The sequence below is a fragment of the Tinamus guttatus genome, unplaced genomic scaffold (genome assembly GCF_059628265.1).
Source record: "Tinamus guttatus ecotype Peru unplaced genomic scaffold, ASM5962826v1 Tinamus_guttatus_pri_ptg000364l, whole genome shotgun sequence".
Lineage (NCBI taxonomy): Eukaryota > Metazoa > Chordata > Aves > Tinamiformes > Tinamidae > Tinamus > Tinamus guttatus.
The window spans coordinates 1598073-1668400 of NW_028288898.1; the positions used below are offsets into that span (position 1 = coordinate 1598073).

The 70328-nt window shown below is 44.2% G+C and overlaps 3 protein-coding genes across 3 annotated transcripts; 2 read left to right on the plus strand and 1 right to left on the minus strand.

The window, feature by feature from the left end:
* The first annotated feature begins 17194 nt into the window (after positions 1 to 17194).
* CAB39 (calcium binding protein 39) lies at positions 17195 to 36083 on the plus strand. Its single transcript, XM_010219246.2, has 8 exons — positions 17195 to 17351; positions 24407 to 24571; positions 28244 to 28362; positions 30284 to 30452; positions 30820 to 30879; positions 31569 to 31634; positions 32556 to 32699; positions 33504 to 36083. Exons 1-8 carry the CDS (start codon positions 17238 to 17240, stop codon positions 33690 to 33692), a joined length of 1026 nt encoding a protein of 341 aa, XP_010217548.1. The 5' UTR covers positions 17195 to 17237; the 3' UTR covers positions 33693 to 36083.
* Positions 36084 to 54133: 18050 nt separating this feature from the next.
* ITM2C (integral membrane protein 2C) lies at positions 54134 to 59055 on the plus strand. Its single transcript, XM_088530182.1, has 5 exons — positions 54134 to 54241; positions 56469 to 56657; positions 57091 to 57201; positions 57716 to 57866; positions 58743 to 59055. Exons 1-5 carry the CDS (start codon positions 54167 to 54169, stop codon positions 58832 to 58834), a joined length of 618 nt encoding a protein of 205 aa, XP_088386308.1. The 5' UTR covers positions 54134 to 54166; the 3' UTR covers positions 58835 to 59055.
* An 8550-nt stretch (positions 59056 to 67605) lies between these two features.
* LOC104566303 (lysophosphatidic acid receptor 6) lies at positions 67606 to 68637 on the minus strand. The gene has a single exon (XM_010213078.2). It carries the CDS (start codon positions 68551 to 68553, stop codon positions 67606 to 67608), a length of 948 nt encoding a protein of 315 aa, XP_010211380.2. The 5' UTR covers positions 68554 to 68637.
* Positions 68638 to 70328: the final 1691 nt, after the last annotated feature.

Here is a 70328-nt window from a genome sequence, read left to right on the forward strand (position 1 = left end):
TATATGGTACCTCTTTGGGTTTCAGAAGAATAATTTGACATTTTGTTTAGCAAATCAGTAGTTTGGCTGATTTGTAAGAGTCCCAACAGCACAGTGTTGGCCTTGGTCTGGCTCTCGCTGTCGTTGACTCTGCGTTATGAGGATATTATGTTGTGCATTTGGTTTCGTGGTTATTTTGGGACCTGAGAAACTCTCAAGTCAGCCAACCACCATGTACTTGGGTTAAGTTTACTTGTATTTAGGTTGTAGTGTTGATGGTAGTGCAATTTGTGTCATTAGTGTCCTTAAACAGTAAAGGTCTCGGTGTTGGGAGAGGTTGTGTCTGATAGTGTTGAGAGGTAGCAGAATAAAGGACCTCATAATACACACTCATTTCTATGGACTAACCTGCTGGTGATCGCTGTTTCTTTTTAAGACTTGTAGTGTTAATTTTAATATAAATAAGAGAATGTAGTTATTTGTTTTTGATTCAGAGTTATGAAACTTTTGACACATTCTGTAGGCATTTACCATATAGTTACAAGCAGAGGTGCCTTGTATAACAGAATTACAAGCTAGAATTCATATTTATTTGGAAGATATGTATTTAGATAAATAAAGGAAGCTAAATGAAAGTGCCAGTTAAGCAATGCTTTGTAACACTGTGTCTTTGAAAGATAACTGTGCTCCTTGGGTATTATCTAGCACAGACAAATGTGTATTCCCACTGGGGTGTGATAATATTAAGAAAACTTCACCTCTTGGAATTCCTTGGTTGCTTTTATAAAATATTTATTTGGGAGGGAATGGCATTTAGTTTGCATCCTGTCATGGGAGCTAGTACTTAAGTTCTTTATTAATTAAATGATGCTAATCAAACAAGACTTGACTGTTGTGCTATGTGCTCTGCACTTTCTACCTTTCATGGTGCTTTGTAAATGTTAACCTTACTAATGTTTTTTTTAATGAGTTATTATTTATAGGTAAGATATTTTTGTAAGGTTTGATAATATCTCTGGTACTCTTCTAGGCTTTGTGAATTTGGTAAAATGTAAGTTTTTTTTTTTTCCCCCCCCTTCATGTAGAATATGTGAATACGTGAATGGCACAGTAATAACTGATGCTGCTTTGGGGCAGGAAGAAACCAAGATGAATTTTTGAGTTCCCTTCTAGCCCTGCTTTTTGCTGACACTTTATAATACGGTTTAATTACAAGACTGACCATTAAAGCACAGTTCTTTGTCTAGTTGGATAGATCTGGGAGAACTTCTCTGCAGCTCTTTCTAGCAAAAGTAAGATTTGACTCATTTGCTCCTCCAAAAATTGTTAGTATCACAGCAGCCTGCAGCAGCTAGCTTAAGTGGATAAGGTATAAAATAAAAATACAAGTTTCTAATATCCTATTTGGTGGGTTATACAATTGAAACCTTGTAAATATAGCCTTTTCTGGTAAGGAAATAGAATGTTATGTGTGTTTTTGCCACTCGTTAGCTGCAAGTTGAAGGCAGATACTAATTATATTAGATAATAACTTCTTTTTATCCTTTTTTTTTGTGCTTGAGGCTCCATAAGATGTGGAGGTGTGTGGCTTAATGGTTAGAAGGTGCAAGTTTAAGCTGCTGTACCTTCCTCCAACAGAAGCACAAAGGTTAAATTAGAGGATGATGTTGTCCTGGGCAATTTTAACAGTCTAGACTTTTCAACACTTGCTTCAGTAGTATTAAGACTTAGTGTCATGTGAATTTGGTCGGTCTTTAACCTGGGTGAATTTGTGTGCTTTCCTTTTTTGTACCTCATGATCAAGTGACACATTCACTTCTCCCTACTTAAATGCTTTGCATAAGGAACTGAATTCAGGATTGATCCAAATGGGTAGCAGCCCTAATACACTGTGTTTACAGGCATAACTGTGGTCATTCCTCAGAGGCCACCATGGCCTGTTTTTCTGAGACAGCGTTAATTTAGAGAGTAACTTTCTTAGGTTTAAATAAACAGCTGCACTTTGCTTTCTAACTCCCTTGTTTTGAATATTCTAGTTAAATGTCCTGTGTAGTCAGTGAGCACTATAAAAAGTTTCTGACTGTGGATTTTAAGTGTGCCAAAAGGAAGCAAATTTTAATTCCATCCACAAGGGCATACAGTTATGGAGTCAAGATGCTGAATGTTGTAGCTAATCTTTCTGTTTATTGGAAGTTCTGCTGGTTCTAAGAAAATACATAGTTGATTTTTAAAGATATATTTGTTTGGTAATTCTTTTCTTCCTTCCCCTATGTCTCCAAACACTTAGAGAATTCATCACTAAAAAGTTAAATATATCTTCATAACGGCAGTTCAGAAATTGAGAAGGTATAATTAGCACAGAACTATAGTGATACAGTAATGTGTTTTTCTAATTTGAGAAACATCTTTGGGTGAAGTTATTTAGGAGTGACTACTTTGAGTTATTTTAAGACCTTCAGATATGTTTTAAAACTTTTGAATGGTCTGCATACAAATTGCTGCCTAAGTGAAAAATTGTTGTGTGCTGCTTTTGATCCTTACCCTATTGTGTACTTTTATCAATCTGCATTGATAACAAAGTCATTTTTTCACTAAAAGAATGTAAGTAAAAGTTTAACTGACCCTCCCCCAGGAGATTTGAAACATGATACTTCAAAATACCTAAGACAGGGCTTGACTGTTAATGAAATTAGATTAATATGTCGCCTTTTCAGGGGTGGAATTTGCATGATCCTGAGAGAAGTAACTACGTTCAGCTGTTGGTTTATGTGTACTGTTTTACTTCCTTTGGTGTTAGCTGTATTAAAACTAATGAGCTCCAAAACTGAGAAAGCATTCCTAGAAACAGGAGTGCATGGTCTTTTTGTGGCTGCTGGTGGTGTCGAGGCAGCTAGTTAGCATCTGAAGAAATACCATTTTGCAAAGTTTTCTTTTTTTATTTAAGTAAAGCATTCTGGTATATGGAAACTTGAAGAAAGCATATTGACAAGTTGTAAAAAAAAACCCATCCATGTTGAGCAGTTAGTGAAGTTTTGTGTTGTGGTGTGTGCTGACTGTTCTCCAGAGCATCCTGCCCTTGTTATCTGGGTAGGCAGTTTCAGGGGGTTTTGCCACAGCTGTACCAGTGAGGTAGAAGCTATTGGTATCGCTATGCTTTCCTTTGATTATTAGGTGTAAAACATCTGCTTTTCTGCTTTGGTAGGTGGTATTTTTTTTTCAGATGTGTCAAAAAGAAAATTTGTTGTGGTTGCTGCTTGTTGAGATGATTTATCAAGTTAATCAGCATGTAACATCTTGATTTTATGGAGCATATTCTAGAGGTGAAAGAAAAGTTTAAATCACAGAGAAGTCAGGTTTTCAAAAAGAGAAAAATGGGGGATTTTATTTTGCCTAAGTGAGACCTTAGTGCTCCTGACACGCAGCGAGTGTCGCACAGGTGAGCCCTGGGAAGTCTCTCCCACACAGTTGATGAATGCCTCGTTCTGCTAACCTGCAGCACCTGCTATTCAGGTCCTAAGTGTCTCCTGAGCAGTGATGGAGAAACTTCATGGGGGAATTTTGAGGTACCTTTCAGGGGAAACAGTTGAGACAAACTTCTTCATGGAGTCTTTATGGTCGCTCAGTATTACATTAGAAAAATGTTGAGAATGCAGAATTAATCTTTTAAATTAACACATAAGAGAACTTCTGTTTGCTTTGCTTACGCTGCTATACAAAAGCTGCAATTACCCGATTGTTTACAGTTTTGTTTCTGTAGGACCTTTTATTCAGTTGGGGCACAAGAGGATGCTCAGTGAATGAGCATCCTCTAAATGAGTCTGTTTATTCACGGTATAATATTTGATAGTCTTTATTGTACCTCGTTCAGATACTTTTCTGAAGGAAAAGGATGTACTTCTTTGTGGACTTTAATAGGTTTGCAAATGCTACTGGCATTGATTTTCACAGGCATTTTGTGGAGTCTAATGGTTCTTTTTCCCAGTTTTTCAGGTAATGACTGTAAGCATAGAGAGTTTTCTGTTACATTTAAATGCCTGAGTATACATATCGTGTAGTGGGACACTCAGGAGCTCAGGTTTTCACGGAATTTTTCCAGTACCTTCCTTTCGTGGTGTGAGTGCCTAAACACAGGTATCTGATATGCTTTTTAGTTGCTCTTGAGCATCTGCTGGAGACAGGTAGGAAGCTTGTGCTTTCCTGGAGTGGCAGTCAGAGCCCAGCTGTGCTCTTCTAGGCACCTGAAGCAGCATTAGTCGTTTAGGGACCCCAGTCACTGCCAAGGTGTTAGTTGTTAGTCTCAAAATCTCCTTTTGCGCTCTCAGAAGGGCATGAATACTTAGATAGTAGCCACATGTTAGACACTTGGGCTGTGTCTTGCTTAGTGAGAAATGCAGAATCAGAGTAGAGCTCTGCTGTTTTGGGCGGTACTTGAGGGTGTCAACTGCCTTGCTCCTTGTATTCTTCCTAATTCCAAAAACAAATAGGAGAAGTTCATATGGAAAAGGCTTTTTTTAGTAGCTTGGTATGGATTGTCTGTGAAATGAATGAGGGCGTATTTTAGAAAAACTAAAGGAGTCGGGATAATTAGAAAAACTTAAATTCAGGCTTGAGAGCCCTGCTGATTACACCTCGCAGACCCCGAGAGACAGGCAGCAGGGCTGGCGATTCCCATTCCTTCCCGGGGAGCATCCGGAGCTGCCAGCGCCCTGCGAGTGATGTCCTGTCACCACAAGGGGCAGCTGGGTCTGCCAGCTCTGGAGGAAGCCAGCGTTTTCCAGGGATTTCACAGAGAGTGATTGACAACAAAGGAATCCTCTTGATCGTAAGTTTTCTAAACAAGTGCTTTTTCTGGCCATGATTATTTGGATTTATAATCTCCAAGAAAGCAGTCTATTGACTCATCAGTATTGACTAATATATTTCCGTTTTACATCTATAATTGACATTGAGCAATATTTAAACTCAACCCTGGAACAGGGTGGAGCTGGAATAAACAGCTCTTTTCATTAGAAACTGTGTCCATTCACAGAGCATTCTGTGCAAGCCCTGGTGTAGCTGTGCACTCTGGCTGGTGTGAGTCTGACACACCGTTGTGGGAAGGGGTTAAGGTCCCTGGGTCCAAGCAAGCCGCTTTATTCCTTTGTTTTTAATATTTTTGGAAATTTTCTTACCAAAACTTAAGTACCTTTGTGTGTGATCAGGCTACGCCAGTAGGGTGAAAAGCTTTGGAGTATATGGAGGTTTTCAATTCTGTGAACCAGTTGCATGGCAGTTTTCGTGATGCTTTTAAATTAAAAAGAAAAAAAAACTCCCCTAAGTTTTGACCTTGTGCTTGTATTTATTTATTTTTACATACATATTTTTATCAAGCTTAGAGAGGAATGAACTCTGTTTAGTGAGCCTATAAGTTTGGGAACTTACAGCTAGTTTGGGAACTTACAGGCACATATGTGTATGTGCATTTATGGCTACTCGATTGTTTTTTCTTTCAGTATAAACATGGACTTGTAATGTAGCTGCAACAGAAGATGGATTATACTTGGCCTTTGAGACTGATCATGCAAAGGTTTTTGCCTCCCCTAGTTGTTGCAGTGAACAAGCTGTCTGTGTCGCGGCAGCGGGGTTGTTGGAAGGGGCTCGGAGGGGCTGCTCCGCGCTCGCCCCGGCGCTGCCCTCGCTCCTAAAGTGTTTGTGCAGGCTGAGGGCTTGATAGAAGCAAATGTAGGGAGGAACCACCAAATCTGTGCTTGAGTTAGCTGTTCTTGAGACGTTTAGTGGACAAGGGAGAGGGTTGTTTGGCAGAAATATAAAATCTTGAATCGCCAAGTGGGTTACTTTTAACTTTCAGAAAGCCTTACAACCATGCATGAGTCTGTGAGTATAGCAGAAATTTCTATTGCTTGTTGCTTCTATTGATTATAGTACTTTATTACAATTACTATGGATTAATGTCTCCAAGATTTGCACTAACACTGAGGAAATCTGTCCTTTCCTCAAGTCCCTAAAAATAGATAATTCATCTTTTTAAAGTGATTGGATGATTGACTGCAGTGTTTTAGGGCTATGCTCTTGCACCAGTGTCTTAAAAGCATAACCTTACCCAATCCTTTAGGATTGAGGAATATTATTGTCACTGAAAATGGAACTACAGTATAGAAAATGTTTCAGAGAATTATGGTTTTTTTTGATGACTAGCCTTTGCGATTACCAGTCATTTAGTGTAGAAAAGAATTTTTTGAGACAATTTAAGCTCTTTGAAGAACATCAGAGTTTACCAAGGTTGTGAAATTTCACAGCTGACAATTTTTAGATCATTTGATCTAAGGAGTAATTGAAGTGATGTGGAAAGCTATGTTGCTGTATTGTTTTAGGCTTCTGTCTGAGTCCTTTTTTATTACCTTTTATTTAAACAATTGTTCTTAAGCCGATGCATTTATTTTCTCTGGAAGGATTTTTCCTTTCAGATAACCCTAAGGAAAAAAGATAGGTTAACAACATACTGGCATAGCTGCAATCATTAATAATACACGATGTGGAGGTATAAATACCAGCTAAACAACTACTTCCATATGAACTTGGTGTCAGTCCTTTGGAAGATCTGCTGTCCTTTGAGAGGAATGATGGTTTCTAGTCGTTAGCAGAGAGCTGCGTAGTTGCTTTTTGGGCAAATTTCTAGAGATTGTAAGTTCCTGTGATAGGGCTTATTTCCTCCTAGCAGTGTTACATGGTATCTGCATTGGAGGACTGAAATTGGGAGCTCTTATTTGGGTATTGTGAAACAATTTGTTAGTTCCCTTTTCCAGTCCTAACTCTTCTTAGCAGATCAGATAACGGAACTTGGTCCCGCAAACATGCTTCAGCTTTTCCACTGTCATGTTAATTGGTCTAATATTAGTTGCTTCTCGTTACAAGCCTCACTTTTCACCTACTCTTTGGACTGGTGCCTCCCAAACATATTTTATTTGTAGACCTCTAGATGTGGTTGGTTCTACTTTTTTTTTTTTTTTTTTCCAGAAGAGCTGCTGGCTGTTATAGAAAATTTTGGTTATATCCAGCACTCAGCTTTTGTGAATCCCGTTGGCTGGCCTTGGAGAATCACATCCCCAACAGTTATTTACTTGAAAACAGCTAGTAACCAGCTGAGAAGTTTTCCTTTTGCAGACGTATCTTTTGCAGCAGAAATTTCTACCTCTACACACGGCATTTTTTAAATACAAAATACTTTTTGAAACTAGTAGCTAGTAGTATGTGTTGACTGGCATTAAGCTGGATTTTTAACAGTTTCTATGAAGGCCTTCTGCCTGCGCCAGAGCTTTTGCTTAGTTTTCTTTGTTGTTGTTCTGCCGGAGGCAGACAAGTTCATTTCTGGTGATGGAGGGGGGCTACCCAAGAAGATAACCAGGTATCCTCAAAAAAGAAAGCGCCTGTGATAGAGGAGGTGTTTGTAGCATATAGGCCGTTTACCTTACGGGTGGCTGCAGACATGTGTAAGTTTTTCTTTTCTATTTCAATTTAATGTAACATTTCAGTAACTGAAATGGGCAGTGTCAGGAGGGAAAGGGGATTTCGGGTGATTTTGGGGGAATCTTTGGCTTTTCAGTACATGCGTGCTGACATACTGCGGTGCTTCCTGGATATTTCTGCGGGCACCTTGGATGTCATCGGAACGAATCTTGGCAAGGTTGATGTGGCAAGAACCTGGATGCATTTTGGGGACACAGTCTGCATTTTTCCCCCTGCTTAATTCATAAATTTTCATAGCACGAATGGAGTCAGAAGTTAAGCAGGAGCTTCCTTCTTGCCACCCAAAATATTTGCTGCAAAAGAAAAATGCAATGGCATGGTCGTAAAGTTCTGGCTCTCAGGTAATCTCTCCTGAAGGCTTGTTCCATAGGTACTTCTAACCATGGTATGCATCATCTCTGCTCTTAAATATATCTTCCTGGGCTCTGTGATCTGCCTTGGCCCTAAGGGAACACACCTTTCTTAGCTATTTACATGCAATGTGGTTTATGCACCAAAAATTGAATCCGTTCATGACTTTAAAGATGTAGATCGAGCACTTGAGCTGGTGCTGGTATGGGAGCTGGTTTGAGGGAACTGCATAAAGGACACTTCCTGGAGCAGTTTTGGATATAAATACTTTCAAGATGACAATATGTGGAATTTCTGTGTCACTGTGGCTAGATTATTCCCTGGGAGAAAGGAGTGGACTGTCTTTAATTTTGTGTATAAATATATATATGTGTTTTTTTTTTTTTTAATGACATGCTCTTTGATCATCAGTAATGAGTCTGAGATTTAGTCAAAAAGGAAAATAATATTATCAATGTATTTTCCTCTTCCTGAACCCATGACAGTTTTGTTTAGGCTAAATTTCGGGCAAATACGTCTTGGAAGTTTATTTCTTATAAACACAGTGACATTTTGGTAGCGTCACTTTGGAAAATTAGATATACATCTGAATGTCATAGGCGTGTTTTTGCCTTGAAGGTATTTCGCTTTCTTGTTGTTGCAACTGGTGCCTCATTATGGATTGTCAGTATATTTAGGGGGGAAAAAAGAGGTTTCTCTCGGCTAGCCTTGGTTTTTGCTGATCTTGGTGCTGTTTTCCCATTTGTTACTTATCCCTGGGAACCCCTTTTCTCTTCCCTTTGGTGTAGTGCAATGTACTGGGGAAGCGGTAGTGGTTTCCACTTGAGGATAAGGAGAAATAAAGCTCCATATTAAGGAATGTGTATCTTATAATTAGTTTGAGAAAGTTAGATGCTGGATTGATGGTGGTGGCTGTGTTGGTTAGAAGTGTGAGGAAAAGAGCATTCTTTATAAATGTACTTAGACTAGAAAAGCCCTAGTGGTGTTACACTGGCAAGAAGTGTGTTTTATACTTAGTCTTGACTGGCATAGCTGGGTCAGGAAAGCCTGGGTAGTGTGATCCAAACCCTGTGTTTTAAGTGCCAGGAACCATGGCAAAAGATAAAAGTTTGATAGAAAGCACTGAATAATGATCTTAGGGATCAGCTCAAATACTGCTCTTACTATTTTTCTTCCTTAAATTATCCAGTAGTAACTGAACTACTCTTGTGCCGTGGCTACGTGAGGCTCTGGTGAACTAGAAGGAAAGGACCCAAAATAATGGTGAGCTTGTGACTGCTGGCGGAGAACGTGAGCTTGGTTATTGATCCCCCCCTCCTGCTGTCCGTGACTCGGGACGTAACTCCCGGGGGCTTTTGGTCAAGAACTGCCTTTCACAGAGGAGATGTGTAATCACTGAGTGAAGTGCCAAGTTCTCTTGGGTAAGAATCAGCTTGGATTGATGGAAGTTGATCCCACAATAATTTACATGTTAATATTTATGCATGTCTGAGAGATTTCTCAACAGAGTCGACAACAGCAGAAGGGAGGAGCCATCTGTGGTGTCAGATCCCCTTCCCCAGCGCTTGCACCCCTTGATGTGACATGGCACCTTTGGGTGGCACAGGCTGCTGTGCCCCTTGTCACGGGGCTGCTGCCCTCCTTTGCCAAGCACGGGGTAAACCTCAAGACTTCAAGCTGTGCTTCAGCGGGTGTCCTCTCGGCCACTTTCTAAGTGGCTCCTAGGAGTGAGGGGCAGCAGTCTGACAGAAATAGTATCTAATCGTGAACTCCCAAATCCCTTATTTTGGAAGGGAAGCCTTAATAGGCCTAGTATGTTGAGTTAGATTTATGATGTTTATTGTTTTGCCTGTGACAGCTATCATTAGCAATTATTTAAGGAGAATGTATCTGCCTAGTACTGAAGTAGCTCCAGAACATCCTAAAACCACTGATGTGATCGTTGTTTAATAGCCCATCAACTTCAGGCTTCCACTTAGTTGTTCCTTAACGTGATCTTGTGCCAATATAGCTTGTACTTATTAAAAATGCCTTTGTTCTTCAGATATTACGTGAAGAGCTGTGATAAAATAAACTGAGATAAACTTAGTTTGAGCGTTAGAAGTTTATAGCAGGCCAAACAATTTGGTCTGCATAGGAAGGGAAGGAAGCATGGGAAAAATATATATTTTTAAATTATTATTAAAACCAGTACTATCACAAAAACACATTATTATTTATTCAAATATAATTTAAATATTTTATGCTCTCTGAATCTTTTTTTATTTACCTTTGCATTTTTTAATTTGACTATGTCTAAAGCATGACTTTATTGAGTATAGCTTGCTTTATTGGTGTCATGTTCTCTAAAGAAGTTTGCACCTTAGAGCATTGCACCGTCAGCAAACACAGGGCCATCCTTGCAATTTAATTGATCTCAACTTTACTTCAATATGAAAGCACACGTGCAGGTACCTTCCTTATCTTATGATTCTCAACCTCCCTTCTTATGTAATTAACTCCTGTTTTTAAAAAGTCTGCCTTTTTTGTGTCCTTTTCATTGGCTTTGTGCCTTAGAAATAAATGCCCGTGCTTCATCTCTGCAGCATTGGATATTCAAGCTTCATGTGATTGGAACATGTTAACTATAACTGTTATCCCAGCTTGTGAAATGAGCTCAGGAGTTGAACTGCAGTGTATTTTCTGCCTCCCCTTTTGCCACTTCTCCCTTCACAAAAGTAACCCTTGTGTATATCCTAAAATATGATACAGTGGAAGACCTGTGGAAAGAAATGGGACTAACATATGCAATGGAATAGGAATAGTTAAATAGGAGACTCTCTTTGTTCCTGCTTCCAAGGGTGAGTGGAATGGCATGTAGATAGCTGCAGTGTATTTTATCATGTAACAAATATTCTGGGTTTTGTGATGATGTGGTAATGGCATCTGAGCCAAAAGGGGTTTTGTCATTAATGCCAGGTTATTAGAAAATTATCTGACCTTCAGCCTGGCTGGAAGCAGACAAACTGACAAACATTTATTAAAGATCAAAACAAGCAATTTCTATGCAATATGTTAGAGATACTAGTATTTTTTTTCCTCCACCGGTGAAACTTGTGATTTATTTATTCTTTTTTCCCCTTATATATTTACCAAGGACTGGGTGAGGCATTTACATGCTTCTCCGTATACCATATTGCAATATAGCACGAAGGTCTGTGAGAATGAAATGAATGGGTGGGGTAAAGCTAAACTGTACACCAGGGAAAGAAGCTGAGTCATAAGGTTTCCTCCAGCGTGGAGAGAACTAGGGTTTCGCATACTAAGGAGTAGTATTAAAAAGCTTGTTGCACTTACGCTGCAGCCGTGAAGCCCCTTAAATGAAGCATTCTTATTTAAAAACCATTTTAACCTAAGTTTCTGCAAAAGGTCTGTGACTGTGGTTTAAATTGCAAGGCATTAGCAGTGCACAAGTGAGTGTAATATAAGTGCTTTTAGGAAGCTATAGAGAGCTAGTGGCCCCCAGGACAGGCACTGCTGCCCTCCGCCCCCAGCCTGATGCAGCTCTACTGGAAAGGAGGGTCTCACAGTCAGTTAAGGCATGGAATGGCAAGAGAGAAGTCTGGCTAGTGGAAGGGATCGGCTGGCATTTGGTGCTCAAGGAACAAGCGGGGCTATGAACGGGCACTTCATTTGTTAGAGCGTTTCAGAAAGCGAGAAGCTATTTTGTATGGTGTTATTTCATTTTACTGATAGATTTATTTTTGCATTTTCCATCTTTTCTGAATCCACTAAGTCCATCTTTTCTGTTTCTTTCCTATGCTCTATCCATGTTGTAATAGAGAAAATTCCTTCTTGATGACTTGGATTTATCTATGAAGTAAGATATCATTTGTAGATTGAAAAGGGGATTTTCCTCTCCTTTTCCTCTTTAAATGGGTCATACAACAAATAATTCTGTGATGCAGAGTTGTGAAACTGTTTTGGATCTGACTGAAGCTCATGTGCCAAAGACCTCATAGAATAAACAGTGAGTTTCAAGGAAGATGTGACTATATAATGATGCGTCAGGTATGAGGTGAAAGGGCCTAATTAAAAAAAAAAATCAGTATGCACAAACTATATTCCTTATAAATGACTACAGCAGATCCGAGCTGATCTTGTAGTCAGTCGCTGGTTCTTTCATACATTTCGTATGGCTCGAGTTGTACTTGTCGTGGGCAGCAGTTGATGGGGTGCTGGGTATGCAGTTCTGCCCCTGCTCTAACTTCCCTGAGTGGAGATGCAGAAGTATTTTGGAGGTAGCAAAAATGCCGTAGAGCTGTAGTGCCTGCCTCAATTTTGCCACCTAGTATTGACAGCAGTAATTATTATTATTTCCTACTGGAGCCATTATGTTAATGGCCTATTTTTGGAGGTGAAGGCAAGGCTATCTTCTATACTTTGTTCTGGATTGGGCTGTGGCTCATGCTCTTTATCAGTCCCATTTCCTCAATGATAGGCAGTTTTTTTCATATGAGGTTATATTAATAAATTCTGCTATTTAGACCTGTATTTTGGTGAGACAGTTGGATTTTCCAGTCTGTTTGACTTACCAAAAAGAAAACTGAAAAATTATTTTGTGACAGGGCCTTGGTTCTAGAAATCTTTTTTGTCTGGCTGGAAGATACGGCTGTGGAGCCTTCGTAGCAGTGATTTCTAACTGAACCAAGTCACTAGCGAAAAGAACAACTGATGAAAATAACACAGAGTGATCTGTGTTAGTGTAACACGCGTGAATCCATGGGGTTTGATGAGGGCTTTGCAGGACAAGGTGATTTTGCTGCGTTAGCGTCATGCTAATGCACATAGAATGCACTCTTTAGAAAGATGCAGCCTATTGGGCCAGTCATAGACTGGAAAATTCCCAATGTAAAATTCACATGCAGACAGGATCCAGTGCAAATCTAGATATTTTGCCTTCACAGAGACATTATTTACTGCTCCTTGTGTAAGCCTCCTGTGTGCTCTTTGCAGTCCTGAGCGTGGTTGCCTCATGCTGTGGTTTCGCGTTGCCCTGTCGCCTCCTCGCACCCCTCGCGCGGGCTCAGCCTCACGTAGGGCATTGCCATGAGTTGGGTGGTCTTGAGCACCTTCCAGAATCAGTTTTCTTCCTCGTTCCTGTCACTGGGTGTTTTGTGTCACTGCAGCGAGCTGAATCAGCCTGGGGGTGTTCAGAGGGCTCCCTGCGTGCTCGAGCTCTGCCCCGGTGCCTTTGCGACCGCGGCCGTTCCGCTCGGCCCGCTGGCCTGGCACCCTGGGGCAAGGCTGGGAGATGGGGCGGTGGGTGACACAGCGGCGTGCGGATAGCGGGCCGCTTCCTCCACCTTCCCCACGCTTCTGCCGCCCGTCTCCCTGGCGCATGCGAGTTGTCCCACAGCTCAGCCGGGCGCCCGCACTCGAGGCCGGGGCAGCTGCGCTGACGTAGCGGCACCTGCGGGGAACGGGCCTCCCCTTTTGGCACCAGCAGCCTCACAGATTGGCCTGTTCAGCTGTGTCAACCTCACTGTTAATTGCTTGGACTCATTTAAATCATGTTCGTTTGGTTTGATCCATGGTAGTTCTCTTCTTATCTGCCTATCTGCCAGCAGGATGTTTTCTGTGCAGTTTTAGTGGGTCTGAAATCCTTTAACATGTGCAGTGGTAGCCAGAAAGCAGCTCAAGGGTTTTTGTCCCCTCTCTTTGCTCCTTAGCAGTTTACTAAAAGTGTTGGCCTTAAACTCTTCACCTGTAAACAGGTCAACAAGATGTAGCTGAAGGCTTAATACAGCGCTGTTTCCTCCAAGTGAAGCCAAAGAAAGGCTGTCGTATTATATGATGAGGCCTCCAAGAGAAGGGGCCATTATCATATGTAGTTATTTCACAAAATCTGAAACTTTTTTCTTTGCTTGTTTTTACAGTATTTAGGTAGCATTTTAGAGGCAGAAAAAGCAAATGCTTGCTCTTCCTGAGCGAGAATGATATGAATATTCATTTGAGGTTTTATTGGTGAATTCTACAGGGAAAAAAAAAATGAAGCCTGTGATAACTCTTTTACATTGCAGTAGCTGGTGGTATCTGATAAGCAGAAAGGCTGAGGTTGCTGTGTGCCTTGGCTGGCAGCACCTTTCCCTTCGTTACCACTTTGGAGGCTGCACCACTGAGGCTGTGGGTCTGTGGATTACAGTTTTGCATAAATAGGCATCATTGAACTATTCCTTGTACCGGTATTTTTTTTTCTTAATAGTCATGCAGGAATCCTACTTAATTTAAAGAAAAAAAGACTTCTGCTGTTATCTGGGTTTTCACTGTTGATTTGTATTATTGCAGGGGTAGCATGTTTTCCCATCCTTCAAATAATAAAAAGATTACAATTAAAAGAGAATGCACTTTAGTGAATCAATTCTTTAGAGAATTAAAATAGATTAAAAGACATCATCATACATGATGTAGGGATTGTACATCGTGCTCCTCCATTTGTCCTTGCAGCAGGTTTTTGGAAGAGGGTTGTCCTCAGAGAAATGCTCTTAAGCATTATCTGATTAGTTAAAAAAGCAGGGCTGTCTATGAAACACATCAGCTTTAAATTGGATGTTAATTGATTTTTGTGGTCAGCGTAGTCAAAATTAAAAAAAAACCTTATAAATAAAGCAAACAGTGTGGATACATGCTGCACTGGCATAGCTGCAGACTAGATACTCTCTGAAACGGTGGAAGCGCTATCGCTTTTTATCATGAAGTCCAAATGTCCCAGTGTGACTGCGTGTGTCACTTGTGCTTAAAACTCTGGACGTCTAGCTGTGTGTCATGGTTTTGCTTCCAGTCCAGTTGGATTTATGAAGTTATTTCAGATTCTAAATTTGGACTTTTATCCACTTACTGTTTCTGGTAGCTATGCCACTACACTTAGTGTTTGATTTGTGTTTGAGTGCTTTCTGGAGAAACACCTAGTTTGGCACACTTTAGAATTGGGCCCGCTTTAGCAGCAATTGGTTGTCATAGCCCTATATTTACTGATGTTATACATGTTACCCATTTAGTCTTTTTGTTTAGAAGTCGTGTAATTAAGATCCAAAAAAAAGCATGTGGAGAGGTTTTCTTCTTGTTCAATGTTCCCCTTCCATATTGTTTTAAGTCTTTGATTTTGTCCTTTTTTTTTCTAAGAACTGCTCCGATTCCAGAAGTAGATTTTATTCTGTTCCAACACGCAGTCCAAGCGGTGAGGACGGGCAGCCCTTGGAGCAGATCCGCGTTGTTCCATGTGCTTAGCCGCCTTTCAGAATGAGTAGCTTGAGCAGTTGTTAAATACTATTATTATCGGTGATGATATGCAAGCCTCGGAGAGTCCAGCTTGCTTTTCAGGGCTCATCTTAATTTGGCAGGGATGGTAATCAAAGGCAGAGATAAAGGGAACACTTAGGATGGTGCTGTGCTGCCAGAGGTCCAACATCTTTGCTATGCAGAAATGTACTTATTTTCCCATCTGCATCTTGCAAGTCAAACTTTCCTGTGGCAAAACACCATAACTTCTATTAAACATAGTTTTAAACGATGTTGCTTTTTCGTTAAAGAGAAGTTGTGTTTTTCTTAAAGGCAGGTTCCAGTTGCACGTGACGAAGTTGAGGTGTAAGATCCTTGTAAGTGAGGAACGACCTGTGGTCGGTGCTTTTATCTCCTGGTGTCAGTCCTGCCTTTGTAATTTTAATGTTATCACCTCGTCTTGGTGCAGATTATGAAAGAGATATTACTATAGCTAGACAGTTATATTACAAAACAATCACCAGTGCTATCTGTTAAAGGATGGAAATAGCCAGTAAAGGGTTTTGGCACTTTCTTCAAGCTCATATTTTTCCTTTTATCTGAAAAGTAATCTCATTTTAAAGCTATCTGCCTTAGGCTTTTCACTGACTGTGGTAGGTTGATTATAGATATGAAAGAATAGTTACGATCTCTGTACTTGGTTACCTAAATTGTGTCTTTTGCAGAATTTTTTAGGCTTAAGATCTGGCTGCTTGTTTGGCACCTTCACGCTCTTGTCCTCAGACCAGCTTGACTCGTTTGTGTTAAAAATCAGCACGAGAATCATATTAAATTGGTATTTCTAGTTCTTTTGTCATACGATTGAATAAGACCAGGTTTAAAATTTGGAAGTTCACGGTGAATGAGCCAGTATTTTAATTGTGGATCAAACTGCTTGCTATTAGGTATGAAATAACCTAATAACATGCTTCTTTTTGGTGGTCTACCAACCTCACAGGACACTGTATGAAGGCAGCAAATAACTCCCTTTGAGGGCGACATCTCTCTTTGCAGTGACAGGGTAATCTCTGCTCTGTCAGCGTCAACTGCCTTTTGTGTCTAGCAGAAAGAGCAGGGTCAGCGTTTTCAATGCAGGATTTCCTGTTCTCCGCTCTGCACACTGCAGTTTGAGCTGTGCTTTACCATAGTCATTTGTAAGAAGTTTGTGTTGCTATTTGAATGGGGGTATATGTATTTAGTAGAGAAAGCTTCTGTATACTCATTCATATCAATGAAGTATTTTTTTCCTACATAAAAATTAGTAAGCATACATATGTAAATATACAAAGGAATTCGTACCTGCCAAATACTTTTGAAAGGAAAGAATGCTCCCATAAGACCAGATTTGCCTTTTTGCAAAAAAAAAAAAAAAAAAATCTGTCTGATATCATTTTAGTGTTTCTAGATGTTCTCCCATAAAAATGAGTGGGGGAGATGTTCAAAGGAGACTGCATTTCAATACTAAGCCACAGCAATATAGATTTAAAAAAAAAAAAAAAAAGGCCAGGCTGTAACGAGAGTTTTGAGGTAGGAAGAAGCTGCTGCCTGCAGGCTCATCCGCATCGTGCTGCTGGCTCCTGCCCTAAGCAGAAGGCCTTGCTGTCTGTTTGAGATTTATGGAGTGAATGCTGTAAGAGCCTCTATCTGGACAGTCACTGCAGAGCAACTGAGACTCGAGTGACACTATGCACTTACATAGAAGAGCCTTTGCTTGCCAGTGTAAATTTGAGTATTTCCTCCATGTTGGTCTTGGCCACATTTGTTTGCACAGTACTGTGGCTCTGGTTATTATTAATACGCTTTTCATTCATTGCTATAAAACAAGATAGTGATCTTAATTTGAGTCCTCAAACTCTGTATTTTGTCTTTTATAAGAATCAATAACACAGATGAGTTTATGATGGCAGTTTCCCATTTGACTTTCAAGGGTGGCTACTCCTTTACGAACACAGCACCACTGCACTTGGTGTCCGTGTACCCTGTGGTGGTGGCGTTTCGCTTCCATTTTTGACCTGCCTTCCTTTTTCCTCTCCTCCTTTTCCAGGTGAAGCAGGGGCCCTAGAAGGAGGACCCGTGTGCTTGCAACCATGCCATTCCCCTTTGGCAAGTCCCACAAGTCTCCTGCAGACATAGTGAAGAACCTCAAGGAAAGTATGGCAGTTCTAGAAAAGCAAGATATCTCCGACAAAAAGGCAGAAAAGGTACAGCTGGGATTCTTCAGTGGGTAAACAATACTGAAAATTTTTTTAAAAAGCTATTTGTGAAGTTTATAGCTGTTTAAACTGAACCGATTAAGAGTATTTATGTTTTCTGCACTCTTATGTTTAGTATGTACCTTTGAACTGGTTTGTTTCACTTTGGTTTGTTTTGTGTTGTTATACCATGTGCAGCTGATATTTGAAATAATTTGTTTTGGAACTCTTTGACTTTGAACTCATATCACAGCCAGCTCATAGCCATGCAACTTTCTAGTATTATTTGTGTCCACTGTAAGGATTTTACCATTGTACACTAGTTCTGTCTCTGCTAGCGCATGGGAATGCTCACAGAGCAGAATGCTGGGGTTGGTATTGAGACCAAAGAGCCTGGAGGTTCTGTGGGTAAAGTGGAGGATATACTCGTACCCTCTCCTGCCTTCTGTTCGGCCCTCGTGAAAGGCTGTTGAAAAGTGCCTGTGTAACTGCAGTTTCCTTGAGATGAGATGGCTTGCTGCTTCAGGTCCTGTCCTCTGTGTTGTGTGCCAGTTATTTATTCCTCATTTGGTGTCTTCACTGAAAACTACCTTAAAGTTCACCCTGTGTGCAGATACTTCCCACCTACTGAGCACCAGGGCATAGATGGCAATACTGAAAAAACAACAAAAAAAGCACAATAAATGTCCTGAAAACCTTTCCTGAAAAACAGCCTTTGAAGTAGACTGTGATACCCTCCTCACATCCTCTTCCAGCACCATTTAACTGTTCTGTGCCTTACTGGCATCTGTATAAATGAATAGATGATAGAATGGTTGAATATCTGTATAGATATATAGAACAAGGAAAGGGTAAGTATGAATGCTTTTCAAGGAAGTTAGGCTTTATATCCTCTTCTTTCTTTGACTTCCTGCTTTGGTTTTACTGTTACGAAACCCCCTGTCCTTTTCAGGCAGTGATCTTTGCTCCCTTAATACCAAACTCTACATCTACATCTCTCTTTCGCTCATCTAAGGCAAAAGCCACATGCAGGAGTTAGCCATGGTGTTTTCTAAGTGGAGCATTACCATCCTCTCTACACTAATTTTCATCCAGATTTGGCTCTGTTGCTTTAAATGTGGGGAGGGCTGGGTCTGGACTGAATTGCCATCTTTATCTGGGTACTGTTCAGGCTCAGCACCTCCCGCCTGCGTGCCAGGATGTGCTACAGTCCGGGTCTTTCACAGCGCCGTAGGATTTTTCCCTGGTGCTTTTTCTGCCCTGCTGCAACGGATTATTCAGGCCTGTACAGGGTGCACGCCTCTGTCTCATCCTGTTCTTTTTCCTGGTTCATCACAGAGTGCTAGCAGAAAGCTAAGAGTTTGTCACTTTTGTTTTCTCCTTTCTGGGTTCAAGGCAGCTGGCAGGAGAGGTGTAGCCCGAGACAGGAGACGTGGCACTGCCTCCTTCACCTTGGCCTCATTGCTGATTCCTGGAGATGCAGCTCTGCTTTGAAATCTGTGCCTTTTTGTGCCATCTTGTTTTTTTTTTTCTTACCTCTCTGTATCGGGGAACAGACCAGCCTCATTCCATTGCGCGTAGCCGTGCGCAGCGTCACATACCTGCGTCTTGGTGCTGTTACATACAGCGTGCTGGTCTTTAATCCCTCAGCTCTGTGTGTGTGTGGCTGCTTTGACAGCATGTTTTATGCACGAAGCCTGTGGAGCTCTTTCTGCTGTGTCAGGGAGCTATACATTCCACTTGGAAGAGGAAGGAAAGCAGCATCCCTTCCCTGGAGTAGGTTAAATGCGAGGAGAGTTCAAGACTTTGGTGACACAGAGTTGGCTATGGCAGTGCTGGCCCCTGCCCTCTTGGTTATTCGCAAAGGAGCCGAAATGACAGGTCTGGATGCTGCAGGCACCAGGCCTCACGTCTTAGCAGAGTTTCTGTGGGAAATACTTGCTTTGTGGGCAAGCTAAGACCTCCATCGAGGTGACCGTGCTTGTATCTTGAGTTCTCTGAATGTTTGCGGGTTTGATAAAGTTTTTAAATGTCTTGCAGACCAGTCATCATGTGTTTGAGGGTCCCGCTCTGACTGAACACCTTGAACTCATTGCCTGTTTCTTTCCAGTCAGGAGAAATCACTGAAGTGACTTTGAAGTCTCAGCAATATCCATGATTATTATTATTATACATTATTAAAAAAAAAGAAAAGAAAATAAATCTTTGCATGCCCATGGCTTAATACATAAGCATCTCCATTTCACCACCCCTATTATTATTATGATCCTTTCTGCAATGTAACTTTACAGCTCAATTGAGGATTTCTGCATTGCCAGAAAGCTCAATACCATGACTGACAGTTGTATGTGCAGGGAAGCACATAAACACAGATACCACCCTTTAAGCAAAGGGAAAAAGAATGCCAGTTTTCTCTCTCTCAATTTCTCTCTTGCTTGCCTCTTTTTTTAATAACTCTATTGTATGAAGGGGTAGACTATAGAAAATAGTTGTTGCTCTGACTTTTTAAATGTTGTTATTATTGTTATTTAAATTTCTACTTCACTGTTGTGGTTTCACTCAAAGGTGTGTTTTTGTCAGATAGCAGTGTACTGTCAAGGCTGAGTTTGGTGCTTAGTTTGATGCTATGTAGAGGATGCTCTGTAATGATTGCCTGATGCGTTTGGAGATAGAGCTTTGCAAGAAAGGGATAGTTTTCCTTAAAAACTGAATGTGTAATTAATCCATCCTCTGCACTACCACTCGGGTGCTTCGTGAATGCCAACTTCTAGTTAGGCCTGGGGAGTAGTTTGCTGTCTTATTTCAGAAGCTTGAATTGACTAACAGCTTATAGCTGAAGACCTCTTAGTCTCGTGCTCTTAGTTTTCTTACTCGTGTACTTCGAGAAAGGGGACTAAAGAAGAGAGAAAGGGAAGGAAAACCTTCCCTTTAGAAGGGAATATAGATGGGGCCTGCCCTGAGCTAGCACATTAGTATTTTATTTTCATCTCTACCTCCTCTTTGGCTTACGTCAGCATTTATTTTTATACTGTGACTTCACTTGATTTGTGGCACACATGTTTACTGTCGTGAAGGTAAATATTTACTCATGTAATATACTTGCCCTGCCCTGCCTTCTGACCTTGGGCTAACGTGCTCCAAACAGCCCCATCTGGGCTCTCTGGTGGCTCTTTCAGCCCTACAGTTGGCCTGTTCAGGTGGGTTATTTCAGAACAACACATCAAAATTTGGGCCAAAATGAAAATCCACAAGTCATGATCTCTCTCTGCCTCTTCTTTAAGTTGCCAGCTCTATTCAGTGGCCAGGATACTCTGTCTATGAACAAGTGCAATAGGCTGTTTTATTTGATTCAACCTCAGAGTTGAATATTATGTATGGCTAGGGCAACAAGACATTAGATTTCAGTGAATTAACTTTGTAATTTACCAAGCAGTAAAACTTTAAAGATGTTGTGCACATGGATAGGATCAGTGCATGGTTGAATGAAAGCTAAAGGTTGGGTCATCTGCCCTGCCTCCTGCGTGGGGCTGTTACTCAGGGCTTTCTTTTATAGTGAAACAAAGCAGTTCTCTGGGTGCTGAACCTAGCTCTTTGTCTTTATGACAGATGTCTGCTGAAAAATAACTTCCTTTTTTTTGCCTTAATAATAAGCTAATAATACACAGATAGCTGAATGCTGTCCAGAACTGTATGTTTAGTGAAGTTCCATATCCAGGCAATGTAAATACCAGCTACCATTTTAATAATTCTGTTTGAGTGAGATTATTCTATTTCAAGAAAAAAAAAAAACTGCATACAGGCCTCAAACTTTAGATAATTTAACTTTTTGATTTTTTTTGCCTAATATTATATAATTTCATTACTGTTGTTGCTGGAACCTGCAGCCATAGACCAGAAGCCTGTTGAACACAAATAACATTCTCCTTAAATACTGTATTCGTTTTGATTTCTGTAAATAAAAGCAGCGTTTACTTCAAAAACCCGAGTACTCCAGCCCCACTTCGGAATGAGTGTTCGGTGTTTGCACCGCTTCGTGCTTGAGGAGCCAGTGTTTTTGCAGAGAGTCCCTGAAATTTCCTGGAGAGTGGAATAGCTGTAATGGCTGGTAGCTCTCAAGGCATGGAGCCGGCTCCAGTGTGACAGGCATTATGGGCGACTTCATGATGTCTATTTTTAAATAGGGCCTTACTGCCCTTGATAAAAATAGAGAAATAAGTATTTCATTTATTTTCCTTTTACATTTTAGTTAGCCTTTGATAATCTGACCTGTCCTCTAACATCATAGATTATCTGATGCTTTTTAATTTCAGCTTTGATCTGTTCCCTATAGCTCCAATTACTTTGTGGTTACCCTTTTTCAGTATTGCACCAAAAGTGTGATATACTGTGTAGTGTATGATTACGCATATCGAGTGTCTGATTGTTTGATCTTATTTTTTTTTGAATCAGTTTCACTGCATGTCTGGATTTTCTTTAGAGGCATTTTTGTCAAAAGAGGTAGCCAATAAATTTAGACTTTATTACTATAGGAAATCATGCAAATGATGCTTTGTAGCTGGTGGGGTTTTTTTTGTTTGTTTTTGTTTTTACTATTTTTTCACTTAACTCTTGATTATTGATGTTAAATATAGTATTATATTTTTAGTTTTAACAAAATGTCTAAATTCCATCCTGTCTGTAATGTATCCAGAATGGAAAAAAATAGCTCTGCACATCCAATATTTGGGCTATACTGCAGAATTCATGGAATGTAGTATAGAGAGATTCCGTGATGAGTATGTAAGCATTTTTCTAGTCCTCTTGATGCTGGAATAGAGTAGAAGAGGGAATTATGGCAGTTTAGTGTATCAAAAGCCTTTGGTTGTTCCTAAAATATTTTCAAAAAACTGTATTTGCAGTATATATAAGGAAAAAATGCCCTGGCCTGAGTTGCAGGTGACGCCGTGAAGGTGGTCAGGTTTGGAACAGATTTGCCCGGGGAAGTTGCGCCTGGTCCGTCCATGGAGCTGTTGAGAGCTCGGCCAGGTGGGACCTTGATATGACTCGGAGTTTGGCTGTGCCCTGAGCAGAGCCTGGTCCCTGGTGGCCTCCGGAGCCCCCTTCCAGCCCAAGGGGTTCTGTGATTCTGTCTGCACAAGTTCTCATTGAAACGGAGCGTTGATCCGCATGAAGCACATTGAGAAGGTCTTCGGTTCTTGGTGTCTCGTTTGCAAATTATTGAGTCGTATGTTTGTATTAGGCCAGAGCGGGTTATTTTTAAAGCATTCAGTGTTTGGAACACTGAGTTTTTGTGTTTGGTTTGGAAGAACTTAAATTCCTTAGCTCTCCGTGGGGTGGTGGTAGGTGAGAGCCTTGGAGTGTGATTACTAGAGGGTCGGAGGGGGTTGTTCTCCACTGGCCTTGGGCATAAGTGTAGGCTGGTCTTCCAAATTGCCCCACTCTTGCTAAAAGTAGATGGTTACTTGGAGTTCTGGGCTTCTTCCTCTTTCATCTTCTTTCTAAATTAGTGCGCAGAGACTACAAGAGCATTTTCATTGCTTCTTCTTTCCTTGGTAGCAGCAGCCTTGTTTCCAAGGCATATCTTTGTATCTCCTGGTTTGACAGATGTTTCTGCTCTTTTCCTAGGAAAGATATAATTCTTCTGAATTTTGAAGAAATAAAGCAGCTGTATAGTGTAATAACTGTTATAATATCATGAACTGGCATTCCCATTTTAGGTCTTCAGGAGCTGTCAGAAGTCTGAACAGTCTTATTGAACACCTGCTTCTTGCTATCTCACCAACAGTGCCCAGAAAATCCTTTGGAATTTCAGTTAAGGAGGAGACAACTGGGGATAGGAACTGGAAATAGAGAGAAAGGGGAGGCAGAAGGGAGTGGAAAGTTGTGGAGGAGCTAAAAATGATACAGAGCCTCCTTAAAGGTCATGGAGTCCTTGCTTGCATACCTAGCAAAGCTGGAATGGCTTCGTCCCTAATAGTACATGTGCCATGCTGATTTTAGGCCTCTCTAGATACACCCCACAAATGAGAAATATTTTTCATCCTCATATGTGACAGATAATATTCACGAAGTGATTGCTTTTCCTCTTCATTGATTATTTTCCATGTGCTACCCATCATAAATCATGTGTATTAAGGTGTATGTATACATATCTGATCAGTCCAAGGCATTGCTAAGAATTAGTGCACTACTATAATGTAATGTACAGTGTAATGAAATGCTATATATGTTGTGTGTTATATATTATATACAATATAAAATACTTACTAATTCATAATAATACTTACTTTTCAGAGACTGCTGAAATATAACATGACTAAACTAGTTATTTATGGTGATCATTTTCAACATTTTATTCCCAAGCTATACAGATTTCTATGTTTAATGGAGTAGATTTTTCTCCCCAGAAGATAACTGCACTTAAAGATACTGAAATGGGTGTTCAGAAGCGTTCTTGTTGCTTTAGCTTTCAGTTTTACTCACGAGATAATTCTGCTTCCATCGCTAAAGCCCACATGGGAACCCAGGAGCTCCTCTCTCCAGCTTCGCTCCGGGAGCAGTGGGACCTGTCCCTCCTCTGCAGGAGGAACCTGCATGGAAGCACCTGAGCCCCTTTGCCTGTCCCCTCTGTCTCCGAGCAGCTCGCTGGAGATGGGCTCCCTGTGTCACGTTTTCCAGTGGGATCCTGTGTCCCTGAGCGTTACCCAACGGAAGCCTTGCCTGCTGCGTGTCCCTGTGTCACTATCTTGAGGGGGTTTTGAAATAGGAAGTTCAGAGACAGTGAAAAAGAAGAGATTTTTGTTTTTGATAACTTGTCTTGCCAACCAAATTGTCTATACGTAGCATCTTTTTTTTTTTTTTTTTTTTTTTTTTTTAGTAACATAGTCTTATTTGCAGAATGAGTATTTTTTTAACGGGCTCTCATTTCCTTTTTTTTTTTTTTTTTTTAGTAGAAATTTGCTGATGAGAAGAATGATAGCTATCTTAGATAGAAGGATGTACAATTAAAGACAAATGACACTGCCTGCACTCTAACTGCGGGTTTTTTTTTCCGTTTTCTTTAGGCCACTGAGGAGGTTTCAAAAAATCTTGTTGCCATGAAAGAAATCCTCTATGGCACGAATGAAAAAGAGCCACAGACAGAGGCTGTGGCACAGCTTGCTCAAGAGCTGTACAACAGTGGTCTTCTAAGTACCCTTGTAGCCGACTTGCAGCTAATCGACTTTGAGGTAAGGAAATAAGTGTGACATTTCATACGCTGTCTGTGCTGAAATCGATTTATCTGAATGCTGATCACTTTGATTGCATAAAAGTTTGGTTTTATTTTCTGGCGGTGACAAAGCCACTAGAAACTCTACTCATTATTACAAATGACTTAGTAAATTAAGCAAATACGGAATGCAAAATCTGTGAATTTGCACAAAATCATAAATTGAGCAAAACTGAGGTAGATAAACCTCTACAGATACTGATCTGTTAAAATTTTTGAATTATCTTTAGTTATGTTCGCAAAAGGATTAATCTCTTCCTAGTAATTCTGTAATGAACACAAGGTCACTTAAAGCCATATGTCTGATCTCATCTTGTAAGAAAGAAAAGTAAGAAAATTATTGAAACATATTGAAAATATGTAGTAAAAGCTTTTTATATTAAAGATTATCTTTAGTAGTTTTCTCTCTCCTTTGGTACCAAGCGATTCAACTTTTTTTTTTCTGCTTCATCCTTTTTTCTGTTTAGACAAAACTCACTAAATTTTACTGGATAGTCTCAAATAATACTACTTCATATCTCTATACAAACCTCTGTGTGGAACTTGACACCTCATTGGATTGAATTATTCAGCCTCCCGGTGTCACAGTGAAAAATCACACTATTGCTTACAAAGAACTGCAGTACAATTGAATTTTCTCATTTTCCCTGAGGTCCTGCAAGTCTGTGGTTGTCTAGGAAAAGAGCCAAGAACCCTTGTATTTCCCTCTGCAGCCTTGACCATGCAAACCCTCCAGCTTGTTAAGGTTGTTGGGAAGTGGTGTCGTTCATAAACCTGCTGCTCATGCAGCCAGTACAATAATGTCAAGTCCTGTTGTAATATGGCGTTCAAAAAATAATGTTTTTTTTCTTGTTCTTTCCTCTCTGCTCCACTGATAACCCCTCTGGTTCGTGTTCTGCCGTAGTATTGTGGTATTTTTTCTGACCCACACAATGTTCACCCCAAATGCACAAAGCATTCTGGTTGTTAAATAACAGGGAGACTTGAGAAAGTTAAAAGTAAATGCTGAAAGAGGGTGGCCTTTAGTTGCGGAGGAAAGGAAGTGGTGCAACGTCATCGGCATGGGGATTTTGCTGACCTCTAGATTCTTATCAGCGGGGTGTTTACGCAGCCCGCTTATTAGTGAAGGAAACCTTCATTATCTTCTGCTAATGAAGAATGATAACAATTCACACAGGCTTAACTCTCATTAAAAGAACTAACCATTTTATTCTGAGGGGAGTTGAAGGGCTGCGAGGAGTTTCCTGCTTTGAGGCTTTGGGTTGCATTGTCCCTGGGCATGTGGCCTTGCCCGTGACAGGGAACAAGTCCTTCCCGTTGCTCCCCAGGCTGCTGTGCAAGGCTGGGACCCGGCCTGCAGTGCAGCTCCTGCTGCTCCCCAGGATGAACATCAGCACAGCCCCATGCTCCAGACCTGCACTAGCTTTTTGTTGCGAAGGCTGTGAAATGTTGGCTTTGGCATTTCAAATCTCTGAGACTGGGCTTGTCTCCTTTGATAGTCTCTCTGCTGATGGAGATAGGAGCTTAATTTCCTGTTGATTCTTAAACTTAAAAGACGACTTTAGCACTTATTCCTTCTGGTGCCCCTGCAAAGTGTGAGCTCATTCAGGGATTGAGTAAATGTCTTTTTTTGTCAAGGAATTTACTCTTGTTTCTGAATGTTTCTTTATAACATTTGGATATAATGTATTGTTTACTCTGACTATTAAACTATCTCAAATATATTTGAAAGTGAATACCATGGTAGAAAAGTTGAAAAGGAAAAGCTTTTTGTTTTTATTAAGCAACTACCCAAGCCTTGCAGTGTGTAAAGGCTTGTTTAAGATGGTATCTTTATCTGGAAGCTTTTTTCCGAAGCAGAGTAATCAACAAAACCATCTATTTTATTGAATAGTGTTATGAACTTGAGCAGTCATCTCCGTGCTGATTTGTGGCAATGCCTCTGTAGGAGAGAAGGTATCCTTTGTGAAATGGGATTTTGTTCTTTTTTTTTTTTAATTTTAATGAAGGAAAACAGAAAAGCCTTTTGCACAAGGGAGCCTGCATCCTTCGACATGGAAGACAATACGAGCCCAGTGTTACTGTTACCTCTTGCAGTCGTGACTACTGGCACAAGGCTCAGTGCCTCTTTGCCCTTGCTAGGCCATGACATCATTTGGTAATACAAGTTTTTAACAACAGCCAGATTTGGAATTACTGCACGCCACTACCGGTTAAATTACAAAAAATAATAGGAAAATGCTGTTCTTGCTGGTGAATTCAAAGCAAACAGCGCAATCCAAGGCAAATTGGCAATATTAGTGAATGGGAGTTGATGGCTGTATTACAGGGTGTTTGAGTAAAGCAGTTTCTGGGAACACTGCTCCACTCATTAGCAGAACAAAGAATCCTGGTGTTGCTTTGGCCTTTCAGTGGAATTGTGATTGAGAAAACAAGCGTTTACAAACAAAGCTTCTGTCCGGAAAACAACGCTCTTAACACGCTGCCCCTGCTCATTCACCAAAGATGTCATTTTTAAAACTACACTTCCCCTACATGCTTTTATGTGTCTATTTTTTATCATTGTTATGCAGTGTGGTCACTGTTGTTTTGCTTTAAAATATATTAGTTTTGAATAATCACTGTTATTTTTCTAAAATGCTTGCTAAAAAAAAGTACAGCCTATAGTTTACTTGAAGGCTTGCTGATGCTACCAGGAGTTTTTAAAGGAGAGCTACAGTTTCTTGAGAAAAATGCTCTATTAATGGCTTTTACACATAAGGCTCAGGGAGCCTTTAGGTAGAATTGCTTAGCAAGGTTTTATCTGCAAATCTAGACTTTGCAAAAGTTTGCTTGTTTTTGTTTTCTGAATCACATTTGGTAACAAATAATTTGAAGATGTCTTCGTGACCGTCCCAAATGGAAAGTTAATTTCAGAAATCTGAATTTTAAATGCTAGATGTGAATGGCACTAAAAAGTATTCATACTTTTGGTCAGCTTTTTCTTCATGTCCTTACGAATTTGTTAACTTTAGACATGTCCCAAGAGAAATAAATGGTGAGTGCATCAATATGCAGTGGAGAGAACATTCCCAGCTCCTTTCATGCTGTCTGGTGTCTGTTTTTGTGTGTACAGCACGGGTGTGTAATTGGTGCTGGATTATACCATATTTGTTCTCCTTATACTCTTTTTGTCTATTAGAAAATGAGAGACTTATGTTGTAAGTCAATGCATGATTTTCTTTTGGTTTTTATTTGTTGCCTCCATAAGATAAAACATTAAGTTGAATGTTAACACTAGAGTCCCAAGTGCTCTGCAGACTCTGTGTTCCTAGAGGAGGTGAGAGAATAACAGAATATTAAATAATATTCGAGCAAGAACGTTGGTTAAAGACTTTCATATCAACAATAACATGTACAGAACAAGTCCTGGAGGTAGATGCTACATAGGAATACTAGATGGGCTATGAAGTGGCTTTGTTTCTTAATGTAAGGCGTTTTTTATGCTTTGACACATTTGATCTAATTAAGGGAATGTACAGAGACTGGCCAAACTGCAAAACTTAGGCAGGAGATGATGATGATAACATTTAATTCTTACTTCCATAGAGCACTTCAATATTATGTATTTAACTGCTTATGTTTTTGACAGGGCAAAAAAGATGTTGCTCAAATTTTCAACAACATTCTCAGAAGGCAAATTGGTACAAGAACTCCTACAGTTGAATATATCTGCACTCAACAAAATATATTGTTCATGCTATTAAAAGGGTAAGTACCTTGCAAATATACCTTTTTAAAAAGCACAAAGTTTTAAATTTCATGGAAAAGTGAATCTTGAAATGTTTTCTTTCCTTCCTTTCCAGTACTTTTATTTTTTTCTTAAAACTTGTAATTTCCCTAGGAAAAAGGAAAATTTCTTTGACAGAACACCAAGAATATTCTTTTGCGTGATATATCACTGCAAAATGAGAACTGATAGTAACCTAAGAAGATTCTTCCTGGGTTGCAGCAGATATTTTCCTCTCAGTACACTATCTGATGCAGTTTGGACCATTTACTTGTTACCTTACTCATTTATAAAGTACTAGAGTCTAGGTGATGTTTTTTGTTTCTTTGTGCTCTAGAAAAGCCAAAGTTTCCCTTTCTCTGTCCTATCCCCTGATCTTGGTTTGTGGCTCCTTGTTCAGAGTGATTCATCCTGTAATTTCTTGCTGGTGCAAAACGTTAGCCCCAGAAGCAGTATTGAGTGTTTGCTTCCATTCTGAAAAGATACCTAGTTTGCCTGGGCTACTTCCATTTTTTTCCTGCATTAAAGTTGTCGTTTTGAAGGGGAGCAGGATTTAATTGTTAGGAGGACAAGAGGATTATTAATTATGGCATAAAATAAATGCAAAGACACCAATCCAGTACATTCTCAAAATAACTTGCAAAGAAATTAAAGGTGCAGAAAAATAAACTATTTTCTCAGCATGCCCTTGTTTATATATGACAGAGGGTTGTAACCTAGTTGTCCTAATTATCAACAGGACTTGCTGAAACATACTGCTGAGTGAGAATGCTTGAAGTGAGCATTTAACTTAAGTTACTTAAGTGCTACCTGTGGCATCTTATGAGTGAAATTTCAGTAAATTGAAAATATGGGGTGAGTTGCAAAAAAATTAGTAGAATTCAGATTTCCCTGAAAGATTGAACAGCCAAGTAATGCGGCATTTAATGTGAAAATTATTCCAAGAGAAAACTTTTTGTAAGATAATATAGTTAGTGCTCAGTAAACACAACAATGCTTTGCCCCAGAATCCGTCTGGGGAATTTAAATGAGGGCTCGATGTTTTAGGACCAAAATATTTTCAACTGAAAGGTGGGGTGATGTTTAAGAGGCTTTGACTTCTCCAAGTCTGTATCTCCAAGCAACAATCTTAGCTTTTCTATGAAGTGCACACTTGGAACCTGCTGTTCTAAGTTTTCGACAGCTGTCCTTGGCATATGCTAAAATCAGCAGAGGGAACAGGAAAGTACTAGAGGAAACGTGGCAGCAATTCCCAGCTGGAGCCGTTGGCTTCATCCCTTGCACTGGGTCCGTGTGGGGGACTGTTCCAGAAGGTCTTCTCAAAGCTGCATCTGCTCTGCCTGACCCATAAGGACTCAGGTGAAAGGAAGGTGTCCAGTGCTGTCCTCACCATCAGAGGCCACTTGCCAACACTTCAGCCAGGGCATGTTGCATAGAGCAAGCAGGGAGGCTGAGGGAAGGTTTAATGAAAGAGGAGGCACAAAACCATGTCCAGGATTGTTAATCCTTCAGCTTTTTGCTCATATAAAGCCTAGTATTATGTGAAGTGTTGCTATGTGTAACTTTTCTAGACCAAACAACTTTCTAGACCAAGGCTGCTTACTGCATATCCAGATATGTGCAATCCCACAAATAGGAGAGAGAAAAAAACAAAAATGATTTTGAATAAAGGGAGAGATTTCTATTTAGTCCTACTCTTCATTTTATACAAGTTATTTATTTTTGTCAATAATTTAACCATTTCTGTGATTTCAGTAATATTTCAGAAAAATACGTGAAAGTAGAACTTAATATAGAGTTAAATCCTTCTATTTTCTGAGTTACTGTTGACTCAATAGCACTGGAAATTTTGATTGTGCAGTGTAGTGTTGCAATGCTAATTTTGAATGTATTTCTTTTTAGGTACGAATCTCCAGAAATTGCTCTAAATTGTGGAATAATGCTTCGAGAATGCATCAGACATGAACCACTGGCTAAAATCATCTTGTGGTCAGAACAATTCTATGATTTCTTCAGATACGTGGAAATGTCGACATTTGACATTGCTTCAGATGCATTTGCCACATTCAAGGTAATTTATGTTCCGTATTTTAGGTATTAGTATTTCTGTAGTTCTTCATTATTTGAACTGAGATGTTGCATGTTTCTTGCTTGAGCAAAATAAGCATAGAGAGAGGAAAAAAAAATTGGTCAGGCGTGCATTGGTAAGCTACAGTGATAATACTGCGGGATACTCTGATTCACTGGTGTAAGTTGCCTTTCCTAAGTAATACCGAGTTCATTAGCAATTTCCAAATATGAGCATTCATGTCCTAGGCTGCTTTGTTTAATAAAATAACTAAATGATCTGTTGGCTGTCTTAGGTTCTGGCTATTCTGAATGAACATGTACTGTTGAAATATTTTAGTAAAAATATTGTTTTTGTGCTGTTTTTACAGGACTTGCTTACAAGACACAAGTTGCTAAGTGCAGAATTTTTGGAACAACATTACGATAGGGTGAGCAAATATGTTTCAATATTCAGTTTCTTGGTATGGAATATTGTGTTCTTGAGGAACCCAAGTAAGACTTGTCATTTCTTTTTAGCTTTCTTTTTGAAAGCTTCTATACAACATCGAACCAATTGAGCTGACAGTAGTTAGTGCCAAAAAAACAACAACAACAAAATTAAAACGTTATTGTTGACTATAAAAAAGAGACTAAGGTGAAAGCAAGAGAGCAAGGGTGGTTATCTGGTCCTGTGGCAATGTATTTTCTTTCCACTAGAGGGAACCCCTTTCCAGGTATTTCCTTTGCCTGTCCTGGGCCATGACCTTGGAAGCTGGGCCCTTCCTGGCAAAGCTGGCGAGCAGGGAGCCTGCAGGAGCTGGGCATTGTTACTGTTGAACACATAACCAAGTGCCCGGATATGTATCTAAATATCAAAGGCTTCTAAAAGAGGAATTTTTTTTATTTAGTTTGGTTTTTTAAGTGCATACAATGCTTCAACAGTTGTGGCTTACAAGACTAGTGAAATTCTACTGACATTTTTAGAATTTTGTTATGGGATTGCTCCTCAATTTGTTATAATTATACACACGCACACATAATTATAAATCAAGCTATAGTAAAATGCAGTCATAAATCTCTGGAAGAGGTCCTGTGATGCTTGGAAAGGTTCTAACTCTTCTGTTTATTCTCTGTTTAGTTCTTCAGTGAGTACGAGAAGCTACTTCATTCGGAAAATTATGTAACAAAAAGACAGTCACTTAAGGTAAAGGCAATTTCATTTTCTTCTTAAATGCAAGATGAGAGAACGTGGATTTATTGAATTGACTTCAGTAACTGCTTTTTAGTTACAAACATGAAACAAGTTGTGAGCAAAACCAGAAGTTACAACTTGTTCATATCTTTAAATTATTTGGATACATTAGTTTTCTTTATTCTGGTCCTTTCACTTGTCATGTTGAGCAGATCCTGGGTCTTTTCTCTTCACGTGCAGAAATGGCTATGTGCAAGTATCTTTTCCACTAAATAATTTAAAGAAGACTCGCATAGCGTGACGAGAGCAAACTTATTTTCAAGTTAAAAATGTCAAGTTGAATGTAAATATAATAGATAACTAGGCTCACTCATGGCGAGAATGGTACTTACTGGCTTGCTCCTGCATCAGAACTCCCAACAGACAGAGGCTCTGTGTACTGCTGAGAGCTTTGGTGTGTTTATTTACCAGCAAAAATTCTTAGGAGCTGGGGAAAATGTGTATATGTAATTACTGAAATTTCTGTCTTAATTTTGCGTATCTTATGTGCAGAGAAGGTAGCAAAAGAAGTAGGAATGTTATTTGAAGCAGAGAGTCCCTATTTTTATCACATTCTTATCGGTAATGAATGATTAATGCACGATAAATGGAAAAGATTATGAAATCGTGGTTGGGGAGGGGAAGTGAGGCAGACTTGTCTTAACAATTTATTTCACACTAAGGTGGGGAGCGGAAGGGGATTTTTCAGTTGTGGTATTGAGAAGGGGTAACTGCATCATCGGAAATGAGACAAAACCGGACCTTTGAGTTCCCGTCTTACTGTTCTTGCACACTGGTATCAATTACTAAGCGTGTTTAAAAGCACTTGTGAAAAAGGTGTTCCATGTTTCAAATGTCAGTAATATTTCACTCGGTTTTGCTTCCCACTTTTAGCTTCTTGGTGAATTGTTACTGGATAGGCACAACTTCACAATTATGACAAAATACATCAGCAAACCTGAAAATCTCAAACTAATGATGAACCTTCTACGAGACAAGAGTCGTAACATTCAGTTTGAGGCCTTTCATGTGTTTAAGGTATGCTATTAAAAATTAATCCACAACCCTAGTTGTTTTAGTGGAGTAAAATTCTACATGAGCCTGAGTGGAATTCATCTGAACATGTGCCAAACGGTTAAATAAATAACTAGTGTTTGTCTTTATTATGGGCTATCTTTACAAATAATTACCTTTATCTTTTTGAAAATTGTTGATAAGTTCTTTATGAACCATACAACTGTCAATGTAATCTTATAAAAATTTTGGAATTAAGGAAGAAGTAGTGCAGTAGAATAAGGAGGAATGCATGGTTTTATGTGAAAGCAAGAAGCATCTTGAGGTTCAGAAGTGCTTTCCTAGGAGGCTAGCTGTGTTTTAATCAAATCGCTTGAACGTCAATACCTAAATTGGAGTTTGCATATTAAAACAGAGGCCTTTGGATTTAGCAGTAAACAAGCAAATGACAGTTTGGAGATATAACTTGAGGTATGGATGTTTTTGGTGTACTTTAATACATCCGTCTGATGCTCTATATAATGTGATACCATGCATTTGCTACAGAAATGAACCAAGGGATATTTTGAGCAAGGCCTGTGGGGCATTAGGGCTGATCAGCTCATGTAGATGTGAATTTACTTGAAACTGGTGCTTGGTTGCTATTCTAATAAAAATAAAATTATTTTTACCTTTTTTTACTCCTCTTTTTTTTTTCTGTGGGCATATTTAAATAGTGATGAAAATATCACTTTAAGCTGTTGTTGTCACTGTCTAAATTGCTGAGTTTGTTTTTAACTGAGCCTTGTGTTTCCTCCTCTTATGCCAAATTACTTTTATTTCTTGCAGGTGTTTGTAGCCAATCCTAACAAGACACAGCCTATATTAGACATCCTCCTAAAGAACCAGACCAAACTTATTGAGTTCCTCAGCAAGTTTCAGAATGACAGGACCGAGGATGAACAATTTAATGATGAGAAGACCTATTTAGTTAAACAGATCAGGGATTTGAAGAGACCAGCACAGCAAGAAGCTTAATCTCCAATAAACCCCTAAAATATTAAACCCCAAATCAGCATTTGCTGTTAGATATTCAGCATCAGGCACTCTTATCGATTCATGAGGAACATTACTGCTAATCTGCTGTTCAGTGAACGGTTTTTGTTTTTCTCTTTTCTTTTTTAGTCCAATTTGAAAAACATAGCTGCTGCTTTCTTGCACAATGTGGACTTTATTGATATTTGTGTCATTTCAGAATTCAAAGACACTGCTTGTTTTAGGAGTCCTGAAAAGAAAGATTCTAGGTTCATGAAAGCAAACATATAGATACTAGTTTGGTTTAGGAAAGAAGGTATTAATGTAGTTAAGCAACAGGTTGCATGCTTGCAAATCTGAATAAACCTGTACGTTTGCACTTACCTTGTTTGAGATATGAGCACAATGTGACCTGTGCATACCTGGCACCATACTATAAGATTATATGCCTTGATTAAAAAAAAAATGTGCAGTGCTTTATTTGTAATCAAAGGGGAAATGTATCTAAGATGTGAGCTTATTGGGATAAACAGTTGTCTTGCAAATAAACCGATACTGAAACTTAGCAAGAGTGAAATCTCAAGGTTCATAAGGAAAATGTATATATGCCTTTCACTGCTTTATAGATTTTTTTTTTTTGACATGATTTGATTTTTTTTTCTGAGAATTGACTTGTAAACTTGGAAATATGTTTTAAGGGTTTTTGTTAATTTTACTTTAAAGGTATTTCAGACAGTAGAGCTAGCAGTGACATTTTGCATTTCATTTCAACAATGCTTGCTGGTTTCTTTTGTATATAACTCCTAGGCTGCTCATTTCTTTAAAGTATGATTTAATTTGTACAGCAGAGGAATGTTATTGTATTAGTCTGTAACTATTACCTAATATTGAGTTTTGCAAAATGAATGCTCATATGTAATTGAATACTTCAGATCACATGAAAATGCTGATTTAACAATCTTAAGTACTGCAGCATTAAAAGAAAAAAAAAATGCAATTTCTTTGTATTCACTTATCTAATGGGGTGCCATCAATTAGGGAAGCTGAAATAGAGATCTGGAACCCTTTAAACTATATTCTCACATAATATTGGCCTTACCCAATTAAGCTAGTGTGCTCACCAGTTCTACAAACAGCAAAGGTTATGCTAAATTAATATTGATTTCTTTTGCTTCTGGGGAGCCTACAGTTTCCTCTTATAGTAAAGTCAGTACAGTAGTTGTGAAAGTGAATACTTCAATTCCCTCTGACTTCAAGAAACGTAATTTTTTAGATGTCCTAGTGGTAACGAAATGGTTTTAATTTTGTTGATTTTGTTTTTTAATGCTGCAAACTATCAGTATTTATAAAAACAACAAAAAACTGATTTTGCACCATGTTTTTGTTACTGTGACCATACAAAAAGAATCTACTAAATATAGCTAAACAATGTTATTAAAATTGTATCTATCCATCATATAGTAATGCTAAGATCAAAACCAACCAAACGTATGGATTGGAGTCTGAAAGTTCAAATTCTGCATGGCTGAACCTGGCTGAGACTGCTATAGAAAATGTTTGTTGCTTCCTGTCCTCCTCCAAATTAAAATATTTTGCAATCAGCAAGGTGAAACTACGTAATGACATTTAAGCTGATTTTAAAGCCTTCAGAAGGGAAGTCAGGTAGTAGCTCCAGAAAACCGGGTGTTTTCACTCTGTAATTGAAAATTCCTCTTAATACTATAATTGGGTTTTTAAAGGTTCTTAATGTGTACTTTGCATACAGATTTGCATACTTTTGCCTACTGGAAACAAAATAGCTTAATCTTACTGAAGATCACTTATACAGGCAGGCATAATTGGCCATGATATGGTATTATAGTTCAGTACTAACAGTCTATTATATTTTGGTTTATCATAGCCGAGCGGAGGAAAACATTATTTGCCAAGTTACTCACCATACCATATAAGGCTTCCTCTTTAGAAAAATATAGAAGTGCTAAAGATTTATATATGTAAAGTGAAAACATTTGGACTGGGATGTAGGTTAATCTTTATTAGGCCTGGGAAACAATGTCTATGGTAACTTTTTTAGTATGTGAAAACATTTGAATGTTGGCTTTGGAAAAGAAGTTGTATTTAAACTCAAGCTCATTTGGTGTGCTCTTCGTATTAAAAAATATTGTTCTGGAAGTGGTTTATTATCTTCTTGAAGGCTTAAAGATATTACTTAGTTATTTAAATGTGAGGGGTTTTTGGTTTTGCCTTTTTTTTTTCTTTTTTTTTGAGAGAGATGTAAACAATTGTAATTCTACTTCCATAGTAGCATTTCATTTCTCCTGAGGAAAATGCGTTTCTTATCAGAAAAATCTGGCTGGCCCCATAATTTAAATTGAAATAAAATTTTGAAGAAAACTGTGTGTGCTTTACTATGTTTCTGAGGATGGTGAGTTTCTCGTGGATGTGAATTTCTTTTCCTCCTTATTGTCTTAAGGGGTTTGACCTTCTTCCTTTAAAAGGCAAAGTAATTCTAAAGCGTGAAAAATTGTGTATGCCTTAAGCATTTATGAGGAGCAAAGTGTTGTGTTAGAGCCTCCAATTTCAGTTAATTGCTGATGAGCTGTTATTTTGCTTGTCCATAGCCTGTTTTTGCTGATGCTGTTGCTTTCCTTGCGTGTTCCAAGGCAAAGACAATAGGTGTCATGTGTGATGAGGTTAGGTGTGATGAGGTTAATGGAAGTGGAGCCTCCGTAGTGCTCTTTCACTCCCTTCTTTCCAGATTTCTGGAGCACAGGTTGGTAGAACTGATAATTCTCTCTCTAAGAAATACTGTAGCTTTTTTTGCCTTTGAAGTTATTTGACCCTAGTTTTCTTTTATAACACCCCAAGACATGCAAGGGTGGAAACGTCAAGGGAAGCTTTAGGAGTTTTTGATGAGGATTCTTCAAGTTTGAGCAAAAAGTACTGGAAAGTATGTGGGGTTTTGGTGTATTTTGTTTATTTTTTTCCTTCAGACTATTTTGCGGACAGAAATACTTGTTACACCGTAGATCTCACTGGAGGCTACAACTGTTTGAGCCTTTATGTAAAATGCTAGTATTCTTTCCCCTACGCAAGGTAAAAACCCCATATTAAAAGAGGAAGGAAGAGATTATATAATAGTAGTCAAACACATTGTGGATTTTTATTAAAAGCTAACTGTCAAATTGGGTAAGTGAATGGATATTTGGATGAAACTGGTCAGGGGGAGAGGCATGAGACATGCGTGGAGATGTTGACTTCTAAAATCTTCTTTCCTCTGCAGAGTTTATCAGCTAGACCTGCACTATGGGCTGACATCTAAGGACCAGAGCAGAGGCTGCCCCGAGAGCCCGTGGAGGTGTCGCGCACAAAGCTGGTTCCAGTAAGTGCTCTCTGTGGCCTACCAAGCATTTCCTGCAGGCACCTTTATCTCTGTGGGTTATTTTCCTTTTTTATTTCTTTTTATTATTATTTTTAAGCTTAGCTGCTATTCTTCCCCCTTCCCCCATATTCTAGTTCTTCTAGACCTTCCCTGCCTTGTTGTTTGAATAATTTTCCTATGTGGATTGCTTTCCTGTAGGTGTCTCTTTTCCTTGAGCCATAGAGCCATCTCGCTGGATGTAGCAGCTTTATTTTTCTCCTGCCATTTAACTTGTTTCTTATGATGAGCCACCACTTTTTGCCCCAAAGACTTTGGCTCTTGCAGGGCTGTTCAAAGTGCTGCTTCTTTTAGCATATTGCCATGGAGATGATGTTAGTGTTAAAAAAATATTTGCCCTATTCTTTTGCATGGTATCTCTAAATCAGGATTCAATTTAAACTGAGCACATGTCACTACTGAAGAGTCATTGCCCAACAGTGTATGAAATCTGTATTTCCAAGGGGACCTGGTTGGATCCGGTTAAAATTCCATGTGCCTGGAGGCAGGAATCAAAACATGGAAGGAAGTTAGTAAGCAGTGGGGAGAGCAATGCTTCAGTGTGTTGCATTATTTGAAGGAAATATGTTGTTTTGGAGAAAAGACCTGCTCTGCATCTCACTTAAAACTAACATCTTCTAACTCATCTCTAGTTAAAAAGAGCCTTGTAATAGAGAGGCAACTTAGAATATAGATTTTGTTAAATGTGTATATTCACATCAAATTTTAATACCAAGCCCTTTTCTGGATGGTTTTTATGGGGATGTTGGTGTATACTGCAGACCTAAGCATATCTTGTGTTCTTGCTCGGAAGATGCAGTAGTCAGAACCCTTTCTGCCCCTTTTCCCAAGTGGAAGCTCTGTGCTAAAGGTTTCCCCCCTGTGTAAGGCAGGAGAGGTTTCCAGCCGAGCGCAGCTCCGGTCGGCAGGATTACGGCTGCGGGAATTGGCACAGGGCTGCGTGTGGCACCAGCCTTGCTGCCCTCCGTGAGCCCAGTAATGTTAAAACTAATAAAGAATATGTTCTTTAAGGTAAATTCCACATGTTTCATGGGAGGGATATCTCTTGGGAAAACCAAAAGTCATAAACCTTATGATACTTTTTTTATATCCATGAAAACAGCTTTGTGTGCACCACTGGAGATGCACGGTTGTGATGGGAGTTGTCTGCTGTCCTTTCCCAAAGCTAAGTTCATGGTATGTGTTTTTTCAGTTTCTTCCACAGCAAGTTCTATGTACTGAGTCACCCTGGAAGATGCCCTCACAGTTTCTTCTGTCTTCTTATTGTGGTGGCCTTGAGAAACATCCTACTGCCTGCCATGAACCAGCCCATTAAAAATGTGAGTGTTAAAGTTTTACTCTTAAAGTAAATTTTGAAGCAAATTTAGTACTGTTCAGTTCTGTTTGGAGACTTGAAGGAGATGATTCATTTTGTTGCCAGATTGTACAAAAGCCAAAAATAAAAGCTTAATAGGCTTTAGGCCTCTTTCAGCAAATTTAGGGATTTTGTGTAGTCTGTCATTTGATAAATGTGTAAGAGTTCATAACTCATTCAAGGCATCTAAAGAATGTAATCGATGTAGTGCAGTAGTTAGATGTGAGCAAGCCAGTTTCTAGTTTCTGCCTTTTAACAACCTCTAAAAATTGTGGAGAAATCAAGGAAAACATGTCTCTAAGATAAATTGGAATGTATTACAGGGTTTTACACTCAGTGAGCTTGGGAAATAAAATCAGAGAGATGAGGAGCTGCAAAATACTCACCTGGATGTAGGATTTTGGTTGTGTCTGCTAAATTTCCTCATCTTTTCCCATCTCAGGAATGACAGAGCACTGGGTTTTCTCAGCTAATACACAGATAATTATATAAATACAGGATTTAAGGATTTACAATAAGCTTATGTTTTTAGATAAAACTATTGCTGTGGAATGTTTCTTGCAGAAGTAGGAGAAGAATCTCACTAACTTAAAGATTATATTGGCTAAGCTATTTTTTTTTAATTGTTTCTTCAGGCTGTTAGAACAGTGGGGAAACCCCACAGCTCAGTTCTAATCAGATGTGCGTGTTGTGCATGCTTAATGTTTGAGGATACTCAGGAATACAGATCAGGGTTCAATCTTACCTGTAAATCTCATCAGAGCAGTGCTCTGGAAGGCAGATACAGCTCACATAGACCAGGATGAACATGCTGCAGCAGTCACAGACCTCCAGAGAAGCAAAAGATGACTATCTGGTTCAGAAAAAGGAGGTTTTGAATAGCTTGTAAATATTTTTACTATTCAACTCCAAAGATAAAATGGTTTGCCTTGTAAGGTGGTAGGCCTCTAGGGTTCAATATATATAATTTGGTACACACTATGTACTCGTGATAGGAATTTTGGCGTCAGGTTATCTGATGTAAGAAATGGATATTTTAGGGAGAGCAAAGGAGTGAAAGATCCAAACTGAACAGTGGCCCAAAGTGTTCTTGCTTCTTGAAGCTCTTTGGGAAGCTAGAGGCCAACTCACAAATTGGTAATGCTGCTCTTCCCTGCTCACTTGGTTTGGGTAAAACCTTCAGGCAGAAGGGCAGAGGGATGATGATAAAAAAAAAAAAGATTAAAATATCAAGGAAAAACACACGCTGAGGGGACCTTTCCTCCCGAGGACCAAAAGGACACCGGACTTGGCTGCATCCAAGGGTGAGCTGTGATGATCTTGTTACTCCAGGGTGATTATTCCTATTTTGTCTAAACTGATGCTCTTCTGCATTGCGACTCTGGCTCTCAGGCTTCTCTCATGGTGTCTGCTTTCTTTCTCCTTAATCGTGCTTCTCCCTCTCTGCTGGTGTTTATTTCAGCTTCAAAGCTACAGGGAATACACAATTCTGGTTCTTGGCACCAGCTTTTTCCAGACTTTTCACGTGCTTGGTGATCAGCTAGGATGTAGTCATTATAAACTTGCTTCCCAGCAATCTTGACCCCTAACAAGCCTCTGGAGTGGCCCGTGTCTGCTTTCACAATGCTTCAGCAAGTAAAACAAGGTGTAAAAAGAGGTACCCAGAGGAGAGAGGGAGCATTTGGACATCTGTACTTAGTCACCAAAGGAGCATGCATGTGCAATGTAATACTAGGATTTGGTTCTCTTGGATGGCCTTCAACCCCATGAGACCAGTTGGCTTTTGCAGCACTATAGTGAAAAATAATTCATATATTTCTTAACAAATACTACAAAGAGATTCACTGTAATAATAAGTATAATCAGGAAGATTTGCTTTTGCATGATAAGATAGAATAGCTGACTTGTCTAGGTAAATCAGATGAGATGGTCTGGCTGTGGCTGCTGTAATTCACCAATGTGGCAGTAATCAACTGCATTGGGATTTTCCTCTGCTTTTCACTTTTATATTCTTACTATTACTTTGAAATCTCAGCATATTTTTCCCTTTCTGTCTCTGAAGCAAGAGAATAATCTGAAAACTAGCATAGGGTAATTTAAACTTTTGTACAAAAACTTGGAAGAGCAGTGAGTTACAAATTTCCTTCTTTTGGCTGAATGTTCCTTCTGAGAAAGATTTTTGTCTTTTAGCCTTCAGTGGTATAAATTAAATTTCTTGTGACTACCTTTTGGTACGTAGGCACTTTTGGTAATTACAAACACCTGACAGTTTTGCACAAGAGGTTTTATAGTTGGCTGTACATGCTGTTAGTAGGAAGTTTATATGAAGCAATGAGACAGACAACAGTTATGATGACTTGGAGTTTGAGAGTTTTTGACAGGTTTAAAGTCTCTGTTCCAAAAAGAAAATAATCCGGTTTATTTTGTTAAAATAACTTTGCAAAACCTGGAAATTGCTAATAAAAGAATTAATATTTATTCTTGCTCATTGCTCTTCAGATTGAACCATGATCTATTTTGGAAAAAATCTGCTGGAGCAGTAATGAGAGCCCGAGGTGCAGTGCTGTTGTGTGGCTGCGGTTTCAGCTCGCTGCCACCCGCTGCGCAGGGCTGCCCACGCATCTGCATTTCCAGCTCACTGTGTGTTAGGCCATCCCCCAAAAACACCCGTGCAGGAAGGAGAGAACCTGTCGTGATGAGGTTTCAGTTTTGAAAGCGCAGTTCTACTGTAAAAGAGAAACTGGCAAAATGTCCTCAGGTGCTCCCAAATCTCCTCACTCATGGTGACTCTCACATCCGAAGTGCTTGCTTTAAAAATAAAACATGCATCATCTTTAACAGATAGTTTCATCAGCAGTCAGCCTGAGATACAAAAGAGTTCATTTTTCTCGTGTAATAATTCTGTTGTGGAGACAGTTATCGGGTGTTTTTACAGGCTCAACAGACGGGAAGGTTGAAGTTGATTCTGCTGATGCCCAAGAAATAATATTCCATAGCCCTTCTGGCATAGCCGCTGCTCCTGAGCTACTGCTCCGAAAGAGGGACAGCAGAGGGGCAAGTACTGCTGCCTTCAGCAGAAAAAGCACGTGGGATTCGTGTCTCAAAAGGTAACTTAAAGCCACATTGTGGGAGCATTGCCCAGTTTAGCAGACATCCTGGAAAAAAGTCAGGCTTCCAACAGGAAATAGCTTGGCAACTGTAGAGATGATTTCATGTTGGGAAGGAGAAACAAGAGAGGAAGGGCAGGTAAAATGCTTTAAGATGTGATCATGGATTTTCCCAGTTTGTTTTGGTGGTTGTCTTTGCTTTTGAGCGTGGACCGTAGAGATTCATTTCTCAGAACTGAGCTCACAGGTTGTGATCCAGCATCGCCTACTCGTGTGCCAGACATGGGCTTCAGGATGTGTTAAACCTGTCCAGGAGCTTCTCCTTCCAGGAGCCTTTGGAGAGCCTTTCCTTTCCACGACTGCTTTCTCACCTGCCTACAAGAAATGCACACCTCTAATAAATACATACATATATATATATATATATATGTATGTATTTTTATATATATGTATACATATATACATATATATAAAAAAGGAAAAGGTAGAAAATAATAGAAAATCATCTGGGGTGATGTACAAACTCCAGTTGTTTCTTTTTTATCTTAGAGCTTTGCGCTGAGCACAGTATTTCATAATGTCCTAAGTGCTGAATATTTTGTCTGTCAAAGTGATGCATTTTAATTAAATTTGCTGTTGAAAATTCAGTTATACATTAAAGGGGCTCAATTGTCCAGAAAGACATGTTGAGCTAAGATATTAAGTACTCAGACCAAAGAGGGCTGTTAGGGATAGGGATTAGAAAGATGCTGTTTCACATAAATTCCCGTAAAAGTGGAGATGTCTTTGTCCAGTTAGCTCCCTAGATGTGTATTAATCCTGAGTGCACCTGAAAATTTCTAAATGACACTGTGGGCCCTGTCTGGTTTCAACAACTCAGGGTGGATGGGTGTCCTTGCAGGTCTCGCAAACAGGGCTGAGTGTCAGACCCACAGGTAGCTTCAGCCTTTGCTTGGACCAGGTGGGAACCCTTGTGGGTTCTTGGTTTGAGCTCTCTAAGGGCCTTTTAATGGAGCAAGCAAACAGAAGAAAGCTTTACAAAACTCAAGCTGTTTTCATCTGTGACAAAGAATATACAGTGTTGAGCAAACAATATTCGTTTCTGTGCTCTTTTTTTTTTTGTTTTTCAGAGAATGCTGAAATATTCTCTGTGTTGAGATTGGAATCTTTCTGTGCCTAGCAGCCCTCTATCAGCAGAGATCTTCTTTTCAGAAACAGCCTGGCTTTTCTTTCATTTTCTTTCTAGCATGTTTTGTCCTTTACTGGTGTTGGTCTAAAGTATTCATTGCTGTAAAAATATGTTCTTTGTTCTTCTCATTTGCTCAAGGTTCCTTTGTTTCTGAATTTCATCTTTTCTTTGATCTTAAAAGATCTAGCACTAGTTTGACCTTGTTTTCTTTTCAGTGTTATCCCATCCTCAGAGAGAGAGAATGAATATAAAAAGGAAACTGACTTTATCAAGAACATGGTTAAGTCTTTTGATCTCAGAATTACATTGGGTTTGGCCTCTGATGGTCTTTGCTCAATCTCTGCATGGGTAAGCAAGGTAATGACACTGCTCTTTAACATGAGGAACATGAGACAAGAGGCAGTGAAAGATAGTCACAAGATAAGGAAAGCAAACAGGTTGCAGATGAATAAATTGGATTCCAGTGGTTGCTCTACCTACTGGTGTCTGTGAAGCTGTAACATTTAGCACTGCCTATGGAAAATTTCATCCGTGGTGCAAAATCCAAGTGTGTTTTGGTCAGGATAAAGGATTGGTTTGAAAGTTAGGCCTATCTTTGTGTTTTTGTCAAGACAGGGTAATTGCTTATGAACTAGGAAAGTGTGATCAAAGAAGCCCTGTCTTTTGCAGTTGTAAATATCTGTGCAGGATTATTAAAGAAGTGATGTTTAAAGGTCAGAGCACCCTGATGAGAAAGGTACTAAAATGACAAAGAAAACAGAGAACTAATTTCAGTTCTTGTTTCATTTCGTCAGGCGCTGTATGAAGGTGATGGAATAACTGAACAAAGCAAACTACAACAATGACTAGATACTGAATGCAAAACTGGAAATGAGTGAGTCATCTGCCTTTGTTAAAGTAGAGGGGAATTTTTAACAAAAGGAGAAAAATCCCAATTCCTTTTAATTCCGTTTAATTCCCTTTAGAGTCCTTTCTGAGTATGGAAGTTATCAATCACGTAATGTTATTACCAGAGGAATCTGTCAGGAGTCTCAAGTTTAATCCTTCTTTGCAATGGAAGTGATGGGCTTAGGTGTGTATCTCAGGTATGTAGGGTTAACAGGCGTTAGCAAACGAGGCAGAACCTGTCACTGAGACACCCAGGCAGACGTTCTCTGAGTTGGGACGCAGTTCTGGTCAGTTAATGCCCCGTTTCCCAGCTGCTGTGGTCAGGGCTGCCTCGTACATTGCTCTGCCATGAGGATTCTCCTGTGAGGCCTTCAGGTAACATGGGCAGAAAGCAAAGGATCACCTGCAGGAGATTATCCCTTGTAACAAATAATATATTCATTTGGAAATGTATTTTGTTGGAGTTGATGTTCTCCAGCAAAAGGTTGAGTTTTCCAAAGGAGTGCTTATTGGGGGAAGATTTTGCCACTGCATTTTGCAAGAGATTCCTGCTGTTTTGTGTGGGTTTATACTTCACTCTCACTCTCTTTCATGGCTTCTTTGCTCATCAGAAACATTGCTGCTGTTTATTTTATTTTTATTTATTTTTAGCAGGTTTTATTGCTACTTGTTTCTGTGGTAGTAAATCAGGCTGCGCATGTAGGATGCCTAAGGCTCTCAAGCAGGTGATGCACCCCGAAACATCCTCCTCAGCAGTGTGAGCTGATGCTGTCGGGAAAGCCCCCTCGTAACCGAGGTTGTCCGTACGGTCGCTCCTCTCCATCTGTCGGTGTGAACACCCGCATCCTGTGGGAAGCGGAGTCGGATCACGCGCACGGTGCGAGCGTGGGGGCGAGGAGGGGTAGGCCGACGTTGGCACCGTGAGCACTCGGTCACCTAGGTGATGGATTGGCTGCTATGGTAACCTGGAGGCCACGTTGCTCATCGGAGATGAATTAGAACCAACGGGAGCGCCCGAGGTGTTTGCACCTTCCGTCTTGCTGTAACTGCTGCCCTTTTAAAACGTCTACAGGAGCTGTAGAACACTGGTCTAAGTAAAAGACTTGGTGATTGATTGGAGCTGCGTCCTGGGGAAGACCTGTCTTTTCTGCCCAACCATTGAACTTGGGATATTTTTGAGGAGATTTTCATGATGCTCTTGCTTACTCTAGGCCTCCTGACCTCTGGCTGCATAGGATGTGTGTCTGGTAGTGAATTAGCAACTGCTCCATGTGTCAGGTGAGATGAGCTCAGCTTTAGAAAGCACAGCAACAAACAGTGAATTGTGTGTGTGTGTGATACCATTCATAGCTGCTTGTTTCACAATGAAATGTTATTTCTTCTCCCGTCCCTTAGGAGGGAGACCGCGACTCTGCTAGAAGGGCTTTTGCCTCCTGTGGGCAAGCTGAATAAAGCTGCATCCTGGAAAAGCGTCCTCCTTGCCGGAATGCTGCAGGGGCCCAGCTCTTCACGGGAGCCACGATGCGGCTGCCGTGTTCATGGGGCTGTGGAGCCCTCTCCTGTGAGTGTACCAGGCACTGGAAATAAAGTGAGTTGCTGCAACTGTCTTGTTCCCAAAAGGAAACTCACCGTCACTTCCTGAATCCCTTGGAATACAAACTCAATTTCCATGCAGTCAGCCGAATGTCAGATTCTACCTGTCACCTTAAATCTGGCTAGAACAGTGACTAATAAAACAAGGGAAGAGGGAGCAGCTGTCATGTGTAGGGTCTCCAAGTTGTGCATACTTTCGTGAAACTGAGGCAAAGAAAAGAGCTAATTAAGCCCTGTTCAGTGCTGTGCAAAGGTAGCTGGCCTTGGAGTAAAAGTAGCTGTCCCAGATCTAGATGTCCCTGCTCAGCTTTTGAATGAGAATTCATTTGGCCAAGGGTCTCAGGTCTCATATTTGTTCCCCTCTCCTCAAGGGCTTCTGGGCAGCAGCATGGCAATTGCTAGATGTGGACAAATTTGCTTTCTTGAGCCTGGATTTCGTTTGGGCTGCCAAGCAGAGGACACGCAGGTAGCAAAGGCTGGATGATTTCTGCCAATTCCTGACTGCCAGCTTGAGTTTGTATAGTGTGTGCTGACTCTGTAAATAGAAGCAGCTCTCTCCTGCACTGAAAGCTCTTTGTCAACCACGAAACACTGAGATTACGTTTGGTATTAATTACACTGTTGGTATTTATAGGATGCCATGTGTTGCTAGGAGGATACGCTCAGGGATGGCTGGTTCTGCCTGGTTCATCCCATTTGCAGTATTTGGGTACCACAAAGCAAAGGAAATTCCCCCAATGTCTGAACAGGGTTGTTCACAGAGTCATTTCCCCCAAAGGAGGACAAATCTGAGGAGTTCTGAGCAGTTTGGCTTGGTTTGTCAGACTTTTTCATCCACGTTTCTAATGTGCTGGCCATGGTATGGCTGTTCTTCTCTTTTTCATCTTTTCTGTGTGTGTTACTGGGTTCAAAGGCAAGAAACCAAAAGAAGGACCATATTTAAGAAACCAGCATGAGGAAGAAGACACCTGCTATAAATTTTGCATATGTTTTGAGCAGTGACTTGTAATTCATTAGAGACAGACAAGATAGAAGAGGGGAGAAACAGGCTCTGTCTTGCTCAGTCCTACATCTTATTACCATTGAGGGCTCCATCTCAGAGGCCTTGTTAATAGCAATGTGGTGTCTTGTGATACTTCATTCCTGTTGTGTTTCAGGTAATGGTAATTTCCTAAGCATGTACCACAAAACCTGGAGATGCGTGTCCAAATCTGCTGTTTAAGAGGCAGCAGTATGATTTATGAGCATGTGGCTGTCACAAAACATCAGAGCACTTATCTTTGAAATTTGAAAGCAAATTCTTTGACAGCCAGACCCCTGGAGAGAGAGCATCTTTTCTTCTGTCCCTCCCTGCCTACAGATCTGCTGGAGAACTGGTGCTGATACTCAGGTTCGTGCCCCTTTTCCTTCCCTGTGTTCAGCTCTTGCCAGAAAGCATTTTATTCAAGCTGAGGGTGGTCACTCGCTCACAGCAAGCTCTGTAGGAGAAGCAGCCATGCGTCTGCCTCGTTGGTTGCTGGCTTGAAGGAATGGGAAGATTGGGAGGTAAGAAAGTGAAATCAGGAATCAGTAGGTTGGCTCGAACCGCAGCTCTTGCCTAACGCTCCTCGAAGCTGATGCTGCTGCTTCGCTGGTCTTTAATTCATCAGATTGGCTGCACGGTGCTGTGGAAGGTAGGTGGATTCGTGGACATGAGCAGGGGCGAAGGGGGCTGCATTGCACTGGGAACTGCAGCTGCAGGCACGCTTGCCTGGAGCCAGGCATCTGGCACCACGAAAACAGAGCCGGGGTGGTTGCTGCCCACACCGAGGACTGTCACGCTGCATCTGCACGGGGACTGCGTCAGCCGTGGTCCTGCGTGTGCCCGTTCTGCCTCTGAAGTTCATTGTGAGGAGGGTACCAGGGTTTGTTGGTGCTGTGGTCTGGGTACACCAATGTCTTGGGTCTTGAAATATGTGCACTTTTTTTTTTTCATTTTTTATTAAAACATACTGCCAAAAAGAGGGCAGTTAGTTTTTGACAGACTAGAGTTTATAAAAGAGAGAGCTTGATAGTTTTCAGGAGCGAGCCTGAGCCAGGGTAATTCTTAATATTAGGGGAAAATTACTGACCTGTTATTTCTGAAGTGCTTAATGAAAATTGACTTCCACCTGCCCTCTTAGTTGGCCCAGTGCTTCCTGCTGCTACCTACCCATCAATTTGATCTGAAGAGGAGGAGAGGAGGAACCCAAGACTCCCTCTGGGATGGAGGTGCCATCCCGGGCGGCCGGAGCGCAGGAAACGTGGCCTGGAGCTGCAGGCGGATGCGGCCGGGTGCCAGGGAGCCCAGGAGCAGCAGGTAATTGCATTGCTTCATGCAATTATATGGGAGTCATTAGAAGTAGATTGCACCAAACAGAGCAAAGCTCTCAGTACAGTCTCCTCATTTGAGGTATATTCCCTTAATGTGATTATATGTTTGCTTTTGTTTTTTCGTTATTATTTTTTGTTAACCTGACCTGCCTCTCTATCTTCTACTGAGCTAACCTGCAATCACTGTGGTACAGGAAGGGAACATAAAGGTATACTTTTAAACATGATTTAGTCCTGCTTGTTTTTACAGCACAACAACAAGTACCAGCCAGTGGTAGAACTGCAGTGGGGAAAGAGGATGATTTAAGGGCCTTAAAATTCGCATTCTTCTTTCAGCATGATAAAACAATGCATGATGAATACACCAGGACAAACTCTGAAATAGATGCAGGTCAGTTAGAGGCAAATTCTGGCTGGCTTAGTAGATATTAAGGCAGTTTCTGGGGATATTTCTTTAATCATTTGTGGCATTTTTGTTGTTGTTTTTTCCCTAAATTAAGTAGTGTGTTTTGGAAGAGTTAAAATTAGTAACATAGTGGGCAGTTTCTGTGATAAAGGTTGATAAAATCCCTACTGGTCCATTACCTTAGAAGTGCTATCATGCTGCTGTGCTTAATGAAAGATCAGTCAAATAAATTGTTCCTGGAATTGAACTTAATTACCTGCAACAGAGAGAAACTTCATTATTGAGAGCTAGTAAAATACTGTGTGGTTTTAATAATGTCAGTAAGATGGCAGTTTTAAACTGAAACCTCCTTGCTTAATAATAGAAAAGATGCTACGTTTGAGAAAGGTCCTTAATATGCAGCGTGTCGCTTCTCCACTTCAAGCAGCGAGACATGTTTTAAGCTGTGCTAGTGAGAAACTGTAAATTTTTGCCAGTCGTTATTCTCTGAGCCTCAATCTAACAAGGATAATTATTACTGAAAAATTATCCAGATCCATAACTGACATTAGGACAGAATGACCTGGCTGTGACTGATAGGTTTTAAAGCTTTAAATAAGGAATGGAGATTCAAGTATTAGGTTTGTAACATGGCCCATTTTATAATCCTCTGGATGCTTTTCTAGTTTAAAAAAAAAAAAAAAAGTGTTTTGGATCCTTTACTGCAATTTTTTTGTGTTACAGTAAGAATGATGGAAACACCCTAGTTGGACCCCGCGACGCTGCGGGCTGGTGGGTCGTTGTGTGCGTCTCCAGTAACAGGATTGCAGGAGCGGGGCAGGTTTTGTTTGGAGGACGGGAAGGTGCCAGCAGCCAGGCAGGACAGCGGGGCTTCAGGGGGGCCTTGGAAGAGCAAGAGGGACCCAGCAGGTCAAAACAGGGAGTGAGTGGCTTTGCTCGAGGACGTTGCTAGAAGGGTTAGCACTTGGCCCTGTCACTGTGGGAGACGCTGGCGGTGGCTGCTGCTGTGGAGGTGTCTGGGCCGGGTGGCGAGGAGGACCCTGGGGCCTCCCCGACCCCCGCTCGCCTCGCAGGGCCGCCCCGTGTTTGCATGCGAGCATTGATCAGGCTGATGCAAGGCTTCCCCTGTGCCTCCCTGCCCTCCGTGCAAATAAATCCAGCCCTGGTTCATCCACAGGGGCGCCGTGTAACGTGATGCAAAAGGGAATCCGTGCGGATTGGAGGACGCCGCTCCGGCGCCTGAGGGCGAGCGCTGCGCGGGGGCGGCGCGGCGGCCGCTCCTCCCCGGCGCGCGAGCGAGCGAGCGGCTCCTCCGCGGGCCATGGTGCAGATCGGCTTCCCGGCGGCCGCGGCCGCGCTCAAGGCGGACAAGGCGGCAGCGGGCGATGGGGCGGCGGCGGCGGCTGTGAGTGGGGACGGGCTCCTGGGGGCTGCGGGTGGGAGGGAAGAGGAGCTGAGCTCCAGGAACGCGGGCACAGGGGGAACGTGCCGGTGATGGATGAACTGAGCGTGGTGCCTCCGAGGTGGGGACGGGCGCTCTCGAGCTGAATTTGCTTCAGGTGACGGGTGCCTGGGGAAGGAGTGACCGGCCGTGTCCGCAGGGATTGGGGCCCCGCTGGCACCAGCTGCAGGGAAGGGGTCGGCGCCCGGTGGTGCTGGTGGAGACCTGGGTCTGCATTAGCACTGCAGGTCCTGCTGGATCTGGGCTCTGTGCCTGGCACCTCTCTCCGGCGGGAGGGACAAACTGCTCCTGGAAGGGAGAAACCAGCACCGTCATGTTGGGCTGCGAGCCGAGGGCCCTGCACGGCGCCCCTCGGCCCAGCCTGTGCCCCATAGGGACGGAGCCGCCGGCACGCGGGAAGCGTCGGAGAGCGCGAGCGCTTCGGCGACAGCCCAGCCCGTGGAACTGGGTCCCGCTTGTTGAGATGGTTTCGTGTCAGAGCACGAGGTTCATGGCGTTCCTGCGCTGCCCAGCATCCCTGCTCCTCCTGCTCCGAGCGGCCGGAATCGCCTGCTCCAGAGCTGCTCTGCGCTGGAGGCTGCTCTGCTTTACGGAGAGCACCAGGAGTTGCTGAAACAGCAACAATATCTAATACGGTGCATGGATGTGCTGCTGACTGTGTTCAACGTGCTGCCAGGCTGCGATGTGCCCTGCGCATCGTTACTGTGTCTATTAATCTGCCTCCCTAGAAACTGTATGGGAACCTCGAAGGGAACAGGGCCAACCGTGATCCCTCAGCCATTTCCAGGCTTTCATCAGTTCTAATTATGGGCCAGAGAAGGTGGTTGGCTTCTTCCCACCTTTGATGTTGAACCCTGCAAAGGCTGCCTCAAAGTTAAGTATTGTGCTGGCCTTCTGGCTCGTGCCGCCACAAAAGCAGCTTTTTCTGCAGCTGGAAAATGTTCCTTCTGCTGATCCACGTGAGCTCAGGCAGGATCTGGATCCTCCTCACGAGCTCGCTGACAGTAAGACTTAATAATAAAAATATAACAAACTTATTCCAATCATTAATTCTCTGGACTCTAGCAACCAAAACCATTCTGATTCGGGTCCTGCCAGGTGAATGGAGTTGGCTTGAATAACAAATAATGCTTTTGGGGCTCCTTTAGCTGCCTTAAGTGTTTTTCCAGCTCCGGGGAATGCTCTGTCATTCTTTGAAGTCCACATATTCTACAAAAGATATTAAGCATACGCATTCCAAGCAAATCCGGTGTCAGTCTCGTGTTCAGCAGGTGGACGTGGAAGCAAGCAGGGGTAAGGTCTGTCGCAGAAGGACAGGAGCTGGTCGCTGTGAGTCTCCTGACAGGAAGGTGATCTTGCCGGGGTCATTTTCCATGATATTTGGGACACTGGATTCTTGGATAATGGTCCCCTGGGTGAGCCGGCGTGGCGGGCCCTTGGGCCTTGCTGCTGCTGTGCGCGTCCTGCTCGCGCCGCCGAGAGCAACGTGCTCGGCATTCCTGCCCCTTTTGATCTCCCAGCCTCCATCCCGGGGCTGGGGAATGACTCAGCCGCGGCTTCCGCAGCCCGTGGATGTCGGCAGGTGCTCCCGAGCGCCCAACGTCGCGGGCGCCGGGACGGCTGCGGTGCTGCTGCCGCGGAGGGGACGGCCTGACCCGTGTCCCTGTCTGCCGTGCAGCTCGACTGGAGTCAGCAAGAACCAGCCATTTAAATAACCAGAAAATACGTGTCGTTTTGAGGCAATTTCAGCATTTTAGGGGCTTGTAATAAGAGCAATCCTTTGGTCTTTGGAAGGTGGGAAAATGAACCAGCTTTGAGTACAAGGGAGTTTGAGGTTATGCACGCAGCGAAATATTATTTTGTTGTTGTTGTTAGAAAGCATTGTCAGATGTAAAATAGCAATCAGTGAGTTTGAATTGAACTCCAGATTTATGGACTGCCTCTGTATGTCTTGAACAGCGCTGGGGAGTACACTGCTTGTGCTTGTTAAATTTGCAGGAACAGGAAGAATTAAGATGGCTATAGCTTTCCAGGCCAAATCTGATTCTGTATCTTGGGTTACTTTCCTGTAAACCTTCTAATATTAGTAATTAAATATTCTCTCGGCTGCCCTGGAAAAGCAGGAACGTCCCAGTGTGGAGCTGGCAGCAGTGCCGCGGTTCTTCTCATTCCCGGCACCGGTTTTCAGGAGTGACTGCACTGCGGGATGCTGAGATAAAAGGCAGATGGCTCGGGAAGGGGATACGAGGAAAAATCTTTTAAACAGACCTTTTTTTTCTTCAAAGCAAGCTGTAAAAGCAGAAAGAAGGAGGAGCAGCTGGCAGTGAAGTGCACTGCGTGTGCCCGTGCTGACCTGCCTGCAGGCAGCAGAGACTTGGCTCGCTGCTTCTGAGCCAAGGCGGCTTTCACCATGGTGAAGTCTTGATTTAAGGACCTGAACACAGCAAATCTTCATTTCAGGAAGCCTGGACTTCCTTCAGCTCTCCTGCCTCCACCTGGGCTAAAGTGACCTGTATGTAGTCGTCAGCTTAAGAACCACCAATGTTGCTGGTTCTCCGTGGTTTCAGGGCATCTTGGAAGGGGAGGAACAGGCCTGGATTGCAGCAGCATTGCCGGAAAGCCGGTCCCTTGCAGGACTTGTGCCAGGGAAATGCTCGACTCGAGTGTCTGCAGAGACTCCCCGAAGCACTGGACTCAAGGCATTAATATTTGAAGTGCCAGCTGAGCACGGCAAAGGTCTGGCTAAAACTGGAGGCGGTTTGTGAGAAAGAATTACTGTGTCTAGCAGAAATGTTAAATGCTGCTGAATTTGGAAACACAGAGCTCACTCTCATCAAAAAGATGCAGATTGAAGAGCTGGAAACCAGTAGGTGGAAGTGGGGGATCCTCCTCTCTCTACTCAGCCCTGGGGAGGCTTTTTGCCCTCTGGACTGGTTTGAGTCCCAGGGAACACGTGGGATTCCTGGCATTTTGTAGTGCTGATGCTGTTAGAGCTTGGAGAAGGACAGCATGGTGGGACCTGGGCAGGGAGGTTGTTTTGGTTATCATCATCATCATTTTTTTCAGTCCATTCCTCTGAATTTGCTTTGCAGAGTTTTCTCAGTATTTTAGCCTTTGGTGTGTGAAACATCCGGCTTGTGGTGTTTTTTTGCCTCTTCTCCCAGCTATTTCTTTACGTGGGCCTGCGCGTGCAGGCTGGGGGCTCTCGCTGTGGGCTTGTAGGAGCACCCTCATTTTCACAAGGGGCTTTGCTAATGCTGTGACTGGTTTGGCAGCTGGAAAGCAGGGCAGGGAGGAACTCCAGCTGGAAGTTGTCTTTTCCAGCGCTGTGAAGCGACTCCGGGGGCAGGTAGGTGGCTTTGCTGCCGGTCGTGCGCGGCAGCGCCCTTCCAAGCGGTTCCAAGGAGCCTCGCTTGCTGCATCCTCTCTTCCTGCTGCTGTGACAGACGCTTCACTGCAGCCCCTGTTCTCGGGTGCTGGGCGTCCCTGCCTCCGGATCCGCGGCTGCTCCCTGGAAATGCTGCCGTGATTCCACGGCTGCTCCCTGGAAATGTGGCCGGTGCTGCTCAGCTCCCGTTTGGTTGCCTTGGAAACTGTGTGCCCTACGCTGTACGTACCTATCTATATATCCCTGCGTGTGTGTGCGTATACGTGCACGTGCCCTTCCCCCCGACCTGAAGCCTTGGCAGTGCTCTGCGGTCTGGGGTGGCTGGATATGGACCCCCTGCCCCCTTTGAAGTCAGTGGAGGGAGTTTTAATGCAGGTCCTTATGTTCTGTAACTGATTTTGAACCCAAACATGGGACTTGATATCGTGGAGACAGAGACCTTGAAGTTCTTTGTATTCTCCCATGGTCCGCATCGGCCTTTGGATGCTGGAATTAGGGGGAACAGGATCCATCTCTCTCTGCGGTGGGTTTTAGCACAGCAGCCGAGCTGAGGGCAGCTTGGCCTGGTGGCTCTACAGAAACCCCCCTTTCTACGCCCATGTCATGGGTGTGAAAAAAGTGAGAGTCTTTAGGAACAGGAGCTGGTTGTTCCCTTTCGAATCAGCTCTTCCAGCTTGTGGGACCGCCTGACTAAGCAAGTGCTCCAGCGCCAGCAGCCTCGCGGGCGTCGCGGCGGGGCCCTCAGCCCATCTGCTCTGAGCCTCCCTGCCTTGGAAGGGGCGCCTCTTCCCCCTGCTTCTGAAAGGCTGAGCCTTCCCACGCCACGCTTTGGGGGATTGTATTAGTTGTAGAATGAAGAACATTTTAGGCACGGATGACGGGTCCCTAAGAGGTAAGGGACTCTGACCTTCCAGGCCCCACTTGTTTGATGGTGTAAGTATGTATAATGTGTGTACATGTATAATGAGGGCGTAATGTATGTATATATGTGTGTGTATATAAATATATACGCGCAGGAGGTAGTGGGAGGGCCTAGAAGGCCTTTCCCTCCACGCCAGAGCGAGCTGTCATCCGGGCAATCGCTTTGCAGGGCCATGGCCTGCGTCCCCCCACTACACGCCTCAGGCTGCGCATGCAGCAGGGTCTTGGCATATATAACCCATATGGGTAGCTGCCTAACGCTCTCTGTAAGCCGTATAGTTAGCTCGGCTGACTAATGCCCTGTCCCCTCTGCAGGAGGAGGCGCCCGCGGCGGCGCCGGCCCGGAGGGCCTCGCTCAGCGGCCTGTGCTACCTGAGCATGGGCCTCCTCGTGCTGCTCCTCGGGCTGGTCTTCGCGTCCATGTACGTGTACAGATACTTCGTCGTCGCCCAGGTAGGGAGCGTCCTCGAGCTGGAGAGGCCAAACTCCGCCAGCTTTTACAAGAGCTTTCACAAGCTCCTTACTGCTTTGCATGTGGTGGTTTGGGACGTGTGGGCCCTGCGACACTCTGGGAAACGGGGCTTGTCTGAAGCGGTAGCTCAGGCTCACCCGGCTCCGCTGCCGGGAAGAGCCTTGCAGAAATTCTCCTCTTCCCAGCTTGTTGCTTCTGACTCCATAAAATCATCCTGCTGGTTCTGCCTTGTAAACACAACCCTACTGCCGTTAGCTGCAATCCAGCTTCGGAGAGTGGCTTCTTTTGGGGACAGAGGAAACCTTGGAGAGAACTGGGAGATACAGGCCAGACAGAGCATCTTTTTGCATTTTTCTTTGTTTTTGAGCTCAGCACAGCAATACCATAAGCATAACCAAAATAGCTGTCACTATTAATAAAACATGTGAAGAATAGGTTTAGAAAACTAGGTCAGAGACTGCAGAACTTGGGTCCTCATCCTCAGTTAAATTCAGCACCTCTTCTTCTGGGCTGTTGTTGCACAACCCCTCCAAGGCTATGCATGGGCAGCGTTGTGAATTTAAGCAGCATGGTCAAAACATGAAGAGTGAGACAGAGCAGAGCTGCTTTGGTAGGAAGCTGCTGAGCTTTGGGGTTTGCTGAGTGATCACCCAGCAGCGTAGTCTGGTTCTGTGTGGACGAAGGGGCTTCGACGACCAGGGCTCTGGGGCTTTGCATTCCAGGTCTGCACAGGCCATGACGTGAGCACCTCCAGCGTTGGAGTGAGGCGAAATAGAATCATAGAATCATAGAATGCTTAGGGTTGGAAGGGACCTCTAGAGATCATCTAGTCCAACCCCCCTGCATACGCAGGGACACCTAGAGCACGTGGCGCAGGACTGCGTCCAAGCGGGTTTTGAAGATCTCCAGAGAAGGAGACTCTACAACCTCTCTGGGCAGCCTGTTTCAGTGCTCTGTCACCCTCACTGTTAAGAAATTTTTCCTTAAGTTCCTATGGAATTTTTGATGTTTCAGTTTCCGGCCATTTCCTCTAGTCCTATCAGTGGCCACCACTGAAAAGAGACCATGACCGTCCTCTGCACTCCCTCCCTTGAGGTATTTATATACACTGATTAGATCCCCTCTCAGCCTTCTCTTCTCCAGGCTGAACAGGCCCAGCTCCCTCAGCCTCTCCTCATAGGGCAGATGTTCCAGGCCCCTGATCATCCTTGTAGCCCTGCGCTGGACTCTCTCCAGCAGCTCCACATCCCTCTTGTACTGTGGAGCCCAGAACTGGACACAATACTCCAGATGCGGCCTCACCAGGGCTGAGTAGAGGGGCAGGATCACATCCCTCGACCTGCTAGAGATGCTCTTCTTAATGCAGCCCAGGATCCCATTGGCCTTCTTGGCCACAAGAGCACACTGCTGCCTCATGGTCAACTTGTCATCCACCATGACACCCAGGTCTTTCTCTGCAGAGCTGCTCTCCACAAGGTCGGTCCCCAGCCTGTACTGGTGTCTGGGGTTATTCCTCCCCAGGTGCAGGACCTTGCACTTGGCCTTGTTGAATTGCATGAGGTTTTTCACCGCCCAGTTGTCCAGTCTGTCCAGGTCCCTCTGGATGGCAGCACAGCCCTCTGGGGTATCGGCTACTCCTCCCAGTTTCGTGTCATCAGCAAACTCGCTGAGGGAGCACTCTGTGCCTTCATCCAGGTCATTGATGAATAAATTGAACAGGACTGGACCAAGGACTGACCCCTGGGGGACCCCACTAGCCACTGTTGGTTTTGGTGCCTTTGCAACACACATGGTACAGATGTGCTTAGAAATGGTGCTTTACTCACCATGAGTTCATATGTCCTACGTAGAAAAATGCAATTGCTGGAAATTACCTGTGGAGGGATGTGGATAACCCTGATGTAAAATTTAAGACTGGTAGTTTGTCTTTCTGAATTCTCTCTTGTGGAATCCCACAGGGGCTTTAGTCCATTTGGATCTGGATAGTGGGAGGGAGACGGTGCTGCTTGGCTGGGATGCAGGACCTGGACAAGGTTTTTTTTGCCCTACGTTCATGACAAACATTTTCTGTTAGACTGATATGGGAGCCTTCCCGGGCACCTGTGCTGGGAATGGGTCTCCCCGTGTTGCTCTCCGCGTTTTCTGTGGCTGCCGGCGGGAAGCGGGACCCATCCGTGCGGTGCCTGCCCTTGGCTCTGCTCCCCACAGCTGCCCCGCGAGAGCGTGTTCCACTGCGGCGTCCTCTACGAGGACCCCCTGTCCTCGCCCCTCAGGGGGCAGCTTGAGCTGCGCGAGGACGTCAGGATTTACCTCGAGGAGAACTACGAGCACATCAACGTGCCCGTGCCCCAGTTCGGAGGGAGCGACCCTGCGGACATCATCCACGACTTCCAGCGGGTAGGGATGGCTCTGGTCGCCACCGGGGGTGCGGAGCCGGGGTGAGGAGGAGGAGGAGGAGGGCGGGAGCTGGGCTGTGGTGGGTCGTGGGGCACGGTCCCACATGGGTCTCGAGGGGCCGCGTTGTTGCGTGCTCTCCATGCCGAGGCCTGTCTGAGGTTGCCCACCCTGCTTGCCCTGCCTGGTGTGCCGGGTAGCCAGTCCTTTGGGCCACCCTTGGAGGGCTGGGGGATGGAGGCGAGGGCAGCAGAAAGACAACGTTGTTGGCAGGAAGAGTAGCGCTGTTGGAGACCTCTGAGGGGGGGGTTAGAGTCTGCTCTCCTGGGATGCCCCCGCTCCGTGAGGAAGCCTCTTCCCTGCTCCTCGCACGCGCATGCGCAGAAACGTTTCATGGGTAAGTGCTTAACCCCTCGCTGTCCCCGCGCGGCCGCAGGGCCTGACCGCGTACCACGACCTCGCGCTGGACAAGTGCTACGTCATCGAGCTCAACACCACCGTGGTGATGCCCCCACGCAACCTCTGGGAGCTGCTGGTTAACGTGAAGGTACGGCCGCCGTCGCGCCGCTCTGCCTGCCGCCCCGGCTCCGGGCAAGGAAAAGCTGTGGGTCTGCAAAGCCTCGGCCCTGCAGAGCTGGGGTCATGCTCTGTGGTGGCCTCGGGGTTTTTAGCTGAAACAGGAGTTGTGCAGGCAGTGCACGGGCACTGGTGCACAGGCAAGCCCTAGGTTGCGCTTATTGCAACCGCAGCATGGTGAACGTGGTGGGATTAAGCCAAGAGGCAGAACGTTGCATCTCCAGGCGGGCTTGGGTATTCCCAGTCCTCGGGATTTGAGGCCAGTCCTCATCACACTCCTGCTGGTTTGCCAGCCTCCTCTGTGACTGTCCTCAGTGCCCCACCAGCCACAGCTGCTGGTGGTGGCCAGAGCCTGGGCTGAAGGGAATGGGAGAGCCGGCATCACAGAGGCTGACAGCAGAGCCTCCAGGAAAAGAGCAGAATTGGGAATGCTGCTTGCACCCAGGGTAATAAACTGTGTTTTGATGGAGACGGTGTCGTTTCAGAAAGGGACGTACCTGCCGCAGACGTACATAATCCAGGAGGAGATGGTGGCGACGGAGCGCGTGCGGGACACGGAGCAGCTCGGCTCCTTCATCCGCCGCCTGTGCCGCGGCAAGGAGACCTACCGGCTGCGGCGGAGGAGCGCGCGGCGACGTGAGCGCCCGCCTGCGCGCGGCGCGGGCCCTGCGTGCTGCTCGCGGCCTGCTGGCCTCTCTGCGGCCAGAAAGGGGGTTTCCCTGGGAGTCTGAACCTATGGGAGACCCTTTGGGATGTTTCAGCTGTGCCCACGTCTGTGATGATGCTACTGCAAGCGAGCGCTGGCTGTTTTAAGTATTTGTATTGCTGTGTCTATCAGCCTAGTAGAAACACTGATAGAAGTGCTTGCAGGAGGCAGCAGTTCATTTCCACGCGGGCTTCTGCGGCTGAACTAATGGCAGTGCTGTTGGGAACAGCTTGGAAGATTTCCCTGATGGAGATGCCTGCCTCAGTGGTGGCTATTCAGAGTAGATTAGACTGCATCTTGCCTTTAATTAATTAGGTTGCTAGCAATATTGAAAAAGCAGTGAAGAGGAAGCTTTAGACTACCTGGTAGCAGTTTCCTGAAAATCAGTAATATCTACCTTGAATACTGATGCCAGTGTGCTTGCAAAAACTCTGTATTTCAGTATTCGAGTGTATTTGATTTTAGATACCGAGTGTTTAAAGCCTCCTTGGAGATGTTAACCTGTATCCCTGGGAAAGCTGCGGGATGCTGAGAGTCTGCATATCCCAAAGTCACTCCGGCTGTGGTTCCTGGTTGCTTTTCCAGTGGCAGCCGTGGCTTTTCGGGCCTTGCCTCCCTCTGTGCCCCCTCCATGCCTGGCTCCATGGGAGGCACGCGGCCGCCCGCGCCTGCCCCGACCCGCGCGTGCTGCCCCGGGGCCGCCAGGATGCTGTAGCTCTGGGGTGCTCATAGGTGGGGATGGGAAGGGTTAATGCGTATGGATACTTGATTTCTTATTTTCCCACTCTTCTTTTTTTCTCTTCTAGGTATAAGTCGGCGTGAGGCAGGAAGCTGTCATCGCATTCGTCACTTTGAAAACACTTTTGTGGTTGAAACTGTTATCTGCAAGAAGTCATGAAGGCCCTGTCCAGATGTGCTTTTCCTTGGCTTTGCTTGCACACACACATACACGCTCTCAGCCCTCTCCTTAGACACGATAACCCCTCTTTCTTTTTTATTTTACACCCTGTCCTGCTTGTGCAGCTCTAGCTTCTTGCAGCAGATTCTCTTCGCTCTGTGCTCCCTGCTTGAGACATTTTGCTGGGCTTAAATTTGTGCAGTGGTCAGAGAGGACCTGTGGGTAGCAGCAACCTGCTTGAGGCCGAGGGCCAGGAGCGCTGGAAGGGGCTGCTCTCCCTGGCCGGGGAGGATGGCTCCGTTCGCACAGATCCATCTTCCCGGGCTGTCGAGATGCCGCCTGCGGGCAGCCGGGCACCAGCGGCGTCAGCAGCAGCCAGCGGCGTGTGCAGAGCACATTTCCTTTTGTTTTTAGAGAGAGAGAAGTGTATTCTTGTATAACCCCTCTGATGAATGCAGGTTGATCTTTAAATATGTTTTGATAGCAGTTACTGTAGCCATTTGCAGTATCTGCAAGCACTGTTGTAGCACAGATATGTGTACAAGGGCAAAATTCAGCAGACTGATACGCTGCAGAGAAACTGGTGAACAAAACTGCATTTCTGTTGATCATCAGAGGGAGGAATTGTAGAGTAATTATATATTCTTCCCTCTGTTCCAGAAATACAGTTAAAATTAATTAGGCTCTTGAAATGCAGGCAGTTTTTTGGCTTGAAAGAGCAGGGTGAGTTGCAAATTGGCACGTTCCTGTTAATTGGTTTCCAGCAAATCTGGACTCGGTCACCATCTGTTGAAATGAGTTTATTGTTTCAGAAAGAGGAAGGAAAAGGAAATGCAAGTACAATCATTAACTCAGCAGAACCAAAAACGTGAATATATTTTAGAATATTTTTTTAAGTAAAAATGATGTGAGCTAAATATATGTAAAACAAAACAGGCTCTCAAAATGGTCATCTCGTATAACAGGGTTATGTCCTTAGAGGCTGAGGATTGGTTTTTGTATAATGGATAGTTGACCAGAAGCATTAAGTGCAAGCAGATAGAGGAGGAGGCTTTGGTCTTGTGCTGCCTTATGCTTAATGCGAAATGAAGAATCCCAGGCGCTTCGAGCAGGCTGGTGAGGAAAGGAGGGTTTTCCACTGCCAGAGGGGCATTTGCAAAAAGGCAACGTGCAAACGCTCTGTGTCTGCTGCCCGGTGGGTCTCTTACCTCTCGGGAAACCTCGGTGGGATAAATAAAACCTTTCACCTCTGGTGCACGAGTGTGTGCTCATTGCGGTGGGAGGCGACGCGTGCGGGGGCTGCCGCGCGCCCCGCGGTGGCTGCGTTTGCCAGAGCTGGGTCTGGAGCTAAGTGCTCGTGCAGACATCAAGGTGGGACTGCTGTGACTGGCAAAGGGGGCTTCTGGAGCCGGGTCTGGAAAACACACTGTGCCTCTGTGCCTATTCCTTATGGCTTTCCCAAAAGAGAGGCCTGTGAGTAGAAAATTGTGGTGTAGATTGTGCACTGCTGTGAGATTTACTATAAAAAAATCAAACATGTTCTCCTAAGAAATCAATATGGAATGCTGAGGAGGTGATTTCATTATGTATCTCCTAAGACCATATATCACAGTGTTAGTCAAAACAAGGCAAAGTGGATTTGGCCTGTTGGCTACAAACGCCTCGATAACTGTCCCTACTGATTTCTTATTCCTACTTTAGCATTGCCTGATTGCTCCAGCATCTGCAATAGACACCAGGTGAACCCTCCTGCTTGGCTGCACGTGATTTTAGTAAGATACCTGGTGTTGTACAAAACAGGACCGACTCTGGGACAGGCAGGCGCTGCCTTTGCTTTTGCCGGCAGCTGCGTGGATGGGACACGCGCGTTTCCCTCTGCGTGAGAGGCAGCGCTGCCCCGTCCCACGCGTTTCCCTGCAGGTAAGTGCTCAAATTTTAGCAGAACTGGGGAGGTGAAGGATCAGGAATTAGCTGCCGCCTTGGTTTGGCTGAGAGGGTTTCCTTGGGGAATAGCACCAGAGTGGATGAGGGATTTCTTGGTGCTGGCTCTAATTAAGCATCCGTGCTACACAAAGATGTTCTCTCGTGGAAGCCGGGAAGTTGCACCATTCATTTGGTTAATTAATCTGAAAAGGCCAAGTATGTAATTTCATTCTTGAACTTTCAGAGCTGTGTTTGAATGGAATTGAAATCATTGAAGTCATACCACGGGATGCTTGAAACATGGTCTGGCCGGGGAAAAGTTTTGGGAAAGGAAACAACTGATGGGAGCATGTTCAAGGAAACCTCTCAAAATTCATCTGCTTTTAAGTAAATTTCTCCAGGCTATTGCTCGTTTCCCCATCTGCTGTTCATGAAGCAAATGGTTCTCACCCTGCTGTTTGCTGGTTTTCCTCTCCTCTCCTGCAGGGCAGCGACAGCCGATAACGTCAGGGCTGGATCCCACCGATTTCCACCCCGTTTCCCAGGGTGGTACCAGCGTTGTCGCTGCTGCTGCAAAATCCAGCCAGCCCAGGCTGTCCTCCCCTCCTAACCAGCTGTTGTTCGTTAAAACGAGCATTGTAATCAGGAGATTTTTAAAATTGAAGCTCCTGCAAGGAGAGCGAGCCCTGTGGAAGCACAGCCAGGAGTGATGCAACCGGGAACATCCAAACCATGTTTGAATGTTTGCAATAGGCATTTCGGACCATCTCACTCGGAGTTTTGTAATGTGCTTCCCCGTGCTGTTCCCCCTCCTCCCTTCCCTCTTGCAGGATTTTTAGTCTTTGGGCAGGGGAGGTACAAGGAAACACAAGGCAAAATCCAACCTGGGTGCTTTCCTAATAGCAGGTACCGAGTAACAAATCTGCTGTGGTTGAAACATTAAGGTGGGGAGAGGGAGGAGTGTCAGTTGTGTAATGAGGTTTGCAAAGGAAATGCACTTTGCTTTTGTTCAGTGCTTTAGGTGAAGTTGTTTAATGGCACTAGAAGGTAAATATTTAGTATTGATCTCCTTGGCAATTTGGCTGCATTCAGCATTAGGTGTAGCTGTACCTGAAATGCTGCCTCTCTGCAGGAGCAGTGCTCCGTGCTGGCCCGCAGGGACTTCAGGACTCTTCACACTTCCCGTTTATTTTTTACCCCACATGTTTTAAGTGCACAGATATTTCATTGTTATGATTACTGGAAAAGTAGTTCCACCTGTGTGGGATCCCTGTGAGGCAGATGGTACTTGGTGCAGGATGGGCTCAGGGCACCAGGCCAGCTGCTGTCTTATCTGACCAGGGAAAAACATGGAAAAAATTGTGGTGCCACGGAGATCAATGCATGCTAAATCCATCATTAATGCTAAGAACCGGCACTGCATGTACCTGTTATTGAGGTTCTCCCTCCGCAGTGGTTTAAGGGCTGGAGTTTCCCCACCTCTCTCTCGCTGGATTTGCTGGTTCTGCGTTTGCTGTTTGCAGGTCCTGCTCTGGCTCCAGGTTTGCCCTTTTTCCTGCCTGGTTCCCCCATCCAGCCTTGCTGGGCAGTGGCTTGAGCTGCCCCAAGGGCCTGTTCAGAGACAGGCCTCTGCCTTGGAGATCTGCTGTTGTTTGCTACCGCTGTTCTTCCGTCTTCCTCCCTACCTTTTTTTTTCATTTTTCTTTTTAAAAATTGTTTTCTACTTCAAAAGTTTTGTAACAGATGTTAAGAATTGCTCCCTCCATAGGGAATAGGAGTTAAGTGACAAAAAGAAAGCTAAGGCAAATCCAACAGCAGCTTTTGGTAGCATCAACTGACTCCCACCCAGGGATGCAAAAGCACAGCCACAGACACTTTAAAATTTTTGTTTACTGTTTAAAAAGCAGATGATGCCTCTTGAAAATCCTTCAGCTGAGAAGCTTCTGCTGCTTTGTCTCTGTGTGTTCTTCATTATTGTGCCCAGCGGATGAGATCTGCATGAAAACAAGGCCTTTAGTTCCTCGCGCGTCCCCGTGATTCCTCGTTGGGATGCTGCGCGTTGCGGTCTGAGCCTGGGCACTGCCATGGGTGCAACCAGCCCCTTCCAGCTCTAATCCGTGAGGACGCTGCCCTCGTTTCCACAGGAAAAAGCGTTTCAGACTTGAGGTGCATTGAATGTGCTGAAGCAGCTGAGGGACGTGCTGGTAACAGGAGTGTGGTGCAGCAATACAGAAGTGGTGAGTTATTTTAGCCACTGCCTTGCAAACTGGGATGGTTTCCCCATAGTCCAGGGGGCAAATGTAGCCGTTAGGAATTAAAAACGTGCACATGCTGCTTGCAGTGCCTGAACTGGGACGGGTACCCCAGGGCCGTGCGTCCGCAGGGCGTTGCGGGTGCCTGGCGCTGCGGCGGCTCCCTGGCCCGCGCGGGGCCGGCGGAGGCTCCCGCGCCGCTCGGCAGTCCCGGTGCTGGAAACCTGCCTCGTGCGGAGCCCAGGGATGCTCCCGGTGTCCCAAGGCTCCTCCGGGTGCCCTCGGGCTGACCCGCCACACGCCTCCTGCCTCGCAGCTCCCGGCCGGCTCCGCGCGAGCCCTGCTGCTTTGCCCGGCGCTTCATGCTTATCCGGGAAACTATCTGTATCCTAAACAATTTTGCAATAGTTGGGTAAGAGGAACGGTGACTTACAGGCTCTGTTCACAGCTGTGTTTAAAGGACATAGAAATGTTAGCTGAAAAGCACTGATGCTACGTGCTTAGTAAGGACTTGCAAAAGAGGATTCTTAGAAGTGTGTAGCTGAGGCTGGAGAAGAATAAAAACCACCACTTGACCTGCTGCAAACAAAACAGGCCTCAGCCGTCGCGCTGTGGGAGTTGGACCCCCGGCGCTGTGAGGGGGACGTGGCTGCGTGGGTGCGTGTCGCGGCTCGGCGGCGAACACGGGGAGGTGGTAACAGCGTCTGTGACAGGAGGATGTGGGAGGCTGAAGGGGAGAGGTGTGAAGGAGAGAATATTACACAACGGCATGGAGGATAGTGGTGCAGCAGGTGTGATTGTGTCCGAAATGGACTGATGCGGCTTCATTTTGACTCTGTTGGTCCGAACCAGGGGAATGTGCTGTTTGGAGGCAGGTTTCATGCTGCTGGGAGGCACCGAGGGTCTCCCCATTAGCGAGAGCCGTGGCCGCGTGTGTCCCATTCAGGTTTGTCCTGCAGCCACAAGTCTGCACTGGCTCCTCTTGTGCCATTTTGGTGTGACATGTTGTCATCGATCCCTGGTGATACAGGAGGCCGTTCAGCGTTTCCCCCCCGGGGCAGGGGGGCACTGTGCCCGCTGGCCATTGCTCCCGGGGCGGCTGTTTGAGCAATCTGAGCCTGCAGGAAGCTGACAAACCTGCCCGTGGGGCTCTCAGAGCTGTGTTCACCTGTGCCTGTGGAGGGTCCCAGTCACTTCACCTCTTTCCACCTGTGATGTTTTCAAGCTGTGTCTCCTCCCATTGGCGTGGATCAAGCCCAGCTGGGCTCTGCTCCTCGTGCTTTCCTAGCTCCCCTTCAGACTGCGTGAGGGTCTCTCGTGAGCTCAGATACTGCAGCTGCCCGTGGGACGTCAGGTTAGATGCTGGTCTATAGGGGATGGCGTTGCTTATAGTTGCAAAGTTTAAACTTAACAGGGAACAGTTGGGATTGCTTTGGTGTATGCTGAAATGGAATCTAAACGGAATTTCCTGGGTTTCTGATGCTTAGTTTTGGGTTAACGATCATCTTATGGTGTTTATAACTAATGGATCTACCTGCTCTCAGATATAATGCCTGTTTGACTTGGAAGAGAGAGAAGGATTAGCATGAATCCATGGCATACAGCAGGCAGGAGGTTTTACAGCCTCTGCTACCTGTAAATGGCAGTGGTTCACCTTTTCTCCGCGGGAAACATTTGAGTTTGGGGTTTTTTGATGGTCTCAGAGAAGGGCCTTCCGTGTGCTGCTCCACGTGCTCAGCTGGGGCTGGTGCAGGGCCCTTCTCTCCAAGCAGCCAAGGATGTGGCTGTTCCTCCTCGCCCATCTCCGGAGGACGTTACGGGCCAGACCTTGCTGGAGCTGGTGGCCGTTGCAGCCCCTCTACACGTTGACGGTGAAATCCTCAGGGGTGCTGCACACCTGAGACCCGCACTGGGTCTTTCCTTACCCTCTTTGGCTTGGCCCAGACGAGGTGGAGGTGGGAGTCGTGGTCGTGCGGCTTTGCCAACAGAGCGAGGACGTTTGGGTTGTTTCGTGTGTCAAGTGCCGTGGGCGTGAGCGAGCTGGAAACTGAAACACGGCGTTTGGTGAAACGTGCAAGTAGGTGAGCACGAAAACCGCTCGTGTGAGCGAGGCTGCTACGTGGCGGAGCCTCCGCGGGCTGGGAGCCTTCGGAAAGGGCCGCAGCGGCACGGAGAGCCCGGAAGGACCGTGATACTGCTGTGACCTGAGGCATGGCAGGAGGAAAGGAAGCGCCTGTATCAGCTACCAGAAATACTGAGATGAGAGAAAAGGGGTAGGAGCTGCGCAAGGGGCTTTGTCATGATAGCAGGAATCCCCGTCCTCGTTTCCCCTTTTGCCCCCTGACCCTAGTGACTGTCACAACGCAAAAGGAAAGAGCAAGGGGAGAAAAAAAAAGGTCTAAAAGAGCTATCCCTGTCCTTGCCATTCTTCAGAATAAACTAACTTGATTATTGGCTAAGAACTCTATAAACTAGCTTGGACTTTGGCTAAGAACTGTGTGTGTTAGGACGGAATCTCTAGTTCTTGGGGAGTGAATCATTTCCAAACAAAGCCTGGGGTTTGCTTTTTCTTTTGGTGGTTTTTGTTGCCTGCATTCTGGAGAGTGCTTTATGTTGGAGTTTTCAGTTTTGTTTTCAGTTCTTTCCAACCACTGTATGTCCTTTTTGTGCCAAGAGAACTCGCTGTAGTCTCACTAGATACCCGGGGTCAAGGCTTGGATGTAAACCTTGGCACAAGGAATAAGCAGTTGCAGGACCCTCCCCCAAACAGAAAGGCTCAGGCCATGCCAGACCTCAGCTGCACAGTGAGTATTCAGAGGCCTGGAGGCAGTAAGAAAGATCTGGCAGAAAAAATTTGAGTGGAAAATGTCTCCTTTGCAAAATGATCTTTTCCCCCTGCAAGGAAAATAGTTACCCTGCACTCATAATCCTGCTTGAGCTCTGTTTGACTCCTGGTTTGAAACATTTTGGGGAAGAAAGATGTTTCCATTTTCATAGACATGTTTAATAACAATGATGTCCAGCTATTCTTTTCAAAAGGACCCTTTGTAATCCTTGGTAGAACTGATTAAAATAGTGTTAGGCAGCTAGATACTGCTTTGGTGGCCTGAATCGCAACACCACAGCCCTCAAAAAAACAGTGAAAGGGCTTGAAAAGCCAACTGGATGCTAAGGAGCAGTGACTCCAGCCAGCATTACCTCTCTGATATATCCAGTATTGCCTTAATTCTTCAGTCAGGAATCCAAGAATAAATAGTTGTGCAACGCAGGTAGGGTAAGAGCTTAAAGGAGGAGGAGCTGTGTGAAGCCGAGGCAGGTTTGTGGGAACCTTGTGTCAGAGCTGCCGTTTAACCCTGGCAAAAGGGCATTTGTTTCCAGAAACACCAACACGCACCTATGCCTGTGTCAGGTCAGTGTTTCCCTCAGTAAATGGATTTATTTGGTACAATCTCATACATAGATATAGCAACTTGAAAAAAAAAAAAAAAAAAAAAAAAAAAAAAAAAAAAACGGTTTTACAGGCTGGAGTCTCCAGGTACAAAATCACCAGCTCTGGGAAGAAGTCCATACACTGCACGTTATCCTTCCCCAAAATGTACAGTGAAATGATACTTCAAGGGCTGGGGTTAGTTCCCTTCCTAGAGGATGTGTTGCAGGGATCTAGCTCAACATGAATGTGAAAGCTAACTGCCTCAGTTAATGAACCTGGGTAAATCTGATGGTCTCTTGCTGGTGACTACCAGGGGCAGGTGCCCAGTGCTCCTTAATGTCACCTTTTCTGGGTAACTCGGCGCACGTGGGGTTGAAACTCTGCCCGGGAGCAAACAGCTTGTTGCTGGCATAGGTACTTCTGCAAAGGACAACTTTGCTTTTGGTGGGAAATAATCCCACTCTTAATAATAATAATAATAAAAAATTAATAAACAGTAAGCTCAGTTGCTCAGGCAGGAGGACGGGATGTCCTTGGGGATGTTGTTGTGCAGGTTTCAGGCATGGGGCTGGGTATCTAGGGGCAGATGCTGCAGCCTGCTCAAGAACCACGTTGCCTGCTGGCCAGGGAACCTCCTCGCAGAGCCAAGTGCTGCTCCGTGTGACAAGGTGGGCAGTCACCCACTGCTGTCCTCCCCCTTGTCCCACTGCTGAACAACAAAGCTCTTTTTTTTCAAAGTAAAAAAGAATCACATCCACAGAGATACACAGGACCATTTATAGAAAATAATTGAATTTTGTTTTACTCATAAATGTCAATACAAAATACTATACAAGATAAATTAGGAGTATGTTCTTGGGAGCAGTCTTAGTTATGATTTTCCTGAAATATCTTCAGACCTCAATATTTAAAGTAAATCCACTTTATAAGTGGCTCAGGACCCTGCAGCATCTAACAAAGCATCTCCATGCATCAGGGATGTTTCAAGCAGGCATTTTACCTTTTTACCTTGCAGGCAGCTTTTTGCCTCTGCCTAGGGAGCTGTTCCTGCTCCCACGGGATACCTGTGGCTCCTGGGACGTTGGCAGGTGACAGCCCTGGCTGGCCCTGCAGTGATGGCAGGTCTGCACAGCCAGAGACACCTTCCAGGCCGAGCAGCACGGGGCTCAGAGCCCGCGCCTCGCTGCTTTCTGACTCTGCACTGAGTCTTCCAAAGACTCCTTTAGGACAAAATAATAACAGATCCCATCCAGACAGCAGTTCAGGTTGGCCCAGCAAAGTGTGATCTGAAGGACGGCTCGTAGGGCTTGCTGAAAACTGCTGTGAATGACGTTGTTCTTCACCAAGAAATACAAGAGGAATGCCACGTGGTAAGGAGTGAAGCAGACCAAAAAGGTGACGAGGTTTGTCACCACTATTTTCTCTGCTCTCTTTGTGTTTATTGGGGAGCTGTCAGTGCTTTTGAGCTTTCTCAAACATCTGAGGGTCTGGATGGTGCAGAAGGTCATGGTCACCATGCTGCAAAGGAAGGTGGTCTCCAAGGCACTGAACAATCCTTGGTTTTCCCACGTACTTTTGGAGAAGTTATGGAAGCAGGATGAGAAGTTGTGGTCCTGCCCGTGGAGCTGGAAGGTAGCGGCGGTGCCGGCCGAGGTGCCCAGGCAGATGAGGGCACAGACCAGAGCAGCTTTCTTGGTGGATCGCAGCCTCAGAGCCACAAACGGGTGCCGGATGGCGACGTACCGGTCTACGCAGATGCAGAGGGAGATGAGGATGCTGCCGTACATGTTTACAAAGTACAGGCTTTCCAAGAACGAGCAAAACACGGACCCCAAGCTCCAGTTGTTCTGAAGGTGATAGGAAATGATTTTGAAAGGAAGAGTAAACAGCAGCAAAGTATCCAGGAAAATGAGGGCTACCATGTACACTGTAGATTCAGTGAGCTTTTTAACCTTAAAAAACAGGAATGACAGAGCCATCGCGTTGAACAGCAGCCCCAGGGTAAAGATGGGAGTGTACATGACCAGCTGGAACAGTTCCACCGTCGCGCTGATGCTGCTCGAAGTGTCGGTATCGTTCATGTCGCCACGGGGACTGGAAGAGAGGGACGTCATATTTGCCACAAGGGAGGATGAATGTCACTTTTGAGACTTGGCACAAGGGCTATTGAGGTCAGCAGGTTTCCACAGACCTAGAAATACAAAAAAAAATTGTAAATTTTATATATATATATATATATATATATTTCTGCCTGAAACAGCCACACTTAACAGAGCTGGCACATTGCTGTCCATGGAGACCTGCAGCTCATTTTCTGTCACCAAACAAGCAATAGAAAATGCCAAAGCAGGTGCCCTCTGGGCAAGAGTTTTTGAAGAAATTCACCCTTCCTTTCTGGCAAAGGGCTTGAGCGTGATCCCATGCTCACAGGTTCTCCTGCTGGGAAAAGAAGCTCTCGTCTGTTCCTGCAGTCTCGTTCTCCGTCAGGATCACTTACAAATGCACAGGAAATCCTCGTCCTTTATCCTTTCACAGCAACCATAACCTTTAAATGAACACTCATATTTTTCCTTTGTTGCTTGGAAATTGTGCCCTAATGCCTGTTCTACCCGAGTTACTGATCTCGATGCTGTTTCCCTCCAGCCTGGGCAGCCTGCTGTCAGCAGCAAAGCACAAGTTTCCCTTTGGAGCTGGAGCGGCTCCCGCAGCACCTCGGAGGTAAGAGCTGCTGCCCTGGCTCCGAGGGAGCCCTTGGCCAGCAAAGGGGGATCTGTCACCTCGACCCGCCGTCGTTCTGGAGCGCAGGGCTCCCCGGAGCGAGGGCTCCTGCCCGCGGCCCCCTTACCTTGCGGGAGCGGGAAGGCAGCCCCAAAACAGGCACGAACAGGGGATGCTGGCGTGAGTGTGGGCGCACACAGGCAGGTTTTCCAGGGGACAGGTTGTGCCGTGATTCCCGGGAAAATGACAGTGGCAGTGTCCCTGGCTGCTGGGGCAGGTTTCAGTAGTATCAGTAGTATTTTCTGACATTACTTTTTTTTTTTTTTTTTTTGGTATGACAGTGTACCCAGAAGATTCTGGGTCTGCAGGATTAAATTTTCAAAGAAATAAAAGTTCGGCCCCGTCCCAGCACTTCTGCAGAGGGTAAATTTCGCCAGGGCCAAAAGGCGCGGGGCCTGGCACCCACCTTGCCCATGTCCGCACCGAGCCCCACCGCGCACAGCGCGAACGCCCCGCGCCTCCCCGCGCACGCGAGGCGCCTTGAGCCCGAGGGAAGCGCGTTGTTCCCGAGAGAGGCGCGTTGTGCCCTGCTCCCTCCCGGGCCGAGACGAGGGTCACGAGGGAAGCCCCTGCCCCGCGTCCCGCCTCACCTGCGCCAGCCCCGCCGCGGCGCCGCTGCCCGGCCCGAGCCCTCTCCTAGGGCGGCGGGAAGCCGCGGTGCCCGGCCCCGCCGTGGCGGCGCGCAGCCCTCAGCGCGGCTCTCGCCTTGTGCGACACCGGGGGAAGGAAAATAAAACCCGACAACAAGCCCTGGGCGCGGGGAGGGGGTTGCGGCGCTGACGTGTCGTTTCCACGCCGCTGTTTTGAACCGTGCGCCCCGGGCCGGGCCGGGCGGCGGCGGCGCCGCGCGCTGTGTGGCGGCGCCATCTTGTGGCCGTGGCGGCTCCCGAAATGGCGCCCGCCGCTGCCCGCGGTTCGTGTCCCCGCGGGCGGCCGGGTCTCGGTCCCCCCCGCTGCCGCCTCAGCGCCCCGGGTTGTTCCCCAAATGTCTGCAGCGGAGTCTGGGCCGAGGCCTCGTGGCGCAGTCTCGTGCCGGCCCGTGAGACACCTCTGAGACGCTTCTATATCTTTCTCTTACTCGGTTAGTTACATTCGCCTTCAACTCATAATT

Coding starts and splice junctions, on each gene's coding strand:
- CAB39 (XM_010219246.2), top strand. CDS start 17,238: ATGCCATTCCCCTTTGGCAAGTCCCACAAGTCTCCTGCAGACATAGTG. Junction 17,352..24,406: donor CCGACAAAAAGGCAGAAAAG/GTACAGCTGGGA, acceptor CGTTTTCTTTAG/GCCACTGAGGAGGTTTCAAA. Junction 30,880..31,568: donor TGGAACAACATTACGATAGG/GTGAGCAAATAT, acceptor TTCTCTGTTTAG/TTCTTCAGTGAGTACGAGAA.
- ITM2C (XM_088530182.1), top strand. CDS start 54,167: ATGGGCCTCCTCGTGCTGCTCCTCGGGCTGGTCTTCGCGTCCATGTAC. Junction 57,202..57,715: donor AGCTGCTGGTTAACGTGAAG/GTACGGCCGCCG, acceptor GTGTCGTTTCAG/AAAGGGACGTACCTGCCGCA. Junction 57,867..58,742: donor GCGGAGGAGCGCGCGGCGAC/GTGAGCGCCCGC, acceptor TTTCTCTTCTAG/GTATAAGTCGGCGTGAGGCA.
- LOC104566303 (XM_010213078.2), bottom strand. CDS start 68,553: ATGACGTCCCTCTCTTCCAGTCCCCGTGGCGACATGAACGATACCGAC.